Source organism: Ranitomeya imitator, chromosome 1 (assembly GCF_032444005.1).
Source record: "Ranitomeya imitator isolate aRanImi1 chromosome 1, aRanImi1.pri, whole genome shotgun sequence".
Taxonomy (NCBI): Eukaryota; Metazoa; Chordata; class Amphibia; order Anura; family Dendrobatidae; genus Ranitomeya; species Ranitomeya imitator.
Genome location: NC_091282.1, coordinates 367,186,333 through 367,258,421, shown reverse-complemented (window position 1 = coordinate 367,258,421; position 72,089 = coordinate 367,186,333). Strand labels below are relative to the sequence as shown.

At 42.2% G+C, this 72,089-nt stretch overlaps 2 protein-coding genes across 2 annotated transcripts; both read right to left on the bottom strand.

Moving 5' to 3' along the window:
• Nucleotides 1-8,768: 8,768 nt before the first annotated feature.
• On the bottom strand, nucleotides 8,769-21,615 carry LOC138672944 (pancreatic secretory granule membrane major glycoprotein GP2-like). The gene is made up of 10 exons (XM_069761399.1): nucleotides 21,514-21,615; nucleotides 19,707-19,760; nucleotides 19,500-19,571; nucleotides 18,979-19,196; nucleotides 16,865-17,019; nucleotides 14,704-14,958; nucleotides 12,442-12,598; nucleotides 12,062-12,134; nucleotides 11,113-11,142; nucleotides 8,769-9,835 (listed from the first exon to the last, which is right to left on the bottom strand). The coding sequence occupies exons 2-10, from the start codon at nucleotides 19,753-19,755 to the stop codon at nucleotides 9,768-9,770; spliced, it is 1,077 nt and encodes a 358-aa protein (XP_069617500.1). The 5' UTR covers nucleotides 19,756-19,760; nucleotides 21,514-21,615; the 3' UTR covers nucleotides 8,769-9,767.
• A 10,069-nt stretch (nucleotides 21,616-31,684) lies between these two features.
• On the bottom strand, nucleotides 31,685-49,069 carry LOC138672952 (pancreatic secretory granule membrane major glycoprotein GP2-like). Its single transcript, XM_069761411.1, has 10 exons — nucleotides 48,954-49,069; nucleotides 47,149-47,202; nucleotides 46,943-47,014; nucleotides 46,355-46,572; nucleotides 44,310-44,464; nucleotides 43,947-44,201; nucleotides 42,470-42,626; nucleotides 42,211-42,283; nucleotides 41,249-41,278; nucleotides 31,685-32,837 (listed from the first exon to the last, which is right to left on the bottom strand). The coding sequence occupies exons 2-10, from the start codon at nucleotides 47,195-47,197 to the stop codon at nucleotides 32,770-32,772; spliced, it is 1,077 nt and encodes a 358-aa protein (XP_069617512.1). The 5' UTR covers nucleotides 47,198-47,202; nucleotides 48,954-49,069; the 3' UTR covers nucleotides 31,685-32,769.
• Nucleotides 49,070-72,089: the final 23,020 nt, after the last annotated feature.

The window sequence follows — 72,089 nt, the reverse complement described above, 5'->3', positions numbered from 1 at the left end:
CTTTTGAGGATACGTAAGGCATAATCCGCCATGTGGGCCAAAGTTCCAGTTGTCAAATCTGCGGTTGTGATTGGTTGAGGGGCAGTTTCAGGCAAATCTACGTCACTTGTGTCCCTCAAAAAACCAGAACCCGGCCTTGCCACGCAACCAATTTCCAGTGCCCCCAGGAAAGCTTCCTCATTAAAAATATACTCATCCCCATCATCCTCCTCGTCCTCCACCTCCTCTTCGCCCGCTACCTCGTCCTGTACACTGCCCTGACCAGACAATGGCTGACTGTCATCAAGGCTTTCCTCTTCCTCTGGTGCAGACGCCTGATCCTTTATGTGCGTCAAACTTTGCATCAGCAGACGCATTAGGGGGATGCTCATGCTTATTATGGCGTTGTCTGCACTAACCAGCCGTGTGCATTCCTCAAAACACTGAAGGACTTGACACATGTCTTGTATCTTCGACCACTGCACACCTGACAACTCCATGTCTGCCATCCTACTGCCTGCCCGTGTATGTGTATCCTCCCACAAAAACATAACAGCCCGCCTCTGTTCGCACAGTCTCTGAAGCATGTGCAGTGTTGAGTTCCACCTTGTTGCAACGTCTATGATTAGGCGATGCTGGGGAAGGTTCAAAGACCGCTGATAGGTCTGCATACGGCTGGAGTGTACAGGCGAACGGCGGATTTGTGAGCAAAGTCCACGCACTTTGAGGAGCAGGTCGGAGAACCCAGGATAAGTTTTCAATAAGCACTGCACCACCAGGTTTAAGGTGTGAGCCAGGCAAGGAATGTGTTTCAGTTGGGAAAGGGAGATGGCAGCCATGAAATTCCTTCCGTTATCACTCACTACCTTGCCTGCCTCAAGATCTATTGTGCCCAGCCACGACTGCGTTTCTTGCTGCAAGAACTCGGACAGAACTTCCGCGGTGTGTCTGTTGTCGCCCAAACACTTCATAGCCAATACAGCCTGCTGACGCTTGCCAGTAGCTGGCCCATAATGGGACAACTGGTGTGCAACAGTGACAGCTGCCGATGGAGTGGTTGGGCGACTGCAGTCTGTGGAAGAGCTCTCGCTTCTGCAGGAGGACGAGGAGGAGGAGGAGGGGGTGCGAACGCCTACAGCCAACTGTTTCCTAGACCGTGGGCTAGGCACAACTGTCCCAAAATCGATGTCCCCTGTGGACCCTGCATCAACCACATTCACCCAGTGTGCCGAGATGGACACGTAACGTCCCTGGCCATGCCTACTGGTCCATGCATCTGTAGTCAGGTGCACCTTTGTACTCACAGATTGCCTGAGTGCATGGACGATGCGCTGTTTAACATGCTGGTGCAGGGCTGGGATGGCTTTTCTGGAAAAAAGTGTCGACTGGGTAGCTCGTAGCGTGGTTCAGCGTACTCCATCAGGGCTTTGAAAGCTTCGCTTTCAACTAACCGGTAGGGCATCATCTCTAACGAGATTAGTCTAGCTATGTGGGCGTTAAAACCCTGTGTACGCAGATGCGAGGATAAGTACTTCCTTTTTCTAACCAGAGTCTCATGTAGGGTGAGCTGGACTGGAGAGCTGGAGATCGTGGAACTAGCGGGTGTGCCGGTGGACATGGCAGACTGAGAGACGGTTGGAGACGGTATTGTTTCCGCCGGTGCCCTAGATGCAGTATTTCCTCCTACAAAACTGGTGATTCCCTGACCCTGACTGCTTTGGGCAGGCAAAGAAACCTGCACAGATACTCCCGGTGGTGTGGAAAATGGTGGCCTTACAGTGACGGAAGGGATGTTGCGTTGCTGACTAGCTTCATTGGCCGAGGGTGCTACAACCTTAAGGGACGTTTGGTAGTTAGTCCAGGCTTGCACATGCATGGTGGTTAAATGTCTATGCATGCAACTTGTATTGAGACTTTTCAGATTCTGACCTCTGCTTAAGCTAGTTGAACATTTTTGACAGATGACTTTGCGCTGATCAATTGGATGTTGTTTAAAAAAATGCCAGACTGCACTCTTCCTAGCATTGGATCCCTTTTCAGGAATTGCAGACTGAGCTTTAACCGGATGGCCACGCTGTCCTCCAACAGGTTTTGGCTTTGCCATGCGTTTTGGGCCAGATACGGGCCCGGCAGATGGAACCTGTTGCGATGTTGATGCCTGCTGCGGCCCCTCGTCCACCTCCGCTTCAGAACTACTGCCGCCTGCACCCTGTTCCACCAATGGCTGCCAATCGGGGTCATTAACTGGGTCATCTATAACCTCTTCTAGCTCGTGTGCAACTTCGTCTGTGTCACCGTGTCGGTCGGTGGTATAGCGTTTGTGACTGGGCAACATAGTCTCATCAGGGTCTGATTGTGGATCAGTACCCTGAGAGGGCAATGTTGTGGTCTGAGTCAAAGGACCAGCATAGTAGTCTGGTTGTGGCTGTGCATCAGTGCACTCCATGTCAGAATCTACTTGTAATGGGCATGGCCTGTTAACTGTTTCACTTTCCAAGCCAGGGACGGTATGTGTAAAGAGCTCCATGGAGTAACCCGTTGTGTCGCCTGCTGCATCCTTCTCTCTTGTTGTTGTTTTTGCTGAAGAGGACAAGGAAGCGACTTGTCCCTGACCGTGAACATCCACAAACGACGTGCTGCTTTTACATTTACCAGTTTCAGAAGAGGAGGCAAAAGAGCTAGATGCTGAGTCAGCAAGGTAAGCCAAAACTTGCTGTTGCTGCTCCGGCTTTAAAAGCGGTTTTCCTACTCCCAGAAAAGAGAGCGTTCGAGGCCTTGTGTAGCCAGACGACGAACCTGGCTCCACAGCTCCAGACTTAGGTGGAATATTTTTTTTCCCACGACCACCTGATGCTCCACTAACACTACCATCATTACCAGCTGACAATGAACGCCCACGGCCACGACCTCTTGCACCAGACTTCCTCATTGTTTTAAAAACTTAACCAAAGTAACTTTATTTGTTGCTGTCAAACAACTTACACGGTGAGCTATAACTTCAGTATGATTTCGATATCCCTTTACAGGTTGGTGAGACTGCACGGAAAATCAGGCACAAGGTTACACACTCTGTTTTCTGTGGCACCAAATCACAGAGATGCCACACACGCAGGACTGTCACTCAAGCACAAATGTCAATATTAATCTCCCATTTTTTTTTTTTTTTCAGGGAGACTTTAGAAACAAAATAAAATAAAATGATTTTTTCAGGAAGAATTTAGAAACCAAATAAAATAAAATGATTTTTTCAGGGAGAATTTAGAAACCAAATCAACCAAAAAAATAAATAGGCTTTCTATGGCCCACTGAGTGAGAGATGGCACACACAGGAGTCAGGAGTGGCACAGAAGCCCAGAGGCCAATGTTTATCTCCCACTGATTGATTTATTGATTTTTTCAGGTAGAATTTAGAAACCAAATTAACCAAAAAAATAAATAGGCTACATATGGCCCACTATTTGAGAGAGAGAGAGAGAGATGGCACACCCAGGAGTCAAGACTGGCACACAAGCAGAAAGGGCAATATCAATCTCCCACTGATTTTTTTTTTTTTCAGGGAGACTTTAGAAACAAAATAAAATAAAATGATTTTTTTCAGGAAGAATTTAGAAACCAAATAAAATAAAATGATTTTTTCAGGGAGAATTTAGAAACCAAATCAACCAAAAAAATAAATAGGCTTTCTATGGCCCACTGAGTGAGAGATGGCACACACAGGAGTCAGGAGTGGCACACAAGCCCAGAGGCCAATATTTATCTCCCACTGATTGATTTATTGATTTTTTCAGGTAGAATTTAGAACCCAAATCAACCAAAAAAATAAATAGGCTTTCTATGGCCCACTGAGTGAGAGATGGCACACACAGGAGTCAGGAGTGGCACACAAGCCCAGAGGCCAATATTTATCTCCCACTGATTGATTTATTGATTTTTTCAGGTAGAATTTAGAACCCAAATCAACCAAAAAAATAAATAGGCTTTCTATGGCCCACTGAGTGAGAGATGGCACACACAGGAGTCAGGAGTGGCACACAAGCCCAGAGGCCAATATTTATCTCCCAATGATTGATTTATTGATTTTTTCAGGTAGAATTTAGAAACCAAATCAACCAAAAAAATAAATAGGCTACATATGGCCCACTATTTGAGAGAGAGAGAGATGGCACACCCAGGAGTCAAGACTGGCACACAAGCAGAAAGGGCAATATTAATCTCCCACTGATTTTTTTTTTTTTCAGGGAGACTTTAGAAACAAAATAAAATAAAATGATTTTTTTCAGGAAGAATTTAGAAACCAAATAAAATAAAATGATTTTTTCAGGGAGAATTTAGAAACCAAATCAACCAAAAAAATAAATAGGCTTTCTATGGCCCACTGAGTGAGAGATGGCACACACAGGAGTCAGGAGTGGCACACAAGCCCAGAGGCCAATATTTATCTCCCACTGATTGATTTATTGATTTTTTCAGGTAGAATTTAGAACCCAAATCAACCAAAAAAATAAGTAGGCTTTCTATGGCCCACTGAGTGAGAGATGGCACACACAGGAGTCAGGAGTGGCACACAAGCCCAGAGGCCAATATTTATCTCCCACTGATTGATTTATTGATTTTTTCAGGTAGAATTTAGAACCCAAATCAACCAAAAAAATAAATAGGCTTTCTATGGCCCACTGAGTGAGAGATGGCACACACAGGAGTCAGGAGTGGCACACAAGCCCAGAGGCCAATATTTATCTCCCACTGATTGATTTATTGATTTTTTCAGGTAGAATTTAGAACCCAAATCAACCAAAAAAATAAATAGGCTTTCTATGGCCCACTGAGTGAGAGATGGCACACACAGGAGTCAGGAGTGGCACACAAGCCCAGAGGCCAATATTTATCTCCCACTGATTGATTTATTGATTTTTTCAGGTAGAATTTAGAACCCAAATCAACCAAAAAAATAAATAGGCTTTCTATGGCCCACTGAGTGAGAGATGGCACACACAGGAGTCAGGAGTGGCAAACAAGCCCAGAGGCCAATATTTATCTCCCACTGATTGATTTATTGATTTTTTCAGGTAGAATTTAGAACCCAAATCAACCAAAAAAATAAATAGGCTTTCTATGGCCCACTGAGTGAGAGATGGCACACACAGGAGTCAGGAGTGGCACACAAGCCCAGAGGCCAATATTTATCTCCCAATGATTGATTTATTGATTTTTTCAGGTAGAATTTAGAAACCAAATCAACCAAAAAAATAAATAGGCTACATATGGCCCACTATTTGAGAGAGAGAGAGATGGCACACCCAGGAGTCAAGACTGGCACACAAGCAGAAAGGGCAATATTAATCTCCCACTGATTTTTTTTTTTTTTCAGGGAGACTTTAGAAACAAAATAAAATAAAATGATTTTTTTCAGGAAGAATTTAGAAACCAAATAAAATAAAATGATTTTTTCAGGGAGAATTTAGAAACCAAATCAACCAAAAAAATAAATAGGCTTTCTATGGCCCACTGAGTGAGAGATGGCACACACAGGAGTCAGGAGTGGCACACAAGCCCAGAGGCCAATATTTATCTCCCACTGATTGATTTATTGATTTTTTCAGGTAGAATTTAGAACCCAAATCAACCAAAAAAATAAGTAGGCTTTCTATGGCCCACTGAGTGAGAGATGGCACACACAGGAGTCAGGAGTGGCACACAAGCCCAGAGGCCAATATTTATCTCCCACTGATTGATTTATTGATTTTTTCAGGTAGAATTTAGAACCCAAATCAACCAAAAAAATAAATAGGCTTTCTATGGCCCACTGAGTGAGAGATGGCACACACAGGAGTCAGGAGTGGCACACAAGCCCAGAGGCCAATATTTATCTCCCACTGATTGATTTATTGATTTTTTCAGGTAGAATTTAGAACCCAAATCAACCAAAAAAATAAATAGGCTTTCTATGGCCCACTGAGTGAGAGATGGCACACACAGGAGTCAGGAGTGGCACACAAGCCCAGAGGCCAATATTTATCTCCCACTGATTGATTTATTGATTTTTTCAGGTAGAATTTAGAACCCAAATCAACCAAAAAAATAAATAGGCTTTCTATGGCCCACTGAGTGAGAGATGGCACACACAGGAGTCAGGAGTGGCAAACAAGCCCAGAGGCCAATATTTATCTCCCACTGATTGATTTATTGATTTTTTCAGGTAGAATTTAGAACCCAAATCAACCAAAAAATTAAATAGGCTTTCTATGGCCCACTGAGTGAGAGATGGCACACACAGGAGTCAGGAGTGGCACACAAGCCCAGAGGCCAATATTTATCTCCCACTGATTGATTTATTGATTTTTTCAGGTAGAATTTAGAACCCAAATCAACCAAAAAAATAAATAGGCTTTCTATGGCCCACTGAGTGAGAGATGGCACACACAGGAGTCAGGAGTGGCACACAAGCCCAGAGGCCAATATTTATCTCCCACTGATTGATTTATTGATTTTTTCAGGTAGAATTTAGAACCCAAATCAACCAAAAAAATAAATAGGCTTTCTATGGCCCACTGAGTGAGAGATGGCACACACAGGAGTCAGGAGTGGCACACAAGCCCAGAGGCCAATATTTATCTCCCACTGATTGATTTATTGATTTTTTCAGGTAGAATTTAGAACCCAAATCAACCAAAAAAATAAATAGGCTTTCTATGGCCCACTGAGTGAGAGATGGCACACACAGGAGTCAGGAGTGGCACACAAGCCCAGAGGCCAATATTTATCTCCCACTGATTGATTTATTGATTTTTTCAGGTAGAATTTAGAACCCAAATCAACCAAAAAAATAAATAGGCTTTCTATGGCCCACTGAGTGAGAGATGGCACACACAGGAGTCAGGAGTGGCAAACAAGCCCAGAGGCCAATATTTATCTCCCACTGATTGATTTATTGATTTTTTCAGGTAGAATTTAGAACCCAAATCAACCAAAAAATTAAATAGGCTTTCTATGGCCCACTGAGTGAGAGATGGCACACACAGGAGTCAGGAGTGGCACACAAGCCCAGAGGCCAATATTTATCTCCCACTGATTGATTTATTGATTTTTTCAGGTAGAATTTAGAACCCAAATCAACCAAAAAAATAAATAGGCTTTCTATGGCCCACTGAGTGAGAGATGGCACACACAGGAGTCAGGAGTGGCACACAAGCCCAGAGGCCAATATTTATCTCCCACTGATTGATTTATTGATTTTTTCAGGTAGAATTTAGAACCCAAATCAACCAAAAAAATAAATAGGCTTTCTATGGCCCACTGAGTGAGAGATGGCACACACAGGAGTCAGGAGTGGCACACAAGCCCAGAGGCCAATATTTATCTCCCACTGATTGATTTATTGATTTTTTCAGGTAGAATTTAGAACCCAAATCAACCAAAAAATTAAATAGGCTTTCTATGGCCCACTGAGTGAGAGATGGCACACACAGGAGTCAGGAGTGGCACACAAGCCCAGAGGCCAATATTTATCTCCCAGTGATTGATTTATTGATTTTTTCAGGTAGAATTTAGAACCCAAATCAACCAGAAAAATGAATAGGCTTTCTATGGCCCACTGAGTGAGAGATGGCACACACAGGAGTCAGGAGTGGCACACAAGCCCAGAGGCCAATATTTATCTCCCACTGATTGATTTATTGATTTTTTCAGGTAGAATTTAGAACCCAAATCAACCAAAAAAATAAATAGGCTTTCTATGGCCCACTGAGTGAGAGATGGCACACACAGGAGTCAGGAGTGGCACACAAGCCCAGAGGCCAATATTTATCTCCCACTGATTGATTTATTGATTTTTTCAGGTAGAATTTAGAACCCACATCAACCAAAAAAATAAATAGGCTTTCTATGGCCCACTGAGTGAGAGATGGCACACACAGGGATGGCACTCTAGCAGAAATGCCAATCTTAATCTCCCACAAAAAAAAAAAAAAACAGGGACTGTCCTACAATTACTATCTCCCTGCAGTAATCTCAGCCAGGTATGGCAGGCAGCAATAAGGAGTGGACTGATGCACAAATGAAATAAAAAGTGTGGACAAACAAAAAAGATAGCTGTGCAGAAAGGAAGGAACAAGAGGATTTGTGCTTTGAAAAAAGCAGTTGGTTTGCACAGCGGCGTACACACAGCAATGCAGCTATCAGGGAGCCATCTAGGGCAGCCCAATGAGCTACAGCGCTGAGAAAAAAAAAAAAAGGTAGCTTCCACTGTCCCTGCACACCGAAGGTGGTGTTGGGCAGTGGAAATCGCTACAGCACAAGTGGTTTGGTGGTTAATGGACCCTGCCTAACGCTATCCCTGCTTCTGACAAAGCGGCAGCAACCTCTCCCTAAGCTCAGATCAGCAGCAGTAAGATGGCGGTCGGCGGGAACGCCTCTTTATAGCCCCTGTGACGCCGCAGACAGCAAGCCAATCACTGCAATGCCCTTCTCTAAGATGGTGGAGACCAGGACCTAAGTCATCACGCTGCCCACACTCTGCGTTCACCTTCATTGGCTGAGAAATGGCGCTTTTAGCGTCATTGAAACGCGACTTTGGCGCGAAAGTCGCGTACCGCATGGCCGATCCCACACAGGGGTCGGATCGGGTTTCATGAAACCCGACTTTGCCAAAAGTCGGCGACTTTTGAAAATGAACGACCCGTTTCGCTCAACCCTAGTCACTACATCTCTGACTGAAATATTTTCTTTGCTACATATTGCACAAAACTTCATACATATAAAAACAAATTTGACCTGAATGAAAGCACAAACTGTTTCATTGCAATGATATTTATTACATACTAGAAAGCTTTGCATCGGTTAATAACGATACAAGAAGAGCTCAGAGTACAAAAGAGCTTGATAATAGGGAAACGCAAATAAATACGTCTGTTTCCAAGTAGCTTAAAGCCAAAAGTTTCCATAGTCCACAAATAAGAGGTGTGCAGTAAGTAATAATGATATATGAGGCCGGGTGCTCCGGTGCAATATACAGAAAAGCCTCTCACTTAGCTCTCATTAACGATGGGGGTGGCTGCTTAGCATTATACTTGTGCAATGATAGGGCTTCTATAGGGCACATGGTAACTTTAAGGGCACCATGACAGCTTACAGTCTATTTGTAATGTACAGGATGTTAGATCCAATGACGTATCTTGAAGCTCATGGACTCTAATGCAAAACTCCACCTAGGACCCCAATGATTGCAAGTCTTTAATAGTATTGATCTTTTCATATGGGCCATAGGGACTTTTTTAGACCCATAGGCTCCAGGGTCCAGGTTTGATGGCATCCCTAGCACCTGTTGTAGTTACGCCATGGTTAGATCTAAAAACCTGACTACCACCATCCATGTGTTCTTCACAAAATATCGTCACTCTCCTCCACCAGAATCACAAAGCCAAACTGCATCCTGTAAAATGATCACCATGAGGCATTATTTAATATTTTGGGCAAAATACCAAATTGGCATCAGATGTTTATCAGTATTTTCCACCTCTGCCACCTCCATGTTCCATATACTAATGTAGCGTCAGTTCGCTGCTGGGAATCGGTGGCTGTAGCGGTAGTAATTCTGGCCTCTTTCTCTGAACTTATATAAAGTTCATTCCATTTTCTATTAGTTCTTAATTGTGTCCTATTTTTTGGATTATTTAATAATTTAAGAATATTAAAGAATAAAAACTAAGCAAAGTGCATAAAGTCATTAGCTATCCATTTGGTAAAGTAGATTTCTTCTGTTTTCCGGCTTTAGAGATTAGAAGGGAAATTCTTTACATAAACTTTGCAATGAGCAGAGAGATGAGCGACAGTGACACCAAGGACCATGACGTGGAGGAATCTATGGGAAAACATACAGCAGGTTTGTTAGTATTCATGGCTGTGTAGGATCTGCTTACTTCTAAAATCACCGGAATATTCCCAAGTTTTTACAAAGATGAACGATTATAGACAGATCAGTTATACCGTATATTTATATATAAGACAGAATCTATTTAAAAACAGTTCACAGAGAGTTTTTTTTGTTTTTTTTACTGCAGGATTTTTTTTTTTACAATTAGAGTTATTCAGTTATTCTAATAAATTTACCAGTTAAATTTGTGGAACTCCTCAGAACATAAAAAGTGACTCCCACAAATTCTTAAAAAAATGCAAGGGGTGGGCTCACACTCAGCATTTATTTTATGAAAAATTCTGCATGTTTGGTAGTATTATCCTTTTTTACTTAAAAAAAATCTTTGTAGCCAAGTTTAAACTAAAAGTCAATAAGAATTTATTGTTATTATTACTACTACTACTACTAATAATAATAATTAATAATAATCATTTTATAGGAAGTCACTAGATTGTGTTTTAAATGTAAGTTAAGTGGGAATTTTTACATTTATAAAGCGCAAAATACGTTAGTCTTTTTTGTTCATTTTAATCTCATAGGTTTTTGTAAAGTAAATAAAAAATAAAACTAAAAAATATATCTGAAGAAAAATTCCAATTTCAAGTTAAGCAAAAAAAAAAAAATAATGCTTTCCAAAAATAGTTTGAAGTAAATTTAGATTAGATATTAGAAAAAACTTCTGTACAGTTGGAGTGATCAATGAGTGGAACAGGCTGCCACGAGAGGTGGTGAGTTCTCCTTCAATGGAAGTCTTCAAACAGAGGCTGGACAAACATCTGTCTGAGATGGTTTAGTGAATCCTGCACTGAGGACACGATGACCATGGTCCCTTCCAACGTTAACATTCTATGATTCTAATATTTAAATACAGATAAAACTAGCCAGTTAGTAGCTAAAATCGCTTTAGTTTCCTGTGATCCAGAAATGGAAATACACTGGATCAGTGAGAGTCTGTTGTACATTAAAAATAGCCTCCAGAATTGCATGTGTACTCCTTTCCGCAATTTCTAAGCATTACGATAAATAGTTAAAAAATATATTTTTGCAATGTGATTCAGAAAAAAAATAAAGTAATTTATAGATTGACAGAAATAAAAACTGAATTGGAGGTTAAGGTTTCATTATAAATGTATAAAAATATACGGTATAAAGTTAAATTTTTTGCATATAAATTAAAATGCTATATATGGCCTTTAAGAAGCCTAATATAAATAAACACTTACGGCCAGTGGCACCATCAGAAATACGGCTGTCTGTAAACGGGAAACAGAACGAGGTTAAACTAGATAAATTCATCACAAATTGATAGTAAACAAGGAAAAAAATGATGGGAGACAACTTAGAAATATAAAGCTAAGCAATAAGAGAGAAAAACAATATAATGTGTCCATACACTGTGATATATATGGGCTCTCACTCAATAGGGGAAAAATAACCCAATGCACCTAGACTCAAATGATCAGCAGAAGGTAACCCTATTTCGAGATGTGTTTGAGTCAATCACTAATACTAAAGTCTTTTTGTCTTTGGTGGATTCACAAGTTCTATCTATTAGAGGTCATTAATAACGTGTCCTGCAGTGAGAGCAGCAAAGTTTACTATGGCACTAAGTGGAGATGCAAATATTCTGTATAGGTGGAGAGTAGGAGTTCAGAAACCTTATATCTGGTTGGTCTAAGAAATTCTAATCTGACACTGCAATACAATGGCTTAGCACATTAATTTCACTAGGGTGCCAATCAAATAACACTACAAGTGTCCCTTATCAGGCTGTGTGCTATTTACAAATAATGAAGGTTTTATCACAAGGACATTATCAGTACTGTGACTAGCTTACTCTGCTGTCTGGCTCCGCCCCCTCCTGTGATAAGCAGCTCACTGTCAATAGACATGTACATAGAGAGCCTGGTGTGGGTGAGGTTAGCTATCTGAGCTCTGCTGAGTTCTATATCTAAGATCTCTGATTGTGTCACAGCTGCGGCACTCAGTATACTAAGTAATATATCATTGGAATCAGGGTCTCTTTTCCTACATTATACTGTTGTCAGATGAGGAAGCAAAAACATAATTACAAATTCCCTTTAAGCCAGACATGCACAAAATAAGTCTTAATAATTCAGGTCCATTGTTTCAGCACATATCATAGCAGTAAAAACTGGAGATTTTCCTTACCAGCAGTTAGCTCCAAATTTACCGTTGCCACATTATCTGGTGTTGATGATCTACCACTTTTTTCATTGCAGTTCTGCACAATGTAGAAAAGAACATTCCTTTATTGAGAATTGTTTGCTGCTAATGAAATGATACTTTAATATAAAATGTTCCTGGGAGCTAGTATAATATCACATGAAAAGAATAGTGTAAGGGATCAATCACATGTTGTTTGTTGTATAGTCACAACTGATTTTACTGAAGCAGTAAACTAACAGTAATACAGGGGTCTTTGACAGTTATCTATGAAACAACAGCGATCCTTTATTGTTTTATCTCTAACTTTTGGCTTTACTGTATCAGAACTTAGAATTCAGGAATAATGGATAAAACGTTCTTACCACTGCACAGTTTGTGGCACAGATCGTGACATCGGCGTACAGACGTACATAGACTTGGTTAGTGATCTTGAAGACTTTCATTGCAAATCTTGCTTCAGTACCATTACCATTAATAAGGACATAAATGACGCCAACACCATATTGAGGGTCCGGGCACCTAAATACAATGGATGTAGATGTAAGATTATAGTATTCCTACTTGTCTCACTCATGCTTGTTGAGTGCTGCTCATTAGCTCTGTAAAATGGCCTCTGTATCAGTGTAGGTTTACATTTTTGGGAGTCAAGTGAAGGAAGACATATATATGTTATGCTTAGATATTAAAATTAATCTGTCATTAGGTTTTTTTTCTACCATATCTGAGAACAGGATCATGTATGAGCAGAGACCCTAATTCCAGCGATGTGTCACTTACTTTATTGGATGCTGCAGTTTTAATTGAAAACTTTTTTTCTTGGCTGCAGCTCTGCCAGTTCTCTAATGCAGAGTTCTGTATAATCGCACCATTGATTTACAGCTTTCTGTGCACACAGAAAACTACCAATCAGTGGTGGGGGTGTGGTTGGACTACCTGGTAGTAGATTTACTAGTCCTTTAATAATCTGCTGCTGATGAAACTGTGATTTTATAAAAACCTTTATAAAGCAGCCCAATAAGGGACACATCGGGTTTTCTGCCCCTACATTTCTGCTCTCAGATTAAGTTGCAAAAACATAGTGACCATTTCCCATTAAGTAATATTGACTGAAGTAAACCATCCGCGATGTTGTATTTTTTTCTGGATCTGTATGAAATCTAAGTTTCTGTTGCTTAAGTAAAATTTAATGGGAAATCTAAATATAACCACCAGTAAAAACATGTGTACAACAGTTCCTGTGGCATTAATATCTTCAGTGAGGCCTTTGTCCCACTTGCCTCAGTACCCAGCACTGGCGCCGGTGGTTCAGACCGGAGGATTCAGCTGCATAGAAATACATGCAGCGCCCACTCCGGCCCCAAGTGCTGGTGGCAGTGTCGGGTTTTGAGGCGAGAGAATTGCGCGAGTTTCTCGCATTGCAGTTGCAAGTGTGACTCCGGCCTAAGTGTTATATATATATATAAATATAGGTTGGGCTTGTTCAGCCTGTGCTTAGTTGAAGGACCAATTGACAAATACTGGGCCCCATTTATCACTTGCCGTTTTTTTTAAGTCACTTTTTTAGTATTGCGTTATTTGCCATTTTAGTATTTTTTTGTGTCTTTTTTTTTTTGCCTTTTCATGACCTTTTAATACAAAAAGTTGCACATTTTTTGGAAAATACCACAAAAAATCATCCAAATTTTTTTGTTATTTTCATAGAAACAGTTCAAAGTATTTTTGTGACATTTAAAAAATAAATAATTGTGAATCAGGAGAACATATCAATATACCCTGAACTCAGCCCACAGAGGTGAACAAAAAAACTAAATAGGTAAACACATGAAAAATGAATGAAAAAAAAAAAGCACAAAATAGAAAGGTGAATTTGATGCACACAAAAAATGGTGCAAAACACAAAAAGCTCGCAAAAAATCAGGCACAAATGCAATACTGAAAAGGACAATGATTCTGTGTGGACTGGGTTTTATGCTACGATTTGACATATTTCTTTTGAGAGTATGGAAGCCCTATTAACCCTCAAATGCTCCTTTACATGCTTCTACCTACCATGATATGTGATGCTTGTTAGGTGCATTTAGGTATGAGGTGACACGAGCGTAGATTCTCTGATGCGAGAGATCGGGATCGATTATGTAAATGATCAGAGAATTCTCTAATCAGAGTTTGATCAGAGAATGTCGGCTCTCTCTAATGAAATGTAGCACACTGTGAGGAGAAGATGGAGAGCAATATTTCTCCATCTTCCCCATTGTGTGAGTCCACAGAAATCGGACTGTAATCAGATCTCTTCTGGGTGCAGTCTGATATTTTCCTCGCACCCATAGACTGTCACTTGAATGAGTCAGTATGATCCGATTTGTCCAGCAAATCGCAGAATAATGAAATGTTTTTTTCATGCCGACACGGCATGAGAACAAAAGCGCTGACCGGCACTGCCCCATGGAATTACATTGGTCCTAGAGCTATTGAATTGGATCTCCCTCATCTGAGTTATACACTCGTCTGAGGGAGCCTTTAAGCTTAACTTATTATTTCTACATTATAAAATTGAGAATAACTGAGTTTTTGCGTCTCATTTCATCTTAAAGACAAGCAGGACTTAGAAAGCAGGGAAAGCTTACCCATCCGATCCACTTGTCAGATTAAATAGCAGACCAGTTCCAGGATCAGTTGCTCCTGGGGTGGCGTACAGCCTTATCACTTTAATGTTAAATTGGTTGGCATCCAATTCTGGCATCAATACTTGAATATAAACAGTTTGTTCCACGGCTAGCACTGTGTCGGCTGTAACTGGTTGGGAAAATTGATCATCTACAAAAACTGTCATAATTACTGTCAAGGCTCCTGTTATTCCTGGCACTGAGATGTCCGTACTCCTGAAAAATACAAGAACAAACAGAGATTAAATGTAACAACTTCTAAAGGTACCGTCACACTGAACGATATCGTTAACGATATCGTTGCTTTTTGTGACATAGCAACGATATCGTTAACTAAATCGTTCTGTGTGACAGCGACCAACGATCAGGCCCCTGCTGGGAGATCGTTGGTCGCTGGGGAAAGTCCAGCACTTTATTTTGTCGCTGGATCTCCCACTGACATCGCTGAATCGGCGTGTGTGATGCCGATCCAGCGATGTCTTCGCTGGTAACCAGGGTAAATATCGGGTTACTAAGCACAGGGCCGCGCTTAGTAACCCGATGTTTACCCTGGTTACCGTTGTAAATGTAAAAAAACAAACACTACATACTTACATTCCCGGTGTCTGGTCATGTCCCTCGCAGTCAGCTTCCCGCACTGACTGGTGAGCGCCGGCCAGCCGTAAAGCACAGCACAGCGGTGACGTCACCGCTGTACTTTACGGCCGGCGCTCAGTCAGTGCTGGAAGCTGAAGGCAAGGGACATGACCAGACACCGGGAATGTAAGTATGTAGTGTTTGTTTTTTTACATTTACAACGGTAACCAGGGTAAACATCGGGTTACTAAGCGCGGCCCTGCGCTTAGTAACCCGATGTTTACCCTGGTTACCCGGGGACTTCAGGATCGTTGGTCGCTGGAGAGCTGTCTGTGTGACAGCTCTCCAGCGACCAAACAGCGACGCTGCAGCGATCGACATCGTTGTCGGTATCGCTGCAGCGTCGCTTAGTGTGACGGTACCTTAAGAACAGAATTCAAATCTAAAAAATACACTTTAAATAATGTAGGCGTCTAAGTCTAAAGATTTAAATGGCAAACCATTCGGAATAGAGAAAAAACCCAGGACATGTGAAGTACGATGAAATAAAATGGAATAAAACGGGACTAAAAAGGAAAGGATATTATAAAATGCCTTTATTAAAGTGAATGGCAGATTGGTATAAAGTGGAAGAGTGTCTGCACTATTACAAAATAAACTCTAATCAATAAAAATTACACCGTAAACAGTTAAAAAAGTCAAAAAAGATCAGGGACCACCTAGAAAAATCATAAAATAATATAATTTTTATATACCAGTATATAGAAATGAATATGTATAGCATTAATATTGGATTGGAGATTAATTGGAGAAATATATAAAAATATAAATAAAATTGAAATAAATCACAAGAATAAATCCAACATATTGGTAATGCTGTACCACAAATCAATCGCAATACACAAAGAATATCAATAATTATAGACAGATAAATCCGAATATAAGGTACAGAATGATATGTTTGGTCTGTGTCCCAAATAGAAAAAACATAAAATAAATTAATACCCCTATTCACGAGAACATATCAAACAAAGACAAAATAACATGTATGCCCACAAATAACGTATGAGAACGCAGCCCACGACCATGAGCGTTGTAGTGTAGGAGATTGATAAAATGATACCTGGTGATAGTAGAGTGGCGGTCCCCAGTGCAGTGCGGAACACACCCCGATGTGTGTTTTGAAACTGCGTCCTCCACACTGCACCAGGGACCGCCACTCTACTACCACCAGGTATTATTTTATCAATCTCCTACACTACGTACACTGGTCGTGGGCTGCATTTTCATACATGTTATTTGTGGGCAGTCTTCATTTGATATGTTCTCCTGAATAGGGGTATTTATTAATATTATATTTTTTTCTATTTGGGAGATAGACCAAACATATGAGTCACGTTTTATTTCATCGTACTTCACATATCCTGGGGGTTTTTCTGGTCCTGAAAAATACAGAAAACACAGAAGTAGTACTGCACTTATTTATAACTAAGCACTAACTAGCTATATCTGATAGTATACTCAGACATTTTAAGAAGTAACTTACCCTGATACTGGTTTTAAAGTAATGTTGAGGGAAACAGGATAAATTAGGGGGTAGATGCAGCTGAGGTTAGCAGTGGCATTATTTCTAGTGATGACAGTGTGCTCCTCTGGATAAATATGCAGGATATTGGAATAAATGGCATGAGTTGCATTTACCTGAGAAGAAACGATAAATGGCTATGACATATATTTTATCTGTGGGTGATAAAGAAATTTTGGAATAGCATTTACTCATTACTATTGGCCTTCATATGGTATAAAATTGTAATTACAATATTAACACTTAGCGGTAACATTACACGTGGAAATAGGAATTCAACCAAAACTTCAGATCATCTTACATAAAGTATGAGTAATGTCTTCAGCAGGAACACGACCTATACTGCGTGCTCATAGTGGTGTCACCATATACTGTACTCAGACTGTGTTCCATGTGGTCCATAGTGGTGTCACCACATACTGTACTCAGGCTGCGGTCCGAGTGGTTCATTGTGGTTTCACCGCATACTGTACTCAGACTGTGGTTCGAGAGGTCCATATTGGTGTCACCGCATACTGTACTCAGGCTGTGGTTTGAGAGGTCCATAGTGGTGTCACCGCATACTGTACTCAGGGTGTGGTTCGAGAGGTCCATAGTGGTGTCACCGCATACTGTACTCAGGCTGTGGTTTGAGAGGTCCATAGTGGTGTCACCGCATACTGTACTCAGGCTGTGGTTCGAGAGGTCTATAGTGTTGTCACTGCATACTGTACTCAGGCTGTAGTCCGTGTGGTCAATAGTGGTGTCATTGCATACTATACTCAGGCTGTGGTTCGAGAGGTCCATAGTGGTGTCACGGCATACTATACTCAGGCTGTAGTCCGTGTGGTCAATAGTGGTGTCACCGCATACTGTACTCAGGCTGTGGTTCGAGAGGTCCATAGTGGTGTCACCGCATACTGTACTCAGGCTGTGGTTTGAGAGGTCCATAGTGGTGTCACCGCATACTGTACTCAGGCTGTGGTTCGAGATGTCCATAGTGGTGTCACCGCATACTGTACTCAGGCTGCGGTTCGAGTGGTCCATAGTGGTGTCACCGCATACTGTACTCAGGCTGTGGTTCGTGTGGTCCATAGTGGTGTCACCGCATACTGTACTCAGGCTGCGGTCCGATGATTAACACCATCACACAAAGGCGATCTTTGTTTTGTTTTATTTTCCGTTTGCATTTTTTTCCTCCCTTTCTTCTAAAAGCCATAAATTTCTCTTACTTATTTTCTATTTTTCTTTCCACATTTTTCTGGCAATATGATTCAACAGGTAAGTTTGATTACGTAGATACCATGTAGGTTTGACACTGATAGGAAGGCAGGTGTTACATTTAATGATGTAAAGTAATACACCAACGCTTCGAAATATTATTGTATGTCAGTGGAAGACAAATGTGCATACAATGGAGGAGCCGGAGTCATCTGCTCACATTTACGCTCAACAGCAGTGTTCAGTGTCAAGCAGTAGCTGCAAAAGAAAATTAAGTTTTTTTGAGTATATAAAAAGAGTGATAAATACTGATAGTGGCTGCGAACCGGTGTTGCAGATCCTCAACCTATTCAAATCAATAGAGGGCCAATGTGCAGTAAACAGCCGAGGCAATTATCAGTAGACTTAGAAGCTTAAATCAGCACCTCCGGCCACTGCCGGCACCGAGAACAGTTGATCTGCAGTGATGACAGTTGTTATCCTAAGGATAGATCATCAATAGTAAAGTAGTAGACAACCTCTTTAAGTTCAGAAAAACAAGTCTTACTGGTGATCTTATTAACATGTATAAACAACCACAGAGATATGTGTAGGTAATACAAAGAACTGAAACATCATAAATTACAGAACTTTACAGTGGACCAGGGATCATTTGTGATGAGTGGAAAAAAGGCAACTAAGACATCAATGTATAACAAGGCTGCATTACAGTTGCATCAGTCAAATTATGGAATTCCTTACCACATATTAGTAATTGAAGATACAATCTTAACACTGATAAATTTAGATTCTTATCTCATGACAAACGACACTGAGAGTCATGCTCAACCTTGCCGTTTTCATCATACACTGAAGTAGGTTTTACTTGTACTCACTTCTAATTTGTTGCCGCACTTTGTGGTGCTCATTGGATTATGGAAGCCGACTTGAAACTCTCCATCTACCGAGTATTCTAGACTGGCACAATCAGGATCAGTATTATTAAGCAGGGCCAAGTTAGAGATGTTGAATAGGCTTTTTTCCAGTTGGCATTTGGAAATGTAAATGGTCATCACTCCATTTGAGCAGTTAATAGTTGGACTTGGTGGTGTCACTAAATGGGGAAGCAATGGTTAAACTTGTTTTACCCACAGAAATGCACAAAGTAAACCATTCTGAGTCAAAGACAAGAGGGCTGATATAGAATTTACATGTGTATAACAAGATTACTTGTATTGTAACCATCCTATCGCTGGAAATCCCCAATTATAACTTAATTTATGAGCATTTTCTATTGGACTCCATTTGGGGCTACATGGCATTCCGTGTGGTGGGGTGCTGCAGACATATTCTTTCTGTGGAGACAAGGCTGCTTCAATGTACAATTGCTGGTAATGTTCACAGTTTGTGTCCTTACTTGAAGAATTGTAGTTATTGAGGTTACAGGTACAATTGACAGATCCACCACATTCTTGGGTTACAGCATGCGCTACATGAAGAAAAAATAACAATGTGGGAAAACATGGCATGTTACACTGATACAGACCCCTGCTAACACTTTGTAAAATGAATAAACCTTTAACAGATAATTTCTTTGATTTTATACAATATATTTTCTTTTTACCAGATAAAAAAGTGCACAGCGCCAGAAGTGATGCTAGTAAAATCTTCATTTTGCCTACAATATGAAGGGAAACAGCCATTAAGATTTGTTTTAGATTCTTTGACAAATTGATTTAATTTTTCGCTAATTTTCAATATAAGATGCATCCTTCATTTTATTTCATCTTCACTTAAGAAATCCCCAAAAGAGTGGTGTAAGATGGCCAGAAATGGAAAAAAGGAGTAAATGAAGGAAGAATACAGCTAATGAATTCATCTTGTCCATACTCTACCATGTCCATAGTATTACATGGAGAAAAAATAGTTTTTCAGAAAAATGTAAATATGTGATGCTTTCTCATTCCTCATTCCTCTCTGGAAGCAAAATCACACAGTGGTATGCCTCTATACAGTTTCATCCACTTTGCAGCCACTATGGATATTGAGGATTTGATTTTGTAAATGATCCTGAAAATACTTTGATGTATTCCATTAACATTAAAAGTTCTGTCTTTAGTTCTGTCTCAGTTCCATTGGAAATATTTAGGAAACCATGTGAAGAATTAAAGATATTTGGATTTTTTTCAAGTTACTGGTATGTATCTTGCTGTTAAGTCTTGTTCACGTGTGCGTATACATCGGAAGAGTGCTAGCCGGTGTTTTGTTGGCTAGAACTCAGACCAACATTATTCCATGGGGCAGTGCTGATTACCATTATTTTTCTAATGCCAACTCGTCAAAACACAAAAAATGCGGCATGCTGGGAGTTGCTGTGCAAATTCAATTCTATGGGTGTATGGAAATAATTGGAGTGCATTCGTATAACATCTGAGGGCAGTCCCATTTCTGCCGACTCACAGATAGAGGAAGGTGGAGAAGTCTTGGTGTCCATCTTCTCTTCGCTTGTGCTACGATTTTCTCATTCAAGACAATCAGATCAAACTAAGCTGACAATATGATCAAACTCTGATCAGAGTTTGATCTGAGTGTCATTTACAAGATGACAGAATCTACGCTCGTGTGACCCCGGCCCTAATAGTGATTCTTGGATGTATGTGTATACATCATTGTTGAGGTTGCAGTAGTAACTTAAGTGTTGGATGAGATATCATCATAGCAGGTCTGAAAATGACTAGAGATGAGCAAATTTGTTCGGTTCCTTGCTGTGTCACAGTCACAACACATGCGTGGATAGCCTGTGTGTTGGGCTCTACATGTATGTGCTGTGACAGTAATACAGTCGCGACACTGCAGCTTATTCGGTCAGCACTATAGCTTGCCAATTAAGCAGTGAACCGAACAAATTCGCTAATCTCTAAAAATGACCACTGAGTTGCATCCAGCGGATACATTTGCAAAACAATTGGAAAATGCATTGTGAGCGTTATGGGTAAAAACACTAACCTGACATTTAAGTACAATGTTATTTCATTCATTTCTAACCTTATTCAGAATGTAAACTAAAATTTATACAAACACAAGGACATTGACCAAAGACATTCTAAGTTACAAACAGAAGAAAAATTTTGGAATATTTCACGCGATTAGAGCCTTTAGTTTATGTGTTTGGTGTTAACAAACAAGAAAAAGCAAAGTGATATCTTCTCAACATATAAATTTTACTGTGCATTAAAATGCAGATATCTTATATGAATTTATCAAGAAATTATCTAGAAAAATCTATGTCCTCCATTTCAAGCATGTTCTAAAAGCATTAAACTAAATGTGTAATAATAATAGAAAAATGGAATAATTCACATTTCTTTCTGAAACTCTCCTCACGATTAGCTAGTAGTCTGGAATAAGCATGAATAAGCTTGGTGGTTTACCTTGATGTGAAGATCTGGTGAAGCTTCTAGATATTTAGCACTGGTTGGAGCTGTTTATATACTGCTTGTTCTTGTGCCGCTAGTCCAGCCAGAGAATGTAAGGTGACAGGGTGTGTATGTGGTGAAACAAATGTCCACAACAGTGCCCAACCCTGATGCTAAAAATTCAGCAATTTTAGCCTAAAGTGATTGGTTTTCTGCAATAGCAAGCAAAACTAAAGTTCAGTTTCTTTGTCCATGGCAACAATTGACAAACATGCTTATGTATATCGTCATGATCATTATGTAGACTTTGATTACCTCCCAAAGGCACCATGTAGCAGGACAAAAAGTACCGTACATAGAGCTACATACTTGAGATTTCAGAAAAATGATGCTCACATCAAATAGAGGTAGGAGAGCTCTGAGTTTGGCTAATTCAGTGTACTCATAGCTGGCAGCACGGTGGCTAAGTGATTAGCATTGTTGCATTGCAGTGTTGGGGTTGCCTAAGTTCATGTCCCACCAAGGATAACATCTGCAGCAAACAATTTAAGAGTGAGATCTACCTTACTGCATAACGTTAGTAACAGAAGACTTTTGTTTTGGATTAGTCTTGTATAACATAAGCTAGATGCTTCAAACAATTTGAAACTAAGATCTAACCTTCTGTAGAACGTTAGTAGCAGAATTTATTTTTTTTTGGCTGTGGAAGAGGACTGTATAACATAGACTAGATGCTCCAATTTCAAACTGAGATCTACCCTACTGTAAAATGTTAGTAACAGAATACATTTTTGGGGCTGTGAATAAGGCCTGTATAAAATAGAATAGATGCTTCAAACAATTTCAAAGTGAGATCTACCTTACTGTATGACGTTAGTAAGAGAAGAAATTTTTTTTTGGTTGTGGATGAAGCCTTCTTACCATAGACTAGATGCTAGAAACAATTTCAAACTGAAATTTAAGCTTCTGTAAAACTTTAGTAACAGAAGAAATTTTTTCATGGCTATGGATGAGGCCTGTATAACATAAACTAGATGATCCCAAAAAATTGAAAGTGATGTCTCCCCTATTATAGAATGTTAGTAACCAAAAAAAAATGGATGTGGATAAGGCCTGTATAACATAGACTAGATGTTCCAACAATTTCAGAGGGAAATCTACCCTACTGTATGACGCTAGTAACAGAAGACTTTATTATTGTTGTGGATGAGGCCTGTATAAAATAGACTAGATGCTCCAAACAATTTCAAAGTTAGATCTCCACTACTGTGGAATGTTAGTAACCAAATAGTTTATTTTTGCAGGGGATGTGGATTAGGTCTGTATAATATAGAGTAGATGCTCCAAACTGTTTCAATCTGAGATCTACCCTACTGTAGAACGTTAGTAACAGAAAATGGCCTGTGTTTTTTTTGATAGATCATAAATTTATTTTTGGCTGTGGATGAGGCCTGTGTAAAATACACCAAATGCTTCAAACAATTTCAAAGTGAGATCTAAAGTACCTTATTGTATGACGTTAGTAAGAGAAGACTTTTTTTTGGCTATGGATGAGGCCTGTTTAATGTAGACTAAATGCTCCAAACAATTTCAAAGTGAGCTCCCCCCTACTATAGAACTTTTGTAACAGAATTCATTTTTTTGCTGTGGATGAGGCCTGTATGACATTTGCTAGATGTCCCAAACATATGCAAAGTGAGGTCTACCAAGTGTATAATGTTAGTAACTGAATACATTTTTTTTGCATGTGGATGAGGCCTGTATAACATAGACTAGATGGTCCAAACAATATCAAAGTGAGATCTCCCCTACTGTAGAATGTTAGTAAAAGAAGAATTTTATTGGTGGATGAGGCCTGTATAACATAGACTTGATGCTCCAAAAAATTTCAAAGTTAGATCTCACCAACTGTAGAACATTAGTAACAAAATAAATATTTCTTTTAAGCTGTGGATGAGGCCTGAATAAGTTGAAAAACGATAAATGTTGCACCACGATGTACCAAGAATGATTACTCTAGAACAGGAGAGGTGACAAAACAGGACAGGGACCAATTTATGAAGGATGCCTTGATGTGGCAATTGGGCTGACATATACTGGCCACTGTATGGGCAAAGTACCTTCCTTTTTTCATAACAATTTTTGCAGATAAATATTTCATGCATACAATATATAGTGCTTGTTTTCCTTTTTTCCCCTTTTCTATGGCAGTAATGCATTTTCAATGTTCCAGAGTAATCATTCTTGGTAAGTCATGGTGCAACCTTTATCGTTTTTCAACTTATATGTTTTTTTGGTTGGCGCCTGTTCACACTATCTTGGATGTGCTGGTCTTTTTCTCTATTTGTATTGAGGCCTGAATAACATAGACTAGGTGCTCCAAACAATTTCTCACTGAGATCTACACTACTATAGAATTTTTTTGGCTGTGGATTTGGCCTGTGTGGCTGGGGTCACACTTGCGAGTGTGATGCGAGAAACTTGCGCGAAAAATGTCTTTCGCCTCAATACCCAGCACAGCCACCGGTGCTCGGACCGGAGCGTGCGGCTGCATTTATTTCTATGCAGCCACACACTCCGGTCCGAGTGCCGGCAGCAGTTCCAGGTATTGACGCGAGAGACTTGTGAGTTTCTCACATCATACTCGCAAGTGTGATCTCAGCCTGTAACATAGACTAGATGCTCCTAACAATTTCAGAGTGAGATCTATCCTACTGTATGACGTAAAGAGCCACAGAAATTTTTTTTTGGGGGGGACTGTGGAAGAGGCTTGTATAACATAGACTAGATACTCCAAACTATTTCAAAGTGAGATGTACCCTACTGTATGACATTAGTAACAGAAGAAATGCTTTTTTTGGCTATGGATTAGTCCTGTATAACATAGACTAGATGGTCTAAACAATATCAAAGTGAGATCTCCCCTATTATAGAATGTTTGTAAAAGAAGAATTTTTGGGGGGTGGATGAGGCCTGTATAATATAGACTTGATGCTCCAAACAATTTCAAACTGTGATCTACACTACTGTAAAACATTAGTAGTAGAATCATTTTTTTGGCTGTGGATAAGGCCTGTTTAATATAGACTAGATGCTCCAATTTCAAAGTGAAATTTCCCCTACTGTAGAACGTTAGTAAAATTAAAAATAAAAATTTGGGCTGTGGATGTGACCTGTATAACATAGACTAGATGCTCCAAACAATTTCAAAGTGACATCTACCGAACTACGTGACATTAGTAACCAAATAATTTTTTTTTTAATCCTACAAAAAATGGGAAGCATTCAACAAGTATTGAAAAGAGAAATACATCTTTATTTATAAATCAAATTACAATATTAATGGTCGGAGGTACATGTGCAAGATATACTGCTTGTCACAGGTCAATAATACCCAATTGCATGAAATCCATGTATTGCCAAATCAAAGTGTCATAGTGCTAAATATATATATTTATAAGAAAAAGTATATCGTATTCCATATGCATGTAAAATATTATATGCTCAATGACACTGAGATAGAAAAATAGAAGACTCTTTATTTTCAAATGACAAAGTTCTATATGGTTGACTTCTTAATATACTGTGCATACAGAGTAATTGGGGCATTTTAGCTGCATCACAGGTCATTTGTCTGCACATTTGTGTCTATTCTGCTTACTAACCACAATTACTCTGTATGTGACTTTTTACTATAGCTCATGTTCTAATAACCATTGCTGCTATAAACACTTATGCACTTGCAATTTGTATTAATAGGCACTGTAGTATACACGGGTGAACTTCTAAACTAATTAGGAATTATGCACTAAGTACATTCTGTGGTATGTTATAAAGTGACCTTTGTTATATGCAATGGAATATTAAGTATACTTGCAGCTATATACACAGTTCTGGCAATAATTAAAGGGAACCTGTCACACCGTATTTTAAAGATGAGATAAAAATGGCATTAACTAGGGCCAGAGCTGTGCTTTTCATTACTGTCTTCTTTGTGCTTTTATTCTGCACCTATCCTGCCGAAATACCTTTTGAAAGTCGCCGTTTGATGCTGTCACTCAGTCAGGTCTGGTCAGATGGGCGTTGAGAAGTTGCGGTTCCTCCCCCCTGCTCCTCGGCGTGTATGACTTAAATGCGCTCTGTGAATCGCACAGATCGCGCACTTTCTTCGCAGTTGCGCAGTAAATTAGCCTCTTGCGCCTGCTCATTATGCTGTGCCCAACTGTGGGCATAGCATACGTTACATCACTGCACAGGCGCTGGTCGGCACTTTTACCTGTGTGCCCCGGAAGTGGTCATATGCGCATTTACTGTATAGCTGGATGCCGGTAACGTTACTGCGCAGGCGCTAAGCACAACGCTGACGGCGGGAATAAAATTCGCAGGGAAACGCAAGAGGTGGGGGAGGAACCGCAACTTCTCAACGCCCATCTGACCAGACCTGACTGAGTGACAGCACCAAACGGCGACTTTCAAAAGGTATTTCGGCAGGATAGGTGCGGAATAAAAGCACAAAGAAGACAGTAATGTAAAGCACAGCTCTGGCCCTAGTTAATGCCATTTTTATCTCATCTTTAAAATACGGGGTGACAGGTTCCCTTTAAGAGACCACTGCAAAATGTTCAGTTTATCTGATTTTTCTATTTCTAGGTATATTTTTGAGTAAAATGTAAATTGTTCTTTTATTCTATAAACTTCTGACAAAATGTCTCCGAATTTCCAAGCAATGCATTTTGTATTTTTTTTCTTAAAAGGAGAAATAGTCAAAATGAAAACTCAGTGCTTTCAGACATCAAATAATGCAAAGAAAACATTCAGAATCATTTAGAAACAACAGTACTAATGTTTTAATTAAGGGGTTATCTTACACTTAGCCACTTTACTATACAGGAAGATTCACGGGAAAGAAATAGATTGAGTAGGGGTTTGCACCCATGTGGTTCTTGCTCTTTTTGCAAATACTTTAACTACAGAGAGTTGATAAATTTGTTAACCCAGTGTTAGGGGCTGAGTTCCCACAGTTGCACAGGGGGAATCTCGAACCATGCCGGGAAAGGATAGAGAGACCCGGCGCCTGCGCACTGCAGTACTTTGCTCTGCCCTCAACAGGGCAGACAAAGTACGCATGCGCCGGAGTCACAGCGTGAAGACAAGAAGAGGACATTATCATAAGAAGATGAGATGCCCATTGGACCGGACTGCAGTGGGACCGCCCCTGGGTGAGTATAATATAACCTCTTTTTCTCATCTTTCAGGATACATCGGGGGCTTACCTACAGCATTCCAGAATGCTGTAGATAAGCCCCTGATGCTGGTTGGCTTAGCTCATCGTCGATTTTGGGGGTGACAGGTTCCCTTTAAACTCAATTCTCGTAGTCCGCGGGGTTTAAATGAGGGTTTCTCCTATTCAGCTTTTCTTGATGATTAATTTAGCCATAGTAGTGTTTTTTGGCTTAACATCTGTTTTGGCCTATATACTACTAGTAATTGGAATATATATGTCACTTACTTATGTTGAATTATAAGCCAATAATAATGATAATGAGTTATTTGTTCTGAGATTTCTGTGAGTAAATTATGGGGACTAATATTATGAGATAGCCTTTGAGGTCTAGCTGGTTAGTGGGCTTTAGGTATTAATTGGTATTATATATGTTGATCTTTTTGCCTTGCTATCCATTAAAATGATATATCTAGGTTTAATAATATTTCAAACATGTCTGTAAGAGTTTAATATGATGGAGGATGCACCTTTAGTTTTTGTGCTTACAATTTACAATTTTGTGATATAACAAGGTTATAGTCAGTGAGCGCTGTTGGATTCCATATACTTCCTTCTGTATCATATATGATTATATACTTTTTCTCTGAATAGTAGTTTTTGGGAGTAAATTCTATATTGTACACTGTGTGTGCCGGTTACTTTGGGACTGGTTTGCATATTAACGTGCTAACCCCGGTATATATGAGGATTCCGGTATTAAGACATGCACAGTACTATTTGGCTTTCAGCATTTTATTGCAGTGAGAAAGACATGCAAAGTGTACCCTTTTGTCTGACGGTGTCTGCGCAACTGCAGACATGTCAGAGTATAGACCTGGATGTGTTTTTTCCTCAGCGTTCTGCGTTGTTCTGATACCCGGGAGGTGCAGAACTTTATTAGTTGAAGGACTGTAAGTGCGCCGCTTTTATGTGTCCCCTTAATCTCCCTCTGATTGGAGGTGAGTATCATAAGGGGAGTGGACTAATATGGTCTGATTTTTGCGATTGAGGTTTATGGTACATATTTGGGATATGAGCAATTGAGTAAGGATTATCCTTGGAGGTAGATCACTTTATTTACTTTTGTAATGATTTCTTCCATTTATATTTATTTTCTACCTATACACGTGGATGTAACAGGAGCCAGGATTGGCCAACCATGTTTGATGGGTGATTGGTTGATCTACCGTATATACTCAAGTATAAGCTGAGATTTTCAGCCCAAATTTTTGGGCTGAAAGTGCCCCCCTCGGCTTATACTCGAGTCACGGTAGCGGTGGGGTCGGCGGGTGAGGGGGAGAGGGCGCTGAGGTATACTTACCTAGTCCCAGCGATCCTCGCGCTGTCCCTGCCGTCCCACGGGCTTCGGCGCTGCAGCTTCTTCCTCTCTTCAGCGGTCACGTGGGACCGCTCATTAGAAAAATGAATAGGCGGCTCCACCTCCCATAGGGGCGGAGCCGCCTATTCATTTCTCTAATCAGCGGTGCCGGTGACCGCTGATAGAGAAAGAATCTGTGGCACCGAAGACAGCTGTGACAGGCGGGGACAGCGCGAGGATCGCCAGGACTAGGTGAGTATGTTATATTCACCTGTCCACGTTCCAGCCGCCGGGCGCCGATCCATCTTCCCGGCGTCTATCTGCGCTCTGACTGTTCAGGTCAGAGGGCGCGATGACGCATATAGTGTGCGCGGCGCCCTCTGCCTGATCAGTCAGAGCGGAGAGACGCCGGGACCGGACGCTGGGAGCTGCAATCAGCGAGGTGAGTATGGCTTTTTTTTTTTTTATTGCAGCAGCAGCAGCGGCCATGGCACAGACTTATACCGAGCATCTATGGGGCAATATGAACGCAGCAGAGCACAGTATGGGGCAGATATGGGGATATATGAACGCAGCAGAGCACAGTATGGGGCAGATATGGGGATATATGAACGCAGCAGAGCACAGTATGGGGCAGATATGGGGATATATGAACGCAGCAGAGCACAGTATGGGGCAGATATGGGGATATATGAACGCAGCAGAGCACAGTATGGGGCAGATATGGGGATATATGAACGCAGCAGAGCACAGTATGGGGCAGATATGGGGATATATGAACGCAGCAGAGCACAGTATGGGGCAGATATGGGGATATATGAACGCAGCAGAGCACAGTATGGGGCAGATATGGGGATATATGAACGCAGCAGAGCACAGTATGGGGCAGATATGGGGATATATGAACTCAGCAGAGCACAGTATGGGGCAGATATGGGGATATATAAACGCAGCAGAGCACAGTATGGGGCAGATATGGGGATATATGAACACAGCAGAGCACAGTATGGGGCAGATATGGGGATATATGAACGCAGCAGAGCACAGTATGGGGCAGATATGGGGATATATGAACTCAGCAGAGCACAGTATGGGGCAGATATGGGGATATATAAACGCAGCAGAGCACAGTATGGGGCAGATATGGGGATATATGAACACAGCAGAGCACAGTATGGGGCAGATATGGGGATATATGAACGCAGCAGAGCACAGTATGGGGCAGATATGGGGATATATGAACACAGCAGAGCACAGTATGGGGCAGATATGGGGATATATGAACGCAGCTACTGATGTCTCAATTAATTTTACTTTTATTGGTATCTATTTTTATTTTTGAAATTCACCGGTAGTTGCTGCATTTCCACCCTAGACTTATACTCGAGTCAATAAGTTTTCCCAGTTTTTTGTGGCAAAATTAGGGGGGTCGGCTTATACTCGGGTCGGCTTATACTCGAGTATATACAGTACTTTGTGACATCAGAACCTAGGTCTTAAAAGATCCGGCATCCTCTTTTTTAGCTCATTATAGTCTTAATACCCTGACAAAGCCAGTTTACTGGCGAAACATGTTAAAAAGGGGAAGTTTAGAAGTTAGTTTTTATAGCACTTGCCAGTGTATTGGGAATGAGTGGATATAAGTAGCGGCCACACCATATTCCATACCCTTGAATATTGTTACTACATACGATTAGGATTGCTAGTTATATATTAATTTGTTGTCTTTAGAGCAGCATATGGTTATCCTATTGATATACACTGACTAGTGGGTATTTTACTGTCATCCCAAGTTTTAATCATATTAATAAAAGTTACATTTTAGAATCCTTAGTTAGAGTTTTTTTTCTGGTTTTGGCAATTTGTGATTTGTAAAAGTGGTGTTAAACACAAACCCCAAGAATTTTGCAAATGCCTTTTGCTCATTTTATTAATCCCTCTTTAAGATAAAATTATATTACCAGATAATTAAGCCTTTCAAATTAATGTACAGCATTTTCTTGGATAAAATTAATTAAGTGAAGGAAGTTGATGGGGTTATAACCCTTCCTAAGAAAAATAAAGCACTAGACCCATATGCTTTCTCAAACAAACATTTAATTCCTATATTACTAAATTGTGTAATCATGCTGCTGTTGTAGCGTAACAATGGACGCAGCTTAGCTTACTTAGCTTATGCTCCCACATTGCCAGGCCACGACGACATGGGGCATGCATCCTAAATGGTAAAAGAATGTGGACCCACTCGACCACAGCAGGACAGCAGACGTCAGACGAAGGGAAGAGGTCATCACAGGTTGATGCAGTCCAGGCTCATCCAGCACAGGCATATCAGGAGAACCTCACTCTAGGGCTTCAGGTGTAGCACTGGCACAGCAGGAGAACATCAGACACCACCCACGGACAGACATCATCACAGGATTGACCCCAGGGAACAGGCTGGACATCGGGACACAGGCAAAACACAGACAGCACAGGTCCAGAAACATCAATTTAGCAACTCCGGGCATCGGCTGGTCAGATCCAGGACACACAGGCAGAGCCGTCACCGGAAAACAAGGCTGGAAACTCCCCAGGAACATGGAGCAGGAGCCCATCCAGGAACACAAGTGGGACCGACTCTGAAACACCAGCTGGACCAACAGGACCACGGACTGGATATTTGCACACAGGCTGAACATCTAGGAAGAAGACAGGACATCTGGACTCCAGACAACAGACCTGGCTCCAGGCAGAGAACGGCAGGACATCAGGGACACCAACAGAATATCAATGAAACTGGCAGGACATCGAGCAGCAGTTGTCAGACTCCAGGCAACAGTCGACAGTCATCAGGCTCCAGGCACCAGGCAGAACCAGTGAGACTCCAGGCACCAGGCAAAGTTCATCAGGCTCCGGGCACAAAGCAGAGACAGGCAGGCTCCAGGCACCAGGAAGAGACAGTCAGGCTCCAGGCACCAAGCAGAGACAGTTAGGCTCCAGGCACCTGGCAGGGGTAGTCAGGCTTCAGGCAGCAGTCATCAGGCTCCAGGCATCAGGCAGCCATCATAATGTGTTGAGGGCTGTGGGGGCCTCATACTCTCTGGGTGGAGTGTGTCAATGTCATCATACTGCGCGAGGGGACTTGTAGGGGCAATTATGTATGTTGTGGTCACTGTGGGGGCTTCCAGTTATGAAGGAATCACTGTATGGGGTATCATACTTTGCGGGGGCACTGTGAGCTCATTATACTGCGCATTTAGATAGTATTGTGGAGGAATTCACTGTGGGGGTATCATACTGTGCTTGGGGGGGGCACTTTTGTCGGCATCATACTTTGTGGACCAGAAAATGGGTATCTTTTGCAAATTTGAGTCATATTATCTTCTGTGACCCCACCAAATATTTCCTTTCTTACACCATAGATTTATCTTGCAAATGTGTCCTGAAACAATGAATCTGATTGCCAAACTGAGCCACTAGGGTCATTAGCAATTAGTAACGCCCTAATGCCAAAATGGTCAGTTCATCTCTGACTGAAATATTTTCTTTTCTACAAAGTGAACAAAAACTTTAACATTTTTACGTATAAAAAAGGAGTTTGCACTGAATAAAAACACAAACTGTATTATTGCAATGATATTTATTACATGCTAGAAAGATTTACATTGGTTAATAAAATAAAAGCATATATCTATTTATACACTGTATTTATATTTCGACAGGTCAACGTGCACAAAGTGTTTTACAGGAGATACAATAACAGTACAAGAAGAGCTCAGGGTGCAAAAGTGCTTAATATTAGTCAAATACAATAAAATATGTCTGTTTCCATGTAGCTTAAAGTCAATAGTTTCCATAGTCCACAAATAAGAGGTGTGCAGTAAGTAATAATGATATACGAGGCCGGGTGCTCAGGGGCAATATACTGAAAAGCCTCTCACTTAGCTCGCATTAACGATGGGGGTGGCTGCTTAGCATTATACTTGTGCAATGATAGGGCTTCTATAGGGCACACGGTAACTTTTAGGGAACCATGCCTTGTTACAGTCCATTTGTGATGTACAGGATGCTAGATCCAGTGATGTAACTTGAAGCTCATGGACCCCAATGCAAAACTCCAACTAGGACCCCAATGATTGCAAGTCTTTAATAGTATTGATCTTTTTGTATCGGCCATTGGTAACTTTTTGGGTCCCTTAGGTTCCGAGGCCCAGGTAAGATTGCAAACCCAGCACCTATCATAGTTACGCCTTGCATAGATCTAAAAACCTGACTACCACCATCCATGTGTTCTTCACAAAATACCATCACCCTCCTCCCCCAGAATCACAAAGCTAAACTGCATCCTGTAAAATGATCACCATGAGGCATTATTTAATATTTTGGCCAAAATACCCAACTGGCATCAGATGTTTATCAGTATTTTCCACCTCTGCCACCTCCATGTTCCATATACTAATGAAGCGTCAGTTCGCTGCTGGGAATCGGTGGCTGTATCGGTAGTAATTCTGGCCTCTTTCTGTGAACTTATGTACAGTTCATTCCATTTTCTGTTAGTTCTTAATTGTTTCCTATTTTTTTGGATTATTTAATAATTTAGGAATAATAAACAATAAAAACTAAGCAAAGTGCATAAAGTCAATAGCTATCCATTTGGTAAAGTAGATTTCTTCTGTTTTCCGGCTTTAGAGATTAGAAGGGAAATTCTTTACATAAACTTTGCAATGAGCAGAGAGATGAGCGATAGTGACACCAAGGACCATGACGTGGAGGAATCTATGGGAAAACATAGAGCAGTTTTGTTAGTATTCATGGCTGTGTAGGATCTGCTTACTTCTAAAATGACCGGAATATTCCCAAGTTTGTAGAAAGACTAACGATTACAGACAGATCAGTTATATATTTATATATAAGACAGAATATATATGATAAGAGTTCACAGAGAGATTTTTTTATTTTTCTGCAGGATTTTAAAAAAAATCCACAGTTATTCAGTTATTCTAATAAATTTACCAGTTAACCCCTTCAAGACCCAGCCTATTTTGACCTTAAAGACCTTGCCGTTTTTTGCAATTCTGACCAGTGTCCCTTTATGAGGTAATAACTCAGGAACGCTTCAACGGATCCTAGCGGTTCTGAGATTGTTTTTTCGTGACATATTGGGCTTCATGTTAGTGGTAAATTTAGGTCAATAAATTCTGCGTTTATTTGTGATAAACACGGAAATTTGGCGAAAATTTTGAAAATTTCGCAATTTTCACATTTTGAATTTTTATTCTGTTAAACCAGAGAGATATGTGACACAAAATAGTTAATAAATAACATTTCCCACATGTTTACTTTACATCAGCACAATTTTGGAAACAAAATTTTTTTTTGTTAGGAAGTTATAAGGGTTAAAATTCGACCAGCGATTTGTCATTTTTACAACGAAATTTACAAAACCATTTTTTTTAGGGACCACCTCACATTTGAAGTCAGTTTGAGGGGTCTATATGGCTGAAAATACCCAAAAGTGACACCATTCTAAAAACTGCACCCCTCAAGGTACTCAAAACCACATTCAAGAAGTTTATTAACCCTTCAGGTGCTTCACAGCAGCAGAAGCAACATGGAAGGAAAAAATGAACATTTAACTTTTTAGTCACAAAAATTATCTTTTAGCAACAATTTTTTTATTTTCCCAATGGTAAAAGGAGAAACTGAACCATGAAAGTTGTTGTCCAATTTGTCCTGAGTACGCTGATACCTCATATGTGGGGGTAAACCACTGTTTTGGCGCATGGCAGGGCTTGGAAGGGAAGGAGCGCCATTTGACTTTTTGAATCAAAAATTGGCTCCACTCTTTAGCGGACACCATGTCACGTTTGGAGAGCCCCCGTGTGCCTAAAAATTGGAGCTCCCCCACAAGTGACCCCATTTTGGAAACTAGACGCCCCAAGGAACTTATCTAGATGCATAGTGAGCACTTTGAACCCCCAGGTGCTTCACAAATTGATCCGTAAAAATGAAAAAGTACTTTTTTTTCACAAAAAAATTCTTTTAGCCTCAATTTTTTCATTTTCACGTGGGCAACAGGATAAAATGGATCCTAAAATGAGTTGGGCAATTTCTCCTGAGTACACCAATACCTCACATGTGGAGGTAAACCACTGTTTGGGCACATGGTAAGGCTCGGAAGGGAAGGAGCGCCATTTGACTTTTTGAATGAAAAATTATTTCCATCGTTAGCGGACACCATGTCGCGTTTGGATAGCTCCTGTGTGCCTAAACATTGGCGCTCCCCCACAAGTGACCCCATTTTGGAAACTAGACCCCCCAAGGAACTAATTTAGATGCCTAGTGAGCACTTTAAACCCTCAGGTGCTTCACAAATTGATCTGTAAAAATGAAAAAGTAATTTTTTTTCACAAAAAAATTCTTTTCGCCTCAATTTTTTCATTTTCACATGGGCAGTAGGATAAAATGGATCATAAAATTTGTTGGGCAATTTCTCCCGAGTACGCCGATACCTCATATGTGGGGGTAAACCACTGTTTGGGCACTCGGCAGGGCTCGGAAGAGAAGGCGCGCCATTTGACTTTTTGAATGGAAAATTAGCTCCAATTGTTAGCGGACACCATGTCGCGTTTGGAGAGCCCCTGTGTGCCTAAACATTGGAGCTCCCGCACAAGTGACCCCATTTTGGAAACTAGACCCCCCAAGGAACTTATCTAGATGCATATTGAGCACTTTAAACCCCCAGGTGCTTCACAGAAGTTTATAACGCAGAGCCATGAAAATAAAAAATAATTTTTCTTTCCTCAAAAATGATTTTTTAGCCTGGAATTTCCTATTTTGCCAAGGATAATAGGAGAAATTGGACCCCAAATATTGTTGTCCAGTTTGTCCTGAGTACGCTGATACCCCATATGTGGGGGTAAACCACTGTTTGGGCGCACGGCAGGGCTCGGAAGGAATGGCACGCCATTTGGCTTTTTAAATGGAAAATTAGCTCCAATCATTAGCGGACACCATGTCACGTTTGGAGAGCCCCTGTGTGCCTAAACATTGGAGATCCCCCAGAAATGACACCATTTTAGAAACTAGACCCCCAAAGGAACTAATCTAGATGTGTGGTGAGGACTTTGAACCCCCAAGTGCTTCACAGAAGTTTATAACGCAGAGCCATGAAAATAAAAAAAAAAATTATTTTCTCAAAAATGATCTTTTAGCCTGCAATTTTTTATTTTCCCAAGGGTAACAGGAGAAATTTGACCCCAAAAGTTGTTTTCCAGTTTCTCCTGAGTACGCTGATACCCCATATGTGGGGGTAAATCACTGTTTGGGCACATGCCGGGGCTCGGAAGTGAAGTAGTGACGTTTTGAAATGCAGACTTTGATGGAATGCTCTGTGGGCGTCACGTTGCGTTTGCAGAGCCCCTGATGTGGCTTAACAGTAGAAACCCCCCACAAGTGACCCCATTTTGGAAACTAGACCCCCAAAGGAACTTATCTAGATGTGTGGTGAGCACTTTGAACCCCCAAGTGCTTCATAGAAGTTTATAATGCAGAGCCGTGAAAATAATAAATACGTTTTCTTTCCTCAAAAATAATTATTTAGCCCAGAATTTTTTAATTTTCCCAAGGGTAACAGGAGAAATTTGACCCCAATATTTGTTGTCCAGTTTCTCCTGAGTACGGTGATACCCCATATGTGGGGGTAAACTACTGTTTGGGCACATGCCGGGGCTTGGAATTGAAGTAGTGACGTTTTGAAATGCAGACTTTGATGGAATGCTCTGCGGGCGTCACGTTGCGTTTGCAGAGCCCCTGATGTGCCTAAACAGTAGAAACCCCCCACAAGTGACCCCATTTTGGAAACTAGACCCTGAAAGGAACTTATCTAGATGTGTGATGAGCACTTTGAACCCCCAAGTGCTTCATAGAAGTTTATAATGCAGAGCCGTGAAAATAATAAATACGTTTTCTTTCCTCAAAAATAATTATTTAGCCCAGAATATTTTATTTTCCCAAGGGTTACAGGAGAAATTGGACCCCAAAAGTTGTTGTCCAGTTTCTCCTGAGTACGCTGATACCCCATATGTGGGGGTAAACCACTGTTTGGGCACACGTCGGGGCTCAGAAGGGAAGTAGTCACTTTTGAAATGCAGACTTTGATGGAATGGTCTGCGGGTGTCACGTTGCGTTTGCAGAGCCCCTGGTGTGCCTAAACAGTAGAAACCCCCCACAAGTGACCCCATTTTAGAAACTAGACCCCCCAAGGAACTTATCTAGATATGTGGTGAGCACTTTGAACCTCCAAGTGCTTCACAGACGTTTACAACGCAGAGCCGTGAAAATAAAAAATCATTTTTCTTTCCTCAAAAATTATGTTTTAGCAAGCATTTTTTTATTTTCACAAGGGTAACAGGAGAAATTGGACCCCAGTAATTGTTGCGCAGTTTGTCCTGAGTATGCTGGTACCCCATATGTGGGGGTAAACCACTGTTTGGGCACACGTCAGGGCTCGGAAGTGAGGGAGCACCATTTGACTTTTTGAATACGAGATTGGCTGGAATCAATGGTGGCGCCATGTTGCGTTTGGAGACCCCTGATGTGCCTAAACAGTGGTAACCCCTCAATTCTACCTCCAACACTAACCCCAACACACCCCTAACCCTAATCCCAACTGTAGCCATAATCCTAATCACAACCCTAACCCCAACACACCCCTAACCACAACACTAACCCCAACACACCCCTAACCCTAACCACAACCCTAATTCCAACCCTAACCCTAAGGCTATGTGCCCACGTTGCGGATTCGTGTGAGATATTTCCGCACCATTTTTGAAAAATCTGCGGGTAAAAGGCACTGCGTTTTACCTGCGGATTTTCCGCGGATTTCCAGTGTTTTTTGTGCGGATTTCACCTGCGGATTCCTATTGAGGAACAGGTGTAAAACGCTGCGGAATCCGCACAAAGAATTGACATGCTGCGGAAAATACAACGCAGCGTTCCCGCGCGGTATTTTCCGCACCATGGGCACAGCGGATTTGGTTTTTCATATGTTTACATGGTACTGTAAACCTGATGGAACACTGCTGCGAATCCGCAGCCAAATCCGCACCGTGTGCACATAGCCTAATTCTAAAGGTATGTGCACACGCTGCGGAAAACGCTGCGGATCCGCAGCAGTTTCCCATGAGTGTACAGTTCAATGTAAACCTATGGGAAACAAAAATCGCTGTACACATGCTGCGGAAAAACTGCACGGAAACGCAGCGGTTTACATTCCGCAGCATGTCACTTCTTTGTGCGGATTCCGCAGCGGTTTTACAACTGCTCCAATAGAAAATCGCAATTGTAAAACCGCAGTGAAATGCGCAGAAAAAAACGCGGTAAATCCGCCATAAATCCGCAGCGGTTTAGCACTGCGGATTTATCAAATCCGCAGCGGAAAAATCCGCAGAGGACCAGAATACGTGTGCACATTCCTAACCCTAACCCTAACCCTAGCCCTAACCCTAGCCCTACCCCTAACCCTAACCCTACCCCTAACCCTAACCCTACCCCTACCCCTAACCCTAACCCTACCCCTAACCCTACCCCTAACCCTACCCCTACCCCTAACCCTAACCCTATTCTAACATTAGTGGGAAAAAAAAAATTTCTTTATTTTTTTATTGTCCCTACCTATGGGGGTGACAAAGGGGGGGGGGTCATTTATTATTTTTTTTATTTTGATCACTGAGATAGATTATATCTCAGTGATCAAAATGCACTTTGGAACGAATCTGCCGGCCGGCAGATTCGGCGGGCGCACTGCGCATGCGCCCGCCATTTTGGAAGATGGCGGCGCCCGGGAGAAGACGGACGGGACCCCGGCTGGATCGGTAAGTATGATAGGGTGGGGGGGGACCACGGGGGGGGGGATCGGAGCACGGGGGGGGGAATCGGAGCGCGGGAGGGGTGGAACGGAGCGCGGGGGGCGTGGAACGGAGCACGGGGGGGCTGGAACGGAGCACGGGGGGGTGGAACGGAGCACGGGGGGGGGTGGATCGGAGTGCAGGGGGGGTGATTGGAGCACGGGGGGGTGATTGGAGCACGGGGCGAGCGGACACGAGCACGGGGGGGAGCGGAGCACAGGGCGGAGGGGAGCCGGAGCAGTGTACCGGCCAGATCGGGGGGGTGGGGGGGCGATCGGAGGGGTGGGGTGGGGGCACACTAGTATTTCCAGCCATGGCCGATGATATTTCAGCATCGGCCATGGCTGGATTGTAATATTTCACCCGTTATAATGGGTGAAATATTACAAATCGCTCTGATTGGCAGTTTCACTTTCAACAGCCAATCAGAGCGATCGTAGCCACGAGGGGGTGAAGCCACCCCCCCTGGGCTAAACTACCACTCCCCCTGTCCCTGCAGATCGGGTGAAATGGGAGTTAACCCTTTCACCCGGCCTGCAGGGACGCGATCTTTCCATGACGCCGCATAGGCGTCATGGGTCGGAATGGCACCGACTTTCATGACGCCTACGTGGCGTCATGGGTCGGGAAGGGGTTAAATTTGTGGAACTCCTCAGAACATAAAAAGTGACTCCCACAAATTCTTAAAAAAATGCAATGGGTGGGTTCACTCTCAGCATTTTTGTTAAGAAAAATGCTGTATGTTGGGCAGTATTATCCCTTTTTTATTTTTTAAATCTTTGTAGCCAAGTTTCAACTAAAAGTCAGTAAGAATTTACTAAGAAAAATAATGATAATAACTTTATAGGATGGCAATAAATTGTGTTTTTAATGTAGTTTATATAGGATTTTATTTACGCTTATGAAGCGAAACATACTTTTGATTTTTTTTGTTCATTTTAATCTCATAAGCTTTTGAAAATTTAGTAAAAAAAATGATAACTGAAGAAAAATTCCAATTTCAAGTTAAACAAAAAAATAATGCTTTCAAAATAGATAGCAATAAAATTTTGACAGTTCGGGTGATCAATGAGTAGAACAGGCTGCCACGAGATGTGGTGAGTTCTCCTTCAATGGAAATCTTCAAACAGAGGCTGGACAGACATCTGTCTGAGATGGTTTAGTGAATCCTGCATTGAGCAGGGGGTTGGACACGATGACCCTGAAGGTCCTTTCCAACTCTAACATTCTAGGATTCTATTATTTAAATCTAATACAGATAAAACTAGCCAGCCAGTAACTAAAATCGCTTTAGTTTCCTGTGATCCAGAATTGGAAATACACTGGATCAGTGAGAGTCTGTTCTATATTAAAAATATCCTCCAGAATTGCAAGTGTACTCTTTTCCTCAATTTCTAAGCATTACGAAAAATAGTTAAAAAATATATTTTTGTAATGTGATTCACAAAAAATAAAGTAATGTATAGTTTGACAGATAAAAAAAAGTGAATTTTGAGGTTTATGTTTCATTATAAATGTATAAAAATTTATAAAGTTACATTTTTCACATGTAAATTAAAATGTTATAAATGGCCTTTGAAAAGCATTTCTACTATATAATTGTCTAAGGGTTACCTCCATCTTTCTGTCTATCCTTCTGTTACGGTTATTCATTCGCTGATTGGTCTCGCCAGCTGCCTGTCATGGCTGCCACGACCAATCAGCGAAGGACACAGTACGGAAGAAAATGGCCGCTCCTTACACCCCGCAGTCAGTGCCTGTCGACCGCATACCCCCTCCGGTCACCGCTAACACAGGGTTAATGCCGGTGGTAATGGACCGCGTTATGCTGCTAGTAACGCACTCCATTACCGCCGCTATTAACCCTGTGTGTCCCCAACTTATTACTACTGACGCTGCCTATGTGGCATGAATAGTAAAAAATGTAATGTTAAAAATAATAATAAAAAAAAAACTGCTATACTCGCCCTACATTGCAGCTCGCACCGGTCGCCATCTTCCATTGCAGGTTCCGGTGGCAGAAGGACCTGCCATGACGTCATGGTCATGTGACCACGACGTCATCACAGGTCCTGCGCTAATTCCAACCCTGGGACCGGAAGCTGTCGTGGACTACAAGGGCTCCCTTGAAAAGGTGAGTATATGTTTATTTTTTATTTTTTCACCTGTGACAAACCTGCCTGGGCAATATACTACGTGGCTGGGCAATATACTACGTCACTGGGCAATATACTACGTCGCTGGGCAATATACTACGTGACAGGCCAACGTACTACGTGGCTCTGTGCTGTATAATACTTTGCTGTGCAATATACTACGTGGCTGGGCAATATACTACATCACTGGGCAATATACTATGTGGCTCTGTGCTGTATACTATGTCACTGGGCAATATACTACGTGACTGGGCAAAATACTATGTAACTGGGCAATATACTACGTGACTGGGCAATATACTACGTGGCTGGCCAATATATTACGTCATTGGGGAATATACTACGCGGGCTGTGCAATATACTATGTAGCTCGGCAATATACTACGTGGCTCTGTGCTGTATACTATGTCACTGGGCAATATACTACGTCACTGGGCAATATACTACGTGACTGTGCAATATTCTACGTGACTGGGCATTATACTACGTAACTGGGCAATATACTACGTGACTGTGCAATATTCTACGTGACTGGCCATTATACTACGTAACTGGGCAATATACTACGTGGCTGGGCAATATACTACGTGGCTGCACAATATACTACGTCACTAGGCAATATACTTTGTAACTGGGCAATATACTATGTCACTGGGCAATATACTACGTGGCTGGGCAATATACTACGTCACTGGGCAATATACTACGTGGCTGGGCAATATACAACGTCACTGGGCAATATACTACGTGGCTGGGCAATATACTACGTGGCTGGGCAATATACTACGTGGCTGGGCAATATACTACTTGGCTCTGCTATATACTATGTGGCTGGGCAATATACTACGTGACTGGGCAATATACTACGTGACTGGGCAATATACTACGTGGCTGGGCAATATACTACGTCGCTGGGCAATATACTACGTCGCTGGGCAATATACTACGTGGCTGGGCAATATACTACGTCGCTGGGCAATATACTACGTCGCTGGGCAATATACTACGTGGCTGGGCAATATACTACATGGGCTGTGCAATATACTACGTGGACATGCATATTCTAGAATACCCGATGCGTTAGAATCGGGCCACCATCTAGTGTAATATAAACACTTACGGCCAGTGGCACCACCAGGAATAAGGCTATCTGTAAAAGGGAAACAGAATGAGGTTAAACAAGATAAATTCATCACAAAATGATAGTAAACAAGGAAAAAATTAATGGGAGAAAACTTAGAAATATAAAGCTAAGCAATAAGAGAGAAAAACAATATAATGCGTCCATACACTGTAATATATATGGGCTCTCACTCAATAGAGGAAAAATAACCCAATGCACCTAGACTCAAATGATCAGCAGAAGGTAACCCTATTTAGAGATGTGTTTGAGTCAATCACCGACACTAAAGTCTTTTTGTCTTGGGTGGATTCACAAGTTACCTATTAGAGGTCATTAATAACGTGTCCTGCAGTGAGAGCAGCAAAGTTTACTATGACACTAAAAGTGGAGATGCAAATATTCTGTATAGGTGGAGAGTAGGAGTTCGGAAACCTTATATCTGGTTGGTCTAAGAAATTCTAGTCTGACACTGCAATACAATGGCTTAGCACATTTATTTCACTAGGGTGCCAATCAAATAACACTACAAGTGTCCCTTATCAGGCTGTGTGGGGTTGTCCACTTATAATGAAGGTTTTATCACTGGGACATCATCATTGCTGTGACTAGCTGATTCATATGGAGTTGTCTGGCTCCGCCCCCTCCTGTGATAAGCAGCTCACTGTCAATAGACAATGTACATAAAGAGCCTGGTGTGGGTGAGGTTAGCTATCTGAGCTCTGCTGAGTTCTATATCTAAGATCTCTGATTGTGTCACAGCTGCGGCACTCAGTATACTAAGTAATATATCATAGGAATCAGGGTCTCTTTTCCTACATTATACTGTTGTCAGATGAGGAAGCAAAAACATAATAATTACAGATTCCCTTTAAGCCAGACATGCACAGAACCAGTCTTAATAATTCAGGTCCATTGTTTCAGCACATATCATAGCAGTAAAAACTGGAGATTTTCCTTACCAGCAGTTAGCTCCAAATTTACCGTTGCCACATTATCTGGTGTTGATGATCTACCACTTTTTTCATTGCAGTTCTGCACAATGTAGAAAATAATTTTATAGTCACAAATGATTTTACTGAAGCAGTAAACTAACAGTAATACAGGGGTCTTTGACAGTTATCTATGAAACAACAGCGATCCTTTATTCTTTTATCTCTACCTTTTGGCTTTACTGTATCAGAACTTAGAATTCAGGAATAATGGATGAAACGTTCTTACCACTGCACAGTTTGAGACACAGATCGTGACATCTGCGTACAGCCGTACATAGTTTTGGTTAGTGATCTTGAAGATTTTCAAGGCAAATCTTGCTTCAGTACCATTACCATTATTGAGGACATAAATGACGCCAACACCATATTGAGGGTCCGGGCACCTAAACATAATGGATGTAGATGTAAGATTATACTCCTCCTACTTGTCTCACTCATGTTTGTTGAGTGCTGCTCATTAGCTCTGTAAAATGGCCTCTGTATCAGTGTAGGTTTACATTTTTGGGAGTCAAGTGAAGAAAGACATATTTGGTGAGGGCGTGGTTGGACTACCTGAAAGTAGATTTACTAGTCCTCTAATAATCTACTGCTGATAAAACTGAATTTATAAAAACTATATAATGCAGCCCAGTAAGTGGCACATCGGGTTCTCCTTCCGTACATTTTGCTGCTCTCTGATTAGGATGCAAAGACCTGGTGACCAATTCCCACTAAGTAATATTGACTGAAGTAAACCACCTGCTGTATTGTATCATTTTCTGGATCTTTATGAAATCTCAGCTTCTGTTACCCAAACCAAATTTAATGGGAAATCTAAATATAACCACCAGTAAAAATAAGTGTACAATAGCCCCATTGTATATATATATATATATATATATATGTATATATATATATATATATATATATATATATATATAGGTTGGGCTTGTTCAGCCTGTGCTTCGTTGAAGGACCAATTGACAAAAACTTGGCCCTATTTATCATTTGCCTTTTTTAAGTCACTTTTTTGCATTGCCGTGTTTGCTGACTTTTTGTGCCATTCATGACTTCTTGCACAAAGTTAAAAACTGTATATTTTAGTCTTTTTATGACCTTTTAATGCAAAAAGTAAAATGTCACAACAGTTAATAAAAAATATTCCTATTTCCAAGGAGACAGCCAAGGGTATTTTTGTGACTTTTTAAAAAGTAAAAAATGGTGAATCAGGAGAACATATCAATATATAATGTACTCGGCCCACAGAGGTGAACTAAAAAACTAAACAGATAAACACATGAAAAAAATGACAAAAGGCACAAAAGGAAAGGTGAATTGGATGCAAAGAAAAAAAGTCGCAAAACACAAAAAACTCAAGAAAAATCAGGCACGAATGCAATAATGAAATGGGCCCAATGTTTCTGTGCGGACTGGATTTTATGCTACAATTTGACATAGTTCTTCTGAGAGAATGGAAGCCCCATTAACCCTCAAATGCTCCTTTACATGTTCCTACCTATAATAATATGTGATACTTGTTAGATGAATTTTGCCCGGGGTCGCACGAAAGTAGACTAGAGCTATTGAATTGGATCTCCCTCATCCGATTTCTACACTCATCTGAGGGAGCCCTTAAGCTTAACTTATTATTTCTACATTATAAAACTGAGAATAACTGAGTTTTTGTGTCTCATTTCATCTTAAAGGCAAGCAGGAAAGCTTACCCATCCGATCCACTTGTCAGATTAAATAGCAGACCAGTTCCAGGATCAGTTGCACCTGGGGTGGCGTACAGCCTTATCACTTTAATGTTAAATTGGTTGGCATCCAATTCTGGCATCAATATTTGAATATAAACAGTTTGTTCCACGGTTAGCACTGTGTTGTCTGTAACTGGTTGGGTAAGTTCAGCATCTACAAACACTGTCATAATTACTGTCATGGTCCCTGTTACTCCTGGCACTGAGATGTCCGTAGTCCTGAAAAATACAGAAAACACAGAAGTAGTATTGCATTTATCTATGACCAAGCACCAACTAGTCATATCTGATAGTATACTCAGACATTTTAAGAAGGAGGTAACTTACCCTGATACTGGTTTTAATGTAATGTTGAGGGAAACAGGATAAATTAGGGGGTAGATGCAGCTGAGGTTGGCAGTGGCATTATTTCTAGTGACGACAGTGTGCTCCTCTGCATAAATATGCAGGATATTGGAATAAATGGCATGAGTTGCATTTACCTGAGAAGAAATGAAAAATGACTATGGCATATTTTATCTTTTGACAATAGAGAAATATTGGAATAGCAATTACTCATTACTATTGACCTTCATATAAAAAATGTAATCACACTCAACGGCAACATTACAAGTGGAAATAGGAAATCAATACAAACGTCAGTTCATCTTACATAAAGTATGAGTAATGATTTCAGGAGGAACACAACCTTCAATACGTGCTAATAGTGGTGTCACTGCATACTGTACTCAGGCTGTGGTCCGAGTGGTCCATAGTGGTGGCACCGCATACTGTACTCAGGCTGTGGTCCGAGTGGTCCATAGTGGTGTCGCCACATACTGTACTCAGGCTGTGGTCCGAGTGGTCCATAGTGGTGTCACCACATACTGTACTCAGGCTGTGGTTCGAGTGATCCATGGTGGTGTCACCACATACTGTACTCAGGCTGTGGTCCGAGTGGTCCATGGTGGTGTCACCACATACTGTACTCAGGCTGCGGTCCGATTGGTCCATAGTGGTGTCACCACATACTGCACTCAGGCTGTGGTCCGAGTGGTCCATAGTGGTGTCACCGCATACTGTACTCAGGCAGTGGTCCGAGGAGTCCATAGTGGTGTCACCGCATACTGTACTCAGGCTGTGGTCCGAGTGATCCATAGTGGTGTCACCGCATACTGTACTCAGGCTGTGGTCCGAGTGGTCCATAGTGGTGTCACCACATACTGTACTCAGGCTGCTGTCCGATTGGTCCATAGTGGTGTCACCACATACTGCACTCAGGCTGTGGTCCGAGTGGTCCATAGTGGTGTCACCACATATTGTACTCAGGTGGAAGTCCGAGTGATCTATAGTGGTGTCACCGCATACTGTATTCAGGCAGATTTGCCATGCAAAATAATTTAGGCTAATTATAATATCCTACAAAATGACCTACATTAGGTGATGACACAGACAAGAAGGGAGCTGTTTTTTCTATTTTTCTCCCTTTCTTCCAAAAGCGATAACTTTTTTATTTACTTATTTTTTATGTTTCTTTCCACATTTTTTTGCAATATGATTTGACAGATCAGTTTGACTGCGCAAATACCATGTAGGTGGTGACACAGACGGGAAGGCAGCTGATAAATTGTAAGGTCAATGGATGAAAAGTAATGCACCAAGGCTCCAAGATATTTTTGTATGTCAGTAGAAGACAACTGTGCAAACGAGAGAGGAACCGGAGTCATCTGCTCACAGGTACGCTCAACAGCAGTGTTCAGTGTCAAGCAGTAGCTGCAAAAGTAAATTAAGTTTTTTTGAGTATATAAAAAGAGTGATAAATACTGATAGTAGCCGCGAACAGGTGCTGAACATCTGCTCGCTATTCAAATCAATAGAGGGCCAATGTGCAGTAAACAGCCGCGGTGACTATCAGTAGATTAAGCAGCTCCTTAAATGAGCATCTTCGGCCACTGCCGGCACCGAAAACAGTTGATCGGCAGGGATGCCAGCTGTTATCCTAAGGATAGTTCATCAGTAGTAAAGTAGTGGACAATCTCTTTAAGTTCAGAATAACAAATCTTACTGGTGATCTTATTAACATGTATAAACAACCACAGCGATATGTGTTGGTAATACAAAGAACTGAAACATCATTCATTACAGAACTTTACAGTGGACCAGAGATCATTCCTGATGAGTGCAAGAAAGGCAAATAAGACATCAATGTATAACAAGGCTGCATTACAGTTACATCAGTCAAATTATGGAATTCCTTACCACATATTAGTAATTGAAGATACAATCTTAACACTGATGAGTTTAGATTCTTATCTCATGACAAACGACACTGAGAGTCATGCTCAAGCTTGCCGTTTTCATCATACACTGAAGTAGGTTTTACTTGTACTCACTTCTAATTTGTTGCCGCACTTTGTGGTGCTCATTGGATTATGGAAGCCGACTTGAAACTCTCCATCTACCGAGTATTCTAGACTGGCACAATCAGGATCAGTATTATTAAGCAGGGCCAAGTTAGAGATGTTGAACAGGCTTTTTTCCAGTTGGCATTTGGAGATGTAAATGGTCATCATTCCATTTGAGCAGTTAATAGTTGGACTTGGTGGTGTCACTAAATGGGGAAGCAATGGTTAAACTGGTTTTACATACAGAAATGCACAAAGTAAACCATTCCGAATGAAAGACAAGAGGGCTGATATGGAATTTACATGTGTATAACAAGATTACTTGTATTGTACCATCCTATCGAGGGAAATCACCGATTACAAGTTCATTTATGATAATTTTTTATTTCGAAAGAATAATGAATTAATAGTTAATCCTCCGCCATGTGGAGGTGGAATGTTACATAGAGCAAAAAAGATTCCATTTGGGGCTACATGGCATTCCGTGTGGTGGGGTGCTGCAGACATATTCTTTCTGTGGAGACAAGGCTGCTTCAATGTACAATTGCTGGTAATGTTCACAATTTGTGTCCTTACCTGAAGAATTGTAGTTATTGAGGTTACAGGTACAATTGACAGATCCACCACATTCTTGGGTTACAGCATGCGCTACATGAAGAGAAAATAACAATGTGGGAAAACATGGCATGTTACACTGATACAGACCCCTGCTAACACTTTGTAAAATGAATAAACCTTTAACATATAATTTCTTTGATTTCAAACAATATATTTTTTTTTACCTGATAAAAAAGTGCACAGCGCCAGAAGTGATGCTAGTAACATCTTCATTGTGCCTGCAATATAAAGGGAAACAGTCAAGATTTGTTTTAGATTCTTTGACAAATTAATTTAATTTTCCACTAATTGTTAATATAGGATGCGTCCTTCATTTTATTTAATCTTCACTTAAGAAATATCCAAAAGAGTGGTGTAAGATGGCCACGTATGGAAAAAAGGAGTAAAGGAAGGAAGAATACGGCTGATGAATTCATCTTAGAAGTCATGCCCATACTGTACCATGTCTAGAGCATTACATGGAGAAAGAAAAGAGTTTTTATAAAAAATATAAATATGTGATGCTTTGTCCTTCCTGGAAGCACAATCACACAGTGGTATGCCTCTATACTGTTTAATGGACAAAGAATTTTTTGTCAGTGGTGTTAGGTTTAATTTTTCTTGCAGCCACTATGGATATGGATGATTTCATTTTGTAAATGATCTTAAAAATACTTTGATGTATTCCATTAACTTTTAAAAGTTCTGTCTCTAGTTCTTTCTCAGGTCCATTGGAAATATTTAGGAAACCATGTTAAGAATTAAAGATTATTGGATTTTTTTTTCAAGTTACCAGTGTGTGGCTCGCTGTAAGGGCTTGTTCACGTGAGCGTATATATGGGACAAGTGCCATCCGTGCTATATTGGCTAGCACTCAAACCAATGTTATTCCATGGGGCAGTGCTGATCAGTGTTTTTTTTTTCTTACGCTTCGGCTAAAGGCAGAAAAACGCAGCATGCCGGGAGTTTCTGTACAAATTGGATGGCGCTAAGTCTATAGGTGCGTCAAAATCATCGGACTGCACTCGGGCGACATCTGATTCTGGGCAGTCTGATTTCCACAGATTCACAGAATAGAGAAAAGGGAGAAATCATAGTCTCCATCTTGTCTTCACCTGTGCTACGATTCTTTCATTTAAGAGAATCAGATCACACTAAGACCACAGCGTTTGAGCTGAGTGTCACTAGTATACTAGTACTAGTATAATCTGTACAATTATTTTGCATGAGAGAATCTACGCTCTTGTGACCTCAGTCTTATTATCATTCCTGGAAGCATGTGCAAACATCATTGCTGAGGCCAGTGATTGGCTGCAGTAGTCTCCTAAATGTTGGTTGAGACATCATCACATCAGGACTTGAGGTGACCTGACCACTGAATGACAGCACTGGGGCTGCTGTGCATTTGGCGGATAAATAATGGTCACGTATTTATATTATAACATTCCTCACTCTTGGGCAGATTTCTTAAAATCTGAGCAAACCTCTTTTTTAAAGTACATTTGCAAAACAATTAGAAAATGCATTGTTAGCATCACGGGTAACGGTAGAATATGGCATTTAAGGACAATGTTATTTCATTCATTTAGAAACTTATTCAGAATATAAACTAAAATTTATACAAAATCAAAGAAATACAAAGTTACAAACAGAAGATACATTGTAGAATATTTTACGTGATTACTTGGTTTACTTTATGTATTTGTTGTTTACATACTAGAAAATGCAAATTGATATAAATATTACTGTGCATTAAAATATACCGTAGATATTTTATACGAATTTATCAAAAAATTATCTAGAAAAATCTATGTCCTCCATGTCAAACATGAACATGAATGAAACAAGCATATAATAATAATAATAATAATAATAATAATAATAATAATAATAATAACAATAAAATTAATAATTCACATTTCTTTCTGAAACTCTCTCCTCATGATTAGCTAGTAGTCTGGAAGAAGCATGAATAAGCTGGGTGGTTTACCTTGATGTGATGATCTTGTGAGGCTTCTAGATGTTTAGGACTGGTTGGAGCTGTTTATATACTGCTTGTTCTTGTGCCGCTAGTACAGCCAGAGGAGGCAAGGTGACAGGGTGTGTATGTGGTGACACAAGTGTCCACGACAGTGCCCAACCCTAATGCTAAAAATTCACCTATTTTAGCCTAAAGCAATTTGTTTTCTGCAATAGCAAGCAAAACTAAAGATCAGTTTCTTTGTCCATGGCAACAATTGACAAACATGCTTGTGTATGCCGTCAGGATCATTATGAAGACTTTGCTTACCTCTCAAAGGCACCATGTAGCAGGACAGAAAGAACTTAGCTCTACCTACTTGTGATGTCAATAAAGAAAATGATGCTTACATCTAATAGAAGAAACCAAAAAAGGAGAGAAGCACCAAAAGAACCAATATCTGAAACATGTAATAAATTTTATTGAACCAAAAGATTAAAAGCGTTACACAACAGGAGCACAAGAAATATGACAGGGATCACACCATAAAGAGTGGCAACGTGGTGTCCACCAGGCAAACCATAGTACATACAATAAGCAATAACCATAAGAGACCTTGTTAATATATACCCCAAAAAACCGACCGTGCAAAATATATGGGAGTGCTTAAATAAATACTAAGTTTATGGAGCACCAACAAGGAATAACTCTGTCCATAAAGGACATGCACAAATGAGCATTAAATAAAGTAAGAGGTGGTTTACCTGTGGAGACCACGATGCCACCCATTTTGGCTACGTGCCTTCTTCTGGGGGTATGGCATCATTGATAACAAGCAGCGTTTTAAAGACTGTCTCAGCCAATCCGAGTAGCCGTAACAAGAAGACCCATGTACGGCGCATGCGCAGTCAGCCGCATCCAGAGGACAGGATGACACCGAGGGTGTCAAGCGAGGCCAAGACTCACGTCACCAGACCCGCCCACGTAAGATCACATGAGGGGAGGAGATGACAGAGACCCAGCTAAGCCCGGAAAGACGCCGTCAGCATCACCTGGCAACAGAGCGCCGGCCCGCATGCGCATTGGGTCAGGTAAGTATATATGAGGACGGCACACAGACACAATGCTATTAACTATGCGAAACCCATTTGAATGTCAAAAAGACAGGTACCATATATTGTGGGCATATGAACAGGCAGGACCAATGGGAAAATAACATGTAAAAAGCTAAAAGTGCTACTAAAGTGCAGAGTGCTACATAACAGAACAATAAAACAGTTCAATAAGAGTAATGGATAGCATAACAAAGTGTACATAATAGAAACAACAGTGACTGCCATAGCCAATAACAATATATACAATAGACTTAAAAAAGACAACAGACATATAGTGAAAATACCAATAAAAAAATGGTACATATCAATAGTAATACAAGATAAATACTATATATGGAAAAAGTGAATGTGTGGTCAGACACTAATCTTCATAAGGAAGGTTGATATCCCACATGGTCCAAAGGCAGAAGTTCAAAGCCAAATACCCACAATGATAAATGATCCAAACGGACCCAAAATCTAAAATATAATAAAAACATAAAAGAAAAAGGTTAATAGGGAAAACACAAAAACAGGATGCCAATTAAGTGTGGCCATGATGATCAGAGGAATGAGGCAAAACTAAGTGTTTCATTAAGGCCCAAAGGATGAAGTGTCTGAAGTCTCCATATCCATCGCACTTCCTTCTGCGCCAAAAGGCGGCTCAAATCACCACCACGCAACTTAGTCAGCAGGTGGTCAATGCCCTTGATTCTGAAGCCAGAGGGATCACAGGAATGATGTAACTTAAAGTGTCTAGGAATGGTCTTTAGACACTCCACATTGTCCACCTTGGCAGCCGCCAAGATGTCTCGAACATGTTCACGTGCCCTAATTTTAAGGGCACATGTTGTGAGCCCAATATATATTTTATTACAGGGGCATGTCCCATGGTATACCACCATTGTAGTCAAGCAGTTAATAGTATGCGTGATGGTAAATGGCAAACAAAAGCAAGCAATAGCAAGCAAAACTAAAGTTCAGTTTCTTTGTCCATGGCAACAATTGACAAACATGCTTGTGTATGCCGTCAGGATCATTATGAAGACTTTGTTTACCTCCCAAAGGCACCATGTAGCAGGACAGAAAGAACTTAGCTCTACCTACTTGTGATGTCAATAAAGAAAATGATGCTTACATCTAATAGGGGTAAGAGAGCGCCGAGTTTTGTTAATTCGGGATACTCATTGAAGGAAGGCAACTGATCCATCAATCCACGCAATTATTAATAGTTCAGATGGTATTCAGGGTATCCCGCATGATAATTTGGGCTGAATTCATTTTCCCACTTACAGTTTTTTCATGGGATTTTAAATGGTGTTGTTTCAATCCAACTTTTTAAGGTCCAAATTGCTGAATTTATGCTTTAAATTCTACAGTACACTACTAAAATTCTACATTAACAGATCTTTATATTTTTAACATTATTTTTGTGGTCAATGCTCACATGAATTAAGAGACTCGGCACTCAACTTAAGTGATCAGTTAATTCACTGTTGTCCATACTAGTAGTAAGTAAACATTTCGGTGTCCATCGCTGTGCCACTGAGGCACGTCACACTTAACCCTATATGTGCACAGGTCTGACAATCCTTGCCCCACTTTTTCATGTCACGAAATGTTTAATGATCTAGTGATCTCCAACCAAGATTATTGGTCCACCTGATCTAATAATCTTACTTTGCTCTGTAACTGATGAAGGTCTGATGTAAGACCGAAACGTTTTACTTACTACTGGTGTGGACAACATTAAATTATCTGATCACTTAAGTTGAGTGCCAAGTCTCTTAATATATGTTTATGGTGTGGGAACCTACTCTGGCACCTACAAAAGCTGTGCACACGCCTATCTATTCAAATGCTCACATGAAGGCTGACAAGACCTCAGGCTTGACCTTGCAGGCTTCCTCTTACTATCTTACAAGTACCACTTAACATTGTATATTACAGCCAATATGAAGGGACTTTCATATCCTGTAAAAAAAAAAAATAGGAAGATAATGCAGGGGAAAAAAAACATTTTAGGCTGGTTTCACATTTTCGTTTTTTGCCGCTGCGTTTTAGTACAAAAAAAGCATGCGTTTTTTTTCTATACTTAACATTAAAAACGCATGCGTCTTTTTGTATGCGTTTAGCCGCGTTTTGACGACGCATGCGTCGTTTCTATGCTTGCGTTTTGTTGCGGAAATGCAACATGTAGTAATTTCTAGAGGCTTTTTTTTATTGCTGTCTATGTAAACGCATGCGTTTTTAAGCACATGTGTTTGCTTGCATTTTTAAACGCATGCGTTTTAATAGAAAAAAACAAGAATACACACTGATAAGCCACCCCCCACCATAAAGGTGATAAAGGGATCCAAACCCTAACCCTAACCCTAGGGATCCTAACCCTAACCCTAACCCTAGGGATCCTAACCCTAACCCTAACCCTAACCCTAGGGATCCTAACCCTACCTCTAACCCTACGCCTAACCCTAACCCTAACCCTAGGGATCCTAACCCTAACCCTAGGGAACCTAACCCTAACCCTAGGGATCCTAACCTAACCCTAGGGATCCTAACCCTAACCCTAGGGATCCTAACCCTAACCCTAGGGATCCTAACCCTAACCCTAACCGTAGCTATTTCTGTTTATAGTGGGTTTCTTAGTTGATTTTGATGATTGGCAGCTGTCACACACTTCTCATCACGTGTTTGAAAAATGCAAAAGCAGGAAAAAATGCATGTAAACGCGTCAAAACGCTGCTTTTTTTTACCACATGCAAAAAAGCATGCGTTTAAAAATTGCAGCGTTTGCGTCTTTTTCACCACCTGCGTTTGCGTTTTAAACGCTGCGTTTTTAAACGCAAATGTGAAACTAGCCTTAGTCAGAGGTGCACATAGAAATCATGGAGCCATAATTGTGCCCCTTATTCTAAAAACAATGAATGTTCGACATGGTCACAGAAGAGTCTATCTCACCACTTTTCAGCTCTTACAAGGCAATATTTCTACCACTGAAGCCTCTCGCCTCTCATAGCCCCCATAAAGTAGGATGCCAACCAATATGCCCCCCCCAAACACAGTATGATACACCCACATTGAATTCCTCATCTGTACCTTCTACATGCACAGTATGATGAACCTACTGTATCCTTCTGCAAACTGTGGTGACCCTCAACACAGTATGATGCCCCAACTGCGCCCCCAACACAGCCCTCCATACATAATAATATCTCCAACACAGCCCTCCATACAGTATAATAGCAACAACACAACCCAATTGCCAAACTGAGCAATTGTGGGAGAAGAGCCTTGGAGAGAGAGGTAAAGAAGAACCCCAAGATCACTGTGGCTGAGCTCCAGAGATGCAGTAGGGAGATGGGAGAAAGTTCCACAAAGTCAACTATCACTGCTATCACTGCATCCCTACATCAGTCAGACCTTTATGGCAAAGTGGCCCAACGGAAGCCTCTACTCAGTGCAAGACATATGAAAGCCCTCATGGAGTTTGCTAAAAAAAAACACATGAAGGACTCCCAGACTTTGAGAAATAAGATTATCTGGTCTGATGAGATGAAGGTAGACCTTTTTGGTGATAATTCTAAGTGGTTTGTGTGGAGAAAACCAGGCACTGCTCATAACCTGCCCAATACAATCCCAACAGTGAAACATGGTGGTGGCAGCATCATGCTATGGGGGACTTTTTCAGCTGCAGGGAAAGGATGACTGGTTGCCATTAAAGGAAACATGAATGTGACCAAGTACAGAGATATCGTGGATGAAAACTTCTTAGGCTACTTTCACACTGGCGTTTTTTGCCAGACGTCGCAATGCATCGTTTATGCGATCCCCCCGGGGGGAAGCACTGCTCAAATGACACAGAGACCTCATGGGGATCACCCCCCTCGAAGCATTCCTGACTCCTAGTTCACAGACTTAATCATTTTTTTCCAAGATTCATGCCATTTTTCCCGGTGTCACAAAAAACACATGAAAATGAAACCAAAACGGGTTTTGCTTGGAAATATGTCAAGGTACATCCTTTGCAGGTTAATGACTTGCCTGTAAGGACAAATATTTAACCCCAGACCAGTAGCGTAGCTACCGGGGGGGCAGAGGGGGCCATCGCCCCGGGCCCCGTGCTCTGAGGGGGCCCACCCGGAGCTACGCTACTGTAACTGCGCGCGCCGATGCAGTTACATTCTGCGACAGGGCATGGAGAATCGATCTCCCTGCTCTGCCGCTATAGGGCCCCTGAGCAGGCGGGTGGGGGGGGGGGCCCGGTGCCAGCAGTGGGCCCCCCCCCCCCCCCCGCCCACTATCGCAATGTGAGCTGTATCGGCATCTAGCCGATACAGCTCACCGCAGTGATGAGGGAAGGAGCGCTGCGCTCCTTCTCCCATCATCCCCCACACTGACAGCGGGCGCGATGACGTCACTGTCTGGCGCCCGCAGTCAGTGTAGATGAGCGGGAGCAGGGAGCGCCGCTGGAACAGGGAGGAAGAGAGGTGAGTATTTGTTTAGTTTCTATTGGGAGGGGGGGTGCTGCATTATTTACATGATCTGCCCATTGGGGGGGGGGTGCTGCATTATTTACATGATCTGCCTATTGGGGGGGGGGGTGCTGCATTATTTACATGATCTGCCTATTGGGGGGGGTGCTGCATTATTTACATGATCTGCCTATTGGGGGGGGTGCTGCATTATTTACATGATCTGCCTATTGGGGGGGGGGTGCTGCATTATTTACATGATCTGCCTATTGGGGGGGGGGTGCTGCATTATTTACATGATCTGCGTATTGGGAGGGGGGGGGTGCTGCATTATTTACATGATCTGCCTATTGGGGGGGGGGTGCTGCATTATTTACATGATCTGCCTATTGGGGGGGTGCTACCTTATTTACATGATCTGCCTATTGGGGAGGGGTGCTGCTTTATTTATAAGATCTGATCTGCCTATTGGGGGGGGGGGGGTGCTGCCTTATTTACAGGATCTGTCTATTGGGGGGCGGGGGTGTGTGCTGCCTTATTTACAGGATCTGCCTATTAGGGGGGTGTGCTGCCTTATTCTACAGGATCTGCCTATGGGGTGGTGCTGCCTTATACTACAGGGTCTGCCTATAGGGGTGCTGCCTTGTGCTATATTGAGGACTATCTGGCACATTATACTATATGGCGTTTATCTATGGGGCCATTATACAGTATGGGGATTACAGTGTTGGAGCCATCAAACAGTTTGAAGGCTACTAAGGGGTCAGTATACTGTGTGGGTGGTACTATACAGTTAGGGGGCATTATACTGTGTACAGGGGAGCTGTACGGGGGGGAGACTCGGGACATTATTAAGTGTAAAGTGGGCACTTATTGAAATAGGGGAACTCAGGTTACTGTGACTATCAAAGGGGCACACAGAGGGCATTATTACTTTCTAGGGGGCAAAATGTGGGCTCTGTCACATACAGCAGCAGCGGCTCAGTATTGGGGTATCAGGTGCAGTAATAGGGACACATACGGCAGCAGAGGCTCAGTATTGGGGTATCAGGTGCAGTAATAGGGACACATACGGCAGCAGAGGCTCAGTATTGGGGTATCAGGTGCAGTAATAGGGACACATACGGCAGCAGTGGCTCAGTATTGGGGTATCAGGTGCAGTAATAGGGACACATACGGCAGCAGTGGCTCAGTATTGGGGTATCAGGTGCAGTAATAGGGACACATACGGCAGCAGCAACTCAGTATTGGGGTATCGGGGGCAGTAATAGGGACACATATGGCAGCAGCGGCTCAGTAATGGGGTATCAGGTGCAGTAATAGGGACACATACGGCAGCAGTGGCTCAGTATTGGGGTATCAGGTGCAGTAAAAGGGACACATACGGCAGCAGCGGCTCAGTAATGGGGTATCAGGGGCAGTAATAGGGACACATACGGCAGCAGCGGCTCAGTATTGGGGTATCAGCAGGATTAGGGGTTTGTGCAGGTTGGGAATAGATGCTGATGTGGCTGGAATGTGAGAAGTGAAATGTGTCTTTGTTGTTTTCTCTGCAGACAAGTTGTAGCTGGAAGAAGTCGTCATGTCGGTCTGGGCCAGATGGAAAAGACGGGAAAAGTGACGATTCCATCATAAAGAACGTCAGTGGTTAGACATTATATGTAATTGTGCTGTGATTTGTTATATGTTCTGTAGGGCTGGTATCTACCACTGACCATATGGCGGTAATATCCTTGTTGGTCGTTATATAGAGATTATCTTCAGTAACAGCGCGGTCATCTGCTGAGGTTCTCCTACACTATTAGGGGGCGTCACCCAGTTGTAATCAAGGTTACCTGGTTAGGGGCCCACTCAGAAGCTTCGCCCCCCCTGGATCAAACCCCTAGCTACGCCTCTGCCCCAGACCGAAAATTTCCTCTCCCACTTAGGCTTAGTTCAGACACTGCGTTTTTGAAGCGTTTTTCAACTTTAACATTGCTTTCAACCACTACAAATGCATTCATTGGGAAATGTCATTGTAACATTTAACACCTCTAGCTGGCCATGTGGCGTGTGACACATAAGCAGACCCATTTTGTTTCATTTACGAAGGAGGGACTCTTAAAGTCACAGGGCCTATTTTTACTGGTGCATCAGGCAGCTTTAATCTTCTTAAAGGGCCATTGTGAAGCAGTGGGTCTCCTAAGCTGTTGTAGCCTATGCTGTGAGTGGATTTGCTGCCAAGAATTACAACTCACCACAATACCCCTTTCATAAGATGTCCAGGAGGGCCTCCTGAAAAAATGTTGCATTGACTGCAAGGCCTGCCCTGCTACCAATTCATATGCAGCCCAATTAAGGCACCATCACATTAAGCGACGCTGCAGCGATATAGACAACGATGCCGATCGCTGCAGCATTGCTGTTTAGTCGTGTGGTCACTGGAGAGCTGTCACACAGACAGCTCTCCAGCGACCAACGATGCCAAAGTCCCCGGTTAACCAGGGTAAACATCAGGTTACTAAGAGCAGGGCCGCGCTTAGTAACCCGATGTTTACCCTGGCTACCATTGTAAATGTAAAAAAAAAACATTACATATTTACATTCTGGTGTCTGTCGCGTCCCCCGGCGTCAGCTTCCCTGCACTGTGTAAGCGCCGGCCGTAAAGCAGAGCGGTGACGTCACCGCTGTGCTCTGCTTTACGGCCGGCCGGCCAAATGTACACTCTGCACCCCATCTTGACTGAAAAAAAACTGAAATGTGGACATTTCTGCAAATTTAATAAAAAAGAAAAACGGAAATATCACATTGTCATAAGTATTCAGACCCTTTGCTCAGACACTCATATTTAAGTCACATGCTGTCCATTTCTTTGTGATCCTACTTCAGATAGTTTTACTCCTTCATTGGAGTCCAGGTTTGTTTAATTAAACTGATAGGACTTGATTTGGAAAGTCACACACCTGTCTAAGACCTCACAGCTCACAGTGCATATCAGACCAAATGAGAATCATGAGGTCAAAGGAACTAGCCAAGGAGCTCAGAGACAAAATTGTTACAACAGAATTTGTGCAGTAATCAAGGTTCCTAAGAACACAGTGGCCTCCATAATCCTTAAATGGAAGATGTTTGGGATCACCAGAAGTCTACCTAAACCTGGCCGTCCAGCCAAACTGAGCAATTGTGGGAGAAGAGCCTTGGAGAGAGAGGTAAAGAAGAACCCCAAGATCACTGTGGCTGAGCTCCAGAGATGCAGTAGGGAGATGGGAGAAAGTTCCACAAAGTCAACTATCACTGCTATCACTGCATCCCTACATCAGTCAGACCTTTATGGCAAAGTGGCCCAACGGAAGCCTCTACTCAGTGCAAGACATATGAACGCCCTCATGGAGTTTGCTAAAAAAAAACACATGAAGGACTCCCAGACTTTGAGAAATAAGATTATCTGGTCTGATGAGATGAAGGTAGACCTTTTTGGTGATAATTCTAATTGGTTGTGTGGAGAAAACCAGGCACTGCTCATAACCTGCCCAATACAATCCCAACAGTGAAACATGGTGGTGGCAGCATCATGCTATGGGGGACTTTTTCAGATGCAGGGAAAGGATGACTGGTTGCCATTAAAGGAAACATGAATGTGACCAAGTACAGAGATATCGTGGATGAAAACCTCTTAGGCTACTTTCACACTGGCGTTTTTTGCCAGACGTCGCAATGCGTCGTTTATGGCAAAAAACGCTTCCTGCAAAGTTGTTTGCAGGATGCATTTTTGCCCCACAGATTAACATTGGCGACGCATTGCGACGCTTTGCCGCACACCGTGCGATGGTTGCGCCGTGTTGTGGTGGACCGCCAGGAGCAAAAAATGTTAAATGTAACGTTTTTTGCTCCTGACGGACCGCTTTTTCCGACCACGCATGCGCGGCCGGAACTCCGCCCCCACCTCCCGACACCTCACAATGGGGCAGCGGATGCGCCGGAGAAATGCATCCGCTGCACCCGTTGTGCAGTGCCTCAAACGCTAGCGTCGGAATCTCTGCCCGACGCATTGCGACGGGGAGATTCCGACGCTAGTGTGAAAGTAGCCTTACAGAGTGCTCTGGACCTCAGACTTGGCCGAAGGTTCACCTTCCAACAAGACAATCATCCTAAGAACTCAGCTAAAATAACAAAGGAGTTGCTTCAGAACAATTTTGTGACCATTCTTGACAGGCCCATCCAGAGCCCTGACCTAAACCCAATTGAGCATCTCTGGAGAGACCTGAAAATGGCTGTCCACCATAGTTCAACATCCAACATGACAGAACTGGAGAGAATCTGCAAGGTAGAATGGCAGAGGATCCCCAAATCCAGGTATGAAAAACTTGTTGCATCATTCTCAAGAAGACTCATTGCTGTACTAGCTAAAAAGGATGCTTCTACTCATTACTGAGCAAAGGGTCTGAATACTTATGACCAGGTGATATTTCAGTTTTTCTTCTTTAATAAATTTGCAAAAATTACTACATTTCAGCTTTTTTCAGTCAAGATGGGGTGCAGAGTGTACATTAAGGCTAAGTGCACACGTTGCAGAATTGCCGTGGAAATTTCCGCGGCAATTCTGCGCCTCCTGCCGTGGGTATATCGCATGCGGAAGTGGCATGCATATTCCCGCAGAAAACAGCAAAAAGCAAAAAAGCATAATTAGCTTGCAGAATGCTAGCGTTTTCCAAGCGATCTGTAGTATCGCTTGGAAAACTAATTGACAGGTTGGTTACACTTGTCAAACAGTGTTTGACAAGTGTGACCAACTTTTTACTATTGATGCAGTCTATGCCGCATCAATAGTAAAAGATAGAATGTTAAAAATAATTTAAAAAAATTAAAAATGGTTATACTCACCTACCACAAACAGCCGATCTCCTCAGCGGCTTCCGTTCCTATAGATGGTGTGTGTGCAGGACCTTCGATGACGTCGCGGTCACGTGACCGCGACGTCATCGCGGTCATGTGACCGCGACGTTATCGCAGGTCCTTCACACACCATCTACAGGAACGGAAACAGCCGCGTGCAGCGCTGAGGGGCAGGAAAACTCCGAGGGCCATCGAAGGTGAGTATATCACGATTTTTTAATTTTAATTCTTTTTTTTAACAATTATATGGTGCCCAGTCCGTGGAGGAGAGTCTCCTCTCCTCCACCCTGGGTACCAACCGCACATGATCTGCTTACTTCCCGCATGGTGGGCATAGCCCTATGTGGGAAGTAAGCAGATCAATGCATTCCTAGGTGTGCGGAATCCCCGCAATTCCGCAAATTTAATGAACATGCTGCGTTTTTTTCTGGAATGCGAATCTGCTCAGAAAAAAAATGCAGCATGTGCACAAAAAATGCGGATTGCATTCTATTAAATAGGATGCTTAATGTGAGGTTTTTTTTCGCGGTTTTATGGCGTTTTTATAGTGAAAAACCACGAAAAAAACGCGAAAAATCTGCTACATGTGGACACAGCCTAACACCTTAACCCCCAAAGGTGGTTTGCACGTTAATGACCGGGCCAATTTTTACAATTCTGACCACTGTCCCTTTATGATTTTGTAACTCTGGAACGCTTCAACAGGTCCTGATGATTCTGACAAAGTTTTTTTCGTGATATATTGTACTTCATGATAGTGCAAAAATTTCTTTGATATTACCTTCGTTTATTTGTGAAAAAAAATGGAAATTTGGCAAAAATTTTGAAAATTTTGCAATTTTCCAAATTTTAATTTTTATGCCCTTAAATCACAGAGATACAGTTAGGGCCAGAAATATTTGGACAGTGACACAAGTTTTGTTATTTTAGCTGTTTACAAAAACATGTTCAGAAATACAATTATATATATAATATGGGCTGAAAGTGCACACTCCCAGCTGCAATATGATAGTTTCCACATCCAAATCGGAGAAAGGGTTTAGGAATCATAGCTCTGTAATGCATAGCGTCCTCTTTTTCAAGGGACCAAAAGTAATTGGACAATGGACTCTAAGGGCTGCAATTAACTCTTAAGGCGTCTCCCTCGTTAACCTGTAATCAATGAAGTAGTTAAAAGGTCAGGGGTGGATTCCAGGTGTGTGGTTTTGCATTTGGAAGCTGTTGCTGTGAGCAGACAACATGCGGTCAAAGGAACTCTCAATTGAGGTGAAGCAGAACATCCTGAGGCTGAAAAAAAAGAAAAAATCCATCAGAGAGATAGCAGACATGCTTGGAGTAGCAAAATCAACAGTTGGGTACATTCTGAGAAAAAAGGAATTGACTGGTGAGCTTGGGAACTCAAAAAGGCCTGGGCGTCCACGGATGACAACAGTGGTGGATGATCGCCGCATACTTAATTTGGTGATGAAGAACCCGTTCACAACATCAACTGAAGTCCAGAACACTCAGTGAAGTAGGTGTATCTGTCTCTAAGTCAACAGTAAAGAGAAGACTCCATGACAGTAAATACAAAGGGTTCACATCTAGATGCAAACCATTCATCAATACCAAAAATAGACAGGCCAGAGTTAAATTTGCAGAAAAACACCTCAAGAAGCTAGCTCAGTTCTGGAAAAGTATTCTATGGACAGATGAGACAAAGATCAACCTGTACCAGAATGATGGGAAGAAAAAAGTTTGGAGAAGAAAGGGAACGGCACATGATCCAAGGCACACCACATCCTCTGTAAAACATGGTGGAGGCAACGTGATGGCATGGGCATGCATGGCTTTCAATGGCACTGGGTCACTTGTGTTTATTGATGACATAAGAGCAGACAAGAGTAGCTGGATGAATTCTGAAGTGTACCGGGATATACTTTCAGCCCAGATTCAGCCAAATGCTGCAAAGTTGATTGGACGGCGCTTCATAGTACAGATGGACAATGACCCCAAGCATACAGCCAAAGCCACCCAGGAGTTCATGAGTGCCAAAAAGTGGAACATTCTGCAATGGCCAAGTCAATCTCCAGATCTAAACCCAATTGAGCATGCATTTCACTTGCTCAAATCCAGACTTAAGACGGAAAGACCCTCAAACAAGCAAGACCTGAAGGATGCGGCTGTAAAGGCCTGGCAAAACATTAAGAAGGAGGAAACCCAGCGTTTGGTGATGTCCATGGGTTCCAGACTTAAGGCAGTGATTGCCTCCAAAGGATTTGCAACAAAATATTGAAAATAAAAATATTTTGTTTGGGTTATGTGTATTTGTCCAATTACTTTTGACCTCCTAAAATGTGGAGTGTTTGTAAAGAAATGTGCACAATTCCTACATTTTCTATCAGATATTTTTGTTCAACCCTTCAAATTAAACGTTACAATCTGCACTTGAATTCTGTTGTAGAGGTTTCATTTCAAATCCAATGTGGTGGCATGCAGAGCCCAACTCACGAAAATTGTTTCACTGTCCAAATATTTCTGGCCCTAACTGTATATCATTCAAAATACTTAATAAGTAACATTTCCCACATGTCTACTTTACATCAGCACAATTTTGGAACCAACTTTTTTTTGTTAGGGAGTTATAAGGGTTAAAAGTTGACCAACAATTTCTCATTTTTACAACACCATTTTTTGGGGGACCGCATCACATTTGAAGTCACTTTGAGGGGTCTATATGATAGAATGTGACACCATTCTAAAAATTCCACCCTTCAAGGTGATCAAAACCACATTCAAGAAGTTTATTAACCCTTCAGTTGTTTCACAGGAATTTTTGGAATTTTTTTAAAAAAAGAACATTTAACTTTTTTTCACAAAAAATTTACTTCAGCTCCCATTTGTTTTATTTTACCAAGGATAACAGGAGAAATTGGACCCCAAAAGTTGTACAATTTGTCCTGAGTTCATTGATACCCCATATGTGGGGGTAAACCACTGTTTGGGCACATGGCTGAGCTTGGAAGGAAAGGAGAGCCGTTTGACTTTTCAATGCAAAATTGACTGGAATTGAGATAAGACGTCATGTTCTGTTTGAAGAGCCCGTGATGTGCCTAAACATTGAAACCCCCCAGAAGTGACACCATTTTGGAAAGTAGACCCCCTAAGGAACTTTTCTAGATGTGTGGTGAGCACTTTGACCCACTGAGTGCTTCACAGAAGTTTATAATGCAGAGCCGTAAAAATAAAAAATCATATTTTTTCCCAAAAATGATATTGCGCCCCCAATTTTTTATTTTCCCAAGGTTAACAGAAGAAATTGGACCCCATGAGTTGTTGTGAAATTTGTCCTCAGTACGTTGATACCCCATATGTGGGGGTAAATCACTGTTTGGGCGCATGACAGAGCTCGGAAGGGAAGGAGCGCCGTTTGATTTTTCAATGCAAAATTGACTGGAATTGAGATAGGACTCCATGTCGGGTTTGGAGAGCCCCTGATGTGCCTAAACATTGAAACCCCACACAAGTGACACCATTTTGGAAAGTAGACCCCCTAAGGAACTTATCTAGATGTGTGGTGAGCACTTTGACCCACCAAGTGCTTCACAGAAGTTTATAATGTAGAGCCGTAAAAATAAAAAATCATATTTTTTTACACAAAAATGAACTTTTCACCCCCAATTTTTTATTTTCCAAGGGTAACAGAAGAAATTGGACCGCAAAGTTGTTGTGCATTTTGTCCTGAGTACGCTGATACCCCATATGTGGGGTAAAACACTGTTTGGGCGCATGGCAGAGCCCGGAAGAGAAGGAGTGCCGTTTGACTTTTTAATGCAAAATTGACAGGAATTGAGATAGGACACCATGTTGCATTTGGAGAGCCCCTGATGTGTCTAAACATTGAAACCCCCACAAGTGACACCATTTTGGAAAGATGACCCCCTAAGGAACTTATCTGGATGTGTTGTGAGAACTTTGAACCTCCAAGTGTTTCACTACAGTTTATAACACAGAGCCGGGAAAATAAAAATTCTTTTTTCTTCCGAAAATATTAATTTTAGGCCCCGGTTTTGTATTTTCCCAAGGGTAACAGGAGAAATTGGATGCCAAAAGTTGTTCTCCAATTTGTCTTGAGTACACCGACACCTCATATGTGGGGGGAACCACCGTTTGGGCGCATGGCAGAGCTCGGAAGGGAAGGAGCGCCGTTTGGAATGCAGACTTAGATGGAATGGTCTGCAGGCATCACATTGCATTTGCAGAGCCCCTGATGTACTTAAAAAGTAGAAACCCCCCACAAGTGGCCCCATATTGGAAACTAGACCCCCCAAGGAACTTATCTAGATGTGTTGTGAGAACTTTGAACCTCCAAGTGTTTCACTACAGTTTATAACGCAGAGTCGTGAAAATAAAAAATCTTTTTTTTTCCACAAAAATGATTTTTTTAACCCCCAGTTTTGTATTTTCTCATGGGTAACAGGAGAAATTGGATGACAAGTGTTGTTGTACAATTTGTCCTGAGTACTCTGATACCCCATATTTGGCGGGGAACCACTGTTTGGGCGCATGGCAAAGCTCGGACGGTAAGGAGCGCCGTTTGGAATGCAGACATAGATGGAATGGTCTGCAGGCGTCACATTGCGTTTGCAGAGCCCCTGATGTACCCAAACAGTAGAAACCCCCCACAAGTGGCCCCATATTGGAAACTAGACCCCCCAAGGAACTTATCTAGATGTGTTATGATAACTTTTAATTCCCAAGTGTTTCACTACAGTTTATAATGCAGAGGCGGGAAAATAAAAAAATCTTTTTTTTTCCACAAAAATAATTTTTTTAGCCCACAGTTTTGTATTTTCCCAAGGGTAACAGGAGAAATTGGACCCCAAATGTTGTTGTGCATTTTGTCCTGAGTACTCTGATACCCTATATGTGTGGGAGAACCACTGTTTCGGCGCATGGCATAGCTTGGAAGGAAAGGAGCGCCGTTTGGAATGCAGACTTAGATGGAATGGTCTACAGGCGTCACATTGCGTTTGCAGAGCCCCTGATGTACCTAAACAGTAGAAATCCCCAAAAAAGACTCCATATTGGAAACTAAGCCCCCCAAGGAACTTATCTTGATTTTTTGTGAGAACTTAGAACCCCCAAGTGTTACACTACAGTTTATAACGCAGAGCCATGAAAATAAAAAATCTTTTTTTTTCCACAAAAATTATTTTTTAGCCTCCAGTTTTGTATTTTCCCAAGGGTAACAGGAGAAATTGTACCCCGAAAGTTGTTATCCAATTTGTCCTAACAATGCTGATATCCCATATGTTGGGGTAAACCCCTGTTTGGGCGCACGGGAGAGCTTGAAAGGGAAGGAGCACTGTTTTACTTTTTCAATGCAGAATTGGATGGAATAGAGATCGGACGCCATGTCGCGTTTGGAGAGCCCCTGATGTGGCTAAACAGTGAAATTCCCCCAATTCTAAATGAAACTCTAACCTAAGCACACCACTAGCCCTAATCCCAACCCTAACCATAACCCTAACCACACCCCTAACCCAAACATGCCCCTAATAGTGATGGGCGAGCACTAAAATGCTCGGGTGCTCGTTGCTCGGGTCGATCAAATTGGAATACTCAGGTACTCGGCCAGAACAACGAGCCCAATGTAAGTCTATGGGAGACCCGAGTATTTTTACCGCGATCCCCCGGGGGAAGCACTGCTCAAATGACACAGAGACCTCATGGGGATCACCCCCCCTCGAAGCATTCCTGACTCCTAGTTCACAGACTTAATCATTTTTTTCCAAGATTCATGCCATTTTTCCCGGTGTCACAAAAAACACATGAAAATGAAACCAAAACGGGTTTTGCTTGGAAATATGTTGAGGTACATCCTTTGCAGGTTAATGACTTGCCTGTAAGGACAAATATTTAACCCCAGACCGAAAATTTCCTCTCCCACTTAGGCTTAGTTCAGACACTGCGTTTTTGAAGCGTTTTTCAACTTCAACATTGCTTTCAACCACTACAAATGCATTCATTGGGAAATGTCATTGTAACATTTAACACCCCTAGCTGGCCATGTGGCGTGTGACACATAAGCAGACCCATCTTGTTTCATTTACGAAGGAGGGACTCTTAAAGTCACAGGGCCTATTTTTACTGGTGCATCAGGCAGCTTTAATCTTCTTAAAGGGCCATTGTGAAGCAGTGGGTCTCCTAAGCTGTTGTAGCCTATGCTGTGAGTGGATTTGCTGCCAAGAATTACAACTCACCACAATACCCCTTTCATAAGATGTCCAGGAGGGCCTCCTGAAAAAATGTTGCATTGACTGCAAGGCCTGCCCTGCTACCAATTCATATGCAGCCCAATTAAGGCACCATCACATTAAGCGACGCTGCAGCGATATAGACAACGATGCCGATCGCTGCAGCGTTGCTGTTTAGTCGTGTGGTCGCTGGAGAGCTGTCACACAGACAGCTCTCCAGCGACCAACGATGCCGAAGTCCCCTGGTAACCAGGGTAAACATCGGGTTACTAAGAGCAGGGCCGCGCTTAGTAACCCGATGTTTACCCTGGTTACTATTGTAAATGTAAAAAAAAAACATTACATATTTACATTCTGGTGTCTGTCGCGTCCCCCGGCGTCAGCTTCCCTGCACTGTGTAAGCGCTGGCCGTAAAGCAGAGCGGTGACGTCACCGCTGTGCTCTGCTTTACGGCCGGCCGGCGCTGACACAGTGCAGGGAAGCTGACGCCGGGGGACGCGACAGACACCAGAATGTAAGTATGTAGTGTTTTTTTTTTACATTTACAATGGTAACCAGGGTAAATATCGGGTTACTAAGCGCGGCCCTGCGCCTAGTAATGCAGTGCCCCAGAGATCTGGTTGTTGCAGTATGACACTCTGCCGCTAAGGGGAGTGATGGTACATCTGATGGCACTGAAGGAATTCTACTGACCAGGTATCACCAGCACACATTACCCTTCACACTCCGGCCACTAGGGGGAGAAAAAGGCTTTATTTATTGGGCCACTCCTCACACTGGTAAAACTAGGGGTTGGATAGGAAGTTAATCAGAAGCTGACTGGGTTGGATTCAGGCAACATCCCGTGGCAGGGAGTGTTGCAGGGAGGAAACACAGGGGGTCCCTGTCAGGCGTGGGAACCTGGCAGGTGCCTAGCGAACAGAGCAGAATGTTACGGAACTGCGCCTGCACACCCCGCGGCGGTATCCTAAGAAAGTGACGTGAAAGGAAGAATATTGTGGAACAGTGAGAAACTAGATCAAGTACGAAGGAGAGCCAGTAGGAGTCGTGCCGTGAGACCGAGGCAACATCCTACTAAGGCGCATAGCCGGTGGCCGGAACACCGTGGGAGTAACTGACTCTAGGCCTTACTTCGAACTCCGCAGGACAGTTAATTATAGGTTGGCTGTCTACCTTAAATTCCTACGAAGACATAGGGGGCAACATGTGGAGAGGGGCGTCTCTAGGGTCCCGGAAGAGCTCCGAGCCTTCCCGTCATACGGGTGCGTCCTAGCCATAACATACCTGGGGGACGAGAAACTAGTAACATCTGGAACTAACGAGAGAGAGAAATAAAGAGAACTAGAAAGAACGAACGAACGAGAACAGAAGTTGTGAGGACTATTCCGAATGCTCAGCAGGGTAGCACTACAACATACAGGCACTAGTGGTAGGCACTGATTTCCACCTGCAAAGGGAACTCTGGATGTGTCCATCGGACCAGGCGGTCTCAGAAAGCCCTGTTAATCGTGCTCTGGATTGAGGATCCTGAAGTCTTCAGTAAAGAGGTAAAGATACTGCAACCCTGTGTCCTCGTTATTGACTGCATCTCACACCATCACCATCCACCTTAGTGGGAAGCCCTGGGGACATACTTCACCTGTGGGAAGGTATACCATCCAGCTGCCATTCCATCACCCCAGCGGACCCCACAGCAGCGTCGGTCACCCTGACCGAACACCACAGGTGGCGTCACGAATTCCTGACAGACTGTACCACCTTTATTGGACACCCCTTAGAAGGGTCGCGGACCGGGTCTAGCCACCGTGACAGTCTCAGAGCTGAACCAGGGAGGCCCGGTACCGAGAACTCGTGGCCCTGTGTCTGGGGGCGATCCAGTAACCCGATGTTTACCCTGGTTACAAGTGAACACATCGCTGGATCGGCGTCACACACGCCGATTCAGCGATGTCAGCGGGTGATCCAGCGACAAAATAAAGTTCCAGACTTTCAGCTCCGACCAGCGATGTCACAGCAGGATCCTGATCGCTGCTGCCTGTCAAACACAACGATATCGCTATCCAGGACGCTGCAACGTCACGGATCGCTATCGTTATCGTTCTAAAGTTGCTCAGTGTGACGGTACCTTAAGCCTTGGAACCCACATAGTGGATGGGCCCAGGAAAATCCACTTCACAATATGCATTTTGTGCTCCAAACTCCTTGATTTTATACATTGGCAGGAAGGCGACCCCTGCGGCATAGTCAGTCATATGCACCCCATTAGGCCTTGGAACCCACATAGTGGATGTGCCCATGAATATCCACTTCACAATATGCATTTTGTGATCTATACTCCTTTGTTTTATACATTGACAGGTAGGCGAGCCCTGCTGCATAGTCATATGGACCCCATTTGGCACTGGAACCCACATACTGGATGGGCCCATGAAAATCCACTTCACAATATGCATTTTGTGCTACATACTCCTTTGTTTTACACATTGGCGACAAGGCCATGACGTAAGGGGTACACGTGACTCATGACCGCCTTTACTGACTTAAATGCCTAACCTTAATTACTTACTGCATCGGATCTGTCGTAAACTGCCTTATCGCAAGATCCCCTCCTGAATAACGACATTACAGCAGATTTGGATTAAATGGCCACAGCAGCCTTTTATTAAACATAAATACAATATGTAAACAATATCCCCCCAGGGAGTGGTGGTCCTCGAAGCCTCAAAAATAACCTTGCAGAAATTCAAATTGTGTACCTTGGCCTCCATGCTTAGTCTTGCCTCCAGCCGCTAAGCACCAGCTCGGAGGCAGATAATGACCAACCGATTACCAAATCCTTTAATCAGCCCCTCCACGGGATGATCTACCACATCCACTCGCAATCCACTCCCACGGAGTCCAGGACCAATAGAGGTCCCCCCCCCTAGAATCCGCCATTCCTCTCTTTCCGCCAACTTCGAGGACCTCCCTCCCCTGCCTAACTGCTATGACAAAAATTTCTCCTTTCCCTTAAACAAAAACATAACTTTAAAATAAACCCAATTAAACAAATTCGAAACAAGAAAAATGGAGGGTGGGTGGGGATTTCAGCCACCGCCGGACCAGCAGGTGAGCGTGGCAGGTCCTGAGGTGAAATTGTTGGTTTCTTATCCAAATCACCCCCTCAGTAAGCTCCCCCGCTTGCTCCTCCCTGCCTCATTCAAACCCCGCCCCCCTCTGTCCAGATTCAAAAGTACACAGCCCAAGCAAACTATTTAACCCCGACTTGCCCTTGCCCACCCTGAGGCTCTGCCATTCCCCATGACCCTGTCATGCTGGCCTCCCTTGAGGGCTAGGGGCCCAGTACGGGCTTTCCTTTACGTAAGGGGTACACATGACTCATGACCGCCTTTACTGACTTAAATGCCTAACCTTAATTACTTACTGCATCGGATCTCTCGTAAACTGCCTTATCGCAAGATCCCCTCCTGAATAACGACATTACACCAGAGTTGGATTAAATGGCCACAGCAGCCTTTTATTAAACATAAATACAACATGTAAACAATATCCCCCCAGGGAGTGGTGGTCCTCGAAGCCTCAAAAATACAGTTAGGGCCAGAAATATTTGGACAGTGACACAATTTTCGCGAGTTGGGCTCTGCATGCCACCACATTGGATTTGAATTGAAACCTCTACAACAGAATTCAAGTGCAGATTGTAACATTTAATTTGAAGGGTTGAACAAAAATATCTGATAGAAAATGTAGGAATTGTACACATTTATTTACAAACACTCCACATTTTAGGAGGTCAAAAGTAATTGGACAAATACACATAACCCAAACAAAATATTTTTATTTTCAATATTTTGTTGCAAATCCTTTGGAGGCAATCACTGCCTTAAGTCTGGAACCCATGGACATCACCAAACGCTGGGTTTCCTCCTTCTTAATGCTTTGCCAGGCCTTTACAGCCGCAGCCTTCAGGTCTTGCTTGTTTGTGGGTCTTTCCGTCTTAAGTCTGGATTTGAGCAAGTGAAATGCATGCTCAATTGGGTTTAGATCTGGAGATTGACTTGGCCATTGCAGAATGTTCCACTTTTTGGCACTCATGAACTCCTGGGTAGCTTTGGCTGTATGCTTGGGGTCATTGTCCATCTGTACTATGAAGCGCCGTCCAATCAACTTTGCAGCATTTGGCTGAATCTGGGCTGAAAGTATATCCCGGTACACTTCAGAATTAATCCGGCTACTCTTGTCTGCTCTTATGTCATCAATAAACACAAGTGACCAAGTGCCATTGAAAGCCATGCATGCCCATGCCATCACGTTGCCTCCACCATGTTTTACAGAGGATGTGGTGTGCCTTGGATCATGTGCCGTTCCCTTTCTTCTCCAAACTTTTTTTCTTCCCATCATTCTGGTACAGGTTGATCTTTGTCTCATCTGTCCATAGAATACTTTTCCAGAACTGAGCTGGCTTCTTGAGGTGTTTTTCTGCAAATTTAACTCTGGCCTGTCTATTTTTGGTATTGATGAATGGTTTGCATCTAGATGTGAACCCTTTGTATTTACTGTCATGGAGTCTTCTCTTTACTGTTGACTTAGAGACAGATACACCTACTTCACTGAGAGTGTTCTGGACTTCAGTTGATGTTGTGAACGGGTTCTTCTTCACCAAATTAAGTATGCGGCGATCATCCACCACTGTTGCCATCCGTGGACGCCCAGGCCTTTTTGAGTTCCCAAGCTCACCAGTCAATTCCTTTTTTCTCATAATGTACCCAACTGTTGATTTTGCTACTCCAAGCATGTCTGCTATCTCTCTGATGGATTTTTTCTTTTTTTTCAGCCTCAGGATGTTCTGCTTCACCTCAATTGAGAGTTCCTTTGACCGCATGTTGTCTGCTCACAGCAACAGCTTCCAAATGCAAAACCACACACCTGGAATCCACCCCTGACCTTTTAACTACTTCATTGATTACAGGTTAACAAGGGAGACGCCTTCAGAGTTAATTGCAGCCCTTAGAGTCCATTGTCCAATTACTTTTGGTCCCTTGAAAAAGAGGACACTATGCATTACAGAGCTATGATTCCTAAACCCTTTCTCCGATTTGGATGTGGAAACTATCATATTGCAGCTGGGAGTGTGCACTTTCAGCCCATATTATATATATAATTGTATTTCTGAACATGTTTTTGTAAACAGCTAAATAACAAAACTTGTGTCACTGTCCAAATATTTCTGGCCCTAACTGTAACCTTGCAGAAATTCAGATTGTGTTCCTTGGCCTCCAGGCTTAGTCTTGCCTCCAGCCACTAAGCACCAGCTCGGAGGCAGATAATGACCAATCCGGCCAAACAAACCGATTACCAAATCCTTTAATCAGCCCCTCAACGGGCTGATCTACCACATCCACTAGCAATCCACTCCGGGGGAGTCCAGGACCACTAGAGGTCCCCCACCCTAGAATCCACTATTCCCCTCATTCCACCAACTTCGATGACCTCCCTCCCCCGCCACCAACATAAATGTTTTGACACCTCAAACATTTGTGTCCCTCCAAACCTTCAAATCCGTCTCACCACATGTCAACCCCAATTGCATTTAAATGCACGCCATCTGCCCTCCAATATTCGCCCTTTCCGGATTCCAAATTTACATGACGCACTACCAATGCCCCATTCCGCGCCATGAACCAAGATACCGCCCTATTTACTTTTATTCTGGCCTTATTTATCCCCTCAATTGAGCGAGCACCTCGCCACATCTTCCTCGGGATAATATCCGACCAGACAAAAGTCTTAAAATGTCGAACTTTATGTCCTTTATCAATTCCCTACAGGGCCTTTTGCCCAAGTCATTCCTGCCCAAATGAATTACTACCACATCCGGAGCTCGATCCAAACGAACAAACTGGTGGAACTCCAGCAAAAGCTGGCTCCATATCATTCCGCGTTTTCCGATCCACCGCAGAATCACTGTCTCTCTTGAGAACCCCAGTTGCCGCCCATCCAGCCGAATTGCGGCCCGCAAAGCCGCCCAAAAAACGAAAGAGTGGCCCATGATCCACACCAGCTGCTGCTCGTGACCTGAAATAGATAACACAATAATAAGAAAAAAAAAATAATAAGAAAAAAAAATTCAACTATTAAACCATTAAACCAAGTTCGGGCGGATATAGGAAATGAATCTCCTTGACTCCCACCGACCGATCTTTTTTACCACCTCCTCGTCCAGGCCCCTCCTGGCAGCTTCCGTCGCTGTGCTAATTCTAAATGAGTGCCCACTGTAATCCCCTGGTGAAATTCCCCCTGCGTACAAACATTTCTTAAAAACCGCTATGAACTGAAATCAATATAAAAATGAACCGTCCTTATGGACCAAAAGGGGGTTGGACAATCCCCCGCCCATCCCCATGAAAGCATTGACACACAGGAACGGGCATAACGGGGAACCGGCCACCTTGAATAACACCACTTTACAGCCTTTACCTTGACTGT

What these genes read in the sequence shown, in the direction of transcription:
- LOC138672944 (XM_069761399.1), bottom strand. Translation starts at nt 19,755, where the DNA reads ATGAAGATTTTACTAGCATCACTTCTGGCGCTGTGCACTTTTTTATCT. An exon ending in ACTTTAAAACCAGTATCAGG is followed by an intron (nt 14,959 to 16,864) that starts GTAAGTTACTTC and finishes TGTATTTTTCAG; the next exon opens with GAGTACGGACATCTCAGTGC. An exon ending in CTGACAAGTGGATCGGATGG is followed by an intron (nt 12,599 to 14,703) that starts GTAAGCTTTCCC and finishes CATTGTATTTAG; the next exon opens with GTGCCCGGACCCTCAATATG.
- LOC138672952 (XM_069761411.1), bottom strand. Translation starts at nt 47,197, where the DNA reads ATGAAGATGTTACTAGCATCACTTCTGGCGCTGTGCACTTTTTTATCA. An exon ending in CTGACAAGTGGATCGGATGG is followed by an intron (nt 42,627 to 43,946) that starts GTAAGCTTTCCT and finishes CATTATGTTTAG; the next exon opens with GTGCCCGGACCCTCAATATG. An exon ending in GTGTCTCAAACTGTGCAGTG is followed by an intron (nt 42,284 to 42,469) that starts GTAAGAACGTTT and finishes TACATTGTGCAG; the next exon opens with AACTGCAATGAAAAAAGTGG.